At 41.0% G+C, this 60,948-nt stretch overlaps 6 protein-coding genes across 7 annotated transcripts in view; 1 reads left to right on the top strand and 5 right to left on the bottom strand.

Annotated features, from left to right (window-relative positions):
* lrp2a (low density lipoprotein receptor-related protein 2a) overlaps window positions 1-18,612 on the top strand; it is a 56,416-nt gene extending 37,804 nt beyond the window's left edge. For both annotated transcript variants that reach the window (XM_050048677.1, XM_050048678.1), the window contains 29 exons: window positions 1,616-2,282; window positions 2,449-2,619; window positions 2,714-2,937; window positions 3,098-3,275; window positions 3,949-4,145; window positions 4,313-4,558; window positions 5,309-5,437; window positions 8,102-8,221; window positions 8,951-9,067; window positions 9,533-9,649; window positions 10,058-10,195; window positions 10,361-10,483; window positions 10,590-10,718; window positions 11,158-11,289; window positions 11,412-11,543; window positions 11,646-11,789; window positions 11,883-12,048; window positions 12,142-12,270; window positions 12,397-12,620; window positions 12,762-12,941; window positions 14,320-14,439; window positions 14,622-14,712; window positions 14,820-14,887; window positions 15,364-15,481; window positions 15,595-15,715; window positions 15,944-16,054; window positions 16,945-17,061; window positions 17,306-17,377; window positions 17,479-18,612. In XM_050048677.1, coding sequence (XP_049904634.1) covers window positions 1,616-2,282; window positions 2,449-2,619; window positions 2,714-2,937; window positions 3,098-3,275; window positions 3,949-4,145; window positions 4,313-4,558; window positions 5,309-5,437; window positions 8,102-8,221; window positions 8,951-9,067; window positions 9,533-9,649; window positions 10,058-10,195; window positions 10,361-10,483; window positions 10,590-10,718; window positions 11,158-11,289; window positions 11,412-11,543; window positions 11,646-11,789; window positions 11,883-12,048; window positions 12,142-12,270; window positions 12,397-12,620; window positions 12,762-12,941; window positions 14,320-14,439; window positions 14,622-14,712; window positions 14,820-14,887; window positions 15,364-15,481; window positions 15,595-15,715; window positions 15,944-16,054; window positions 16,945-17,061; window positions 17,306-17,377; window positions 17,479-17,649 — 4,652 coding nt within the window. In that variant the 3' untranslated portion in view covers window positions 17,650-18,612. The remainder of the gene's footprint in view (window positions 1-1,615; window positions 2,283-2,448; window positions 2,620-2,713; window positions 2,938-3,097; window positions 3,276-3,948; window positions 4,146-4,312; window positions 4,559-5,308; window positions 5,438-8,101; window positions 8,222-8,950; window positions 9,068-9,532; window positions 9,650-10,057; window positions 10,196-10,360; window positions 10,484-10,589; window positions 10,719-11,157; window positions 11,290-11,411; window positions 11,544-11,645; window positions 11,790-11,882; window positions 12,049-12,141; window positions 12,271-12,396; window positions 12,621-12,761; window positions 12,942-14,319; window positions 14,440-14,621; window positions 14,713-14,819; window positions 14,888-15,363; window positions 15,482-15,594; window positions 15,716-15,943; window positions 16,055-16,944; window positions 17,062-17,305; window positions 17,378-17,478) is intronic.
* An 899-nt stretch (window positions 18,613-19,511) lies between these two features.
* On the bottom strand, window positions 19,512-23,431 carry LOC126392665 (retinol dehydrogenase 7-like). The gene is made up of 7 exons (XM_050048204.1): window positions 23,296-23,431; window positions 21,736-21,771; window positions 21,378-21,595; window positions 21,219-21,331; window positions 20,671-20,929; window positions 19,870-20,033; window positions 19,512-19,784 (listed from the first exon to the last, which is right to left on the bottom strand). The coding sequence occupies exons 1-7, from the start codon at window positions 23,296-23,298 to the stop codon at window positions 19,555-19,557; spliced, it is 1,023 nt and encodes a 340-aa protein (XP_049904161.1). The 5' UTR covers window positions 23,299-23,431; the 3' UTR covers window positions 19,512-19,554.
* Window positions 23,432-27,206: 3,775 nt separating this feature from the next.
* Window positions 27,207-31,552, bottom strand: LOC126392661 (retinol dehydrogenase 7-like). Its single transcript, XM_050048201.1, has 6 exons — window positions 31,439-31,552; window positions 31,299-31,334; window positions 30,822-31,152; window positions 28,330-28,588; window positions 27,989-28,152; window positions 27,207-27,903 (listed from the first exon to the last, which is right to left on the bottom strand). The coding sequence occupies exons 1-6, from the start codon at window positions 31,439-31,441 to the stop codon at window positions 27,698-27,700; spliced, it is 999 nt and encodes a 332-aa protein (XP_049904158.1). The 5' UTR covers window positions 31,442-31,552; the 3' UTR covers window positions 27,207-27,697.
* Window positions 31,553-33,885: 2,333 nt separating this feature from the next.
* Window positions 33,886-41,351, bottom strand: LOC126392662 (retinol dehydrogenase 7-like). Its single transcript, XM_050048202.1, has 6 exons — window positions 41,175-41,351; window positions 40,477-40,511; window positions 38,110-38,424; window positions 35,669-35,927; window positions 35,203-35,366; window positions 33,886-34,246 (listed from the first exon to the last, which is right to left on the bottom strand). The coding sequence occupies exons 2-6, from the start codon at window positions 40,499-40,501 to the stop codon at window positions 34,023-34,025; spliced, it is 987 nt and encodes a 328-aa protein (XP_049904159.1). The 5' UTR covers window positions 40,502-40,511; window positions 41,175-41,351; the 3' UTR covers window positions 33,886-34,022.
* Window positions 41,352-43,562: 2,211 nt separating this feature from the next.
* LOC126393493 (retinol dehydrogenase 7-like) lies at window positions 43,563-48,070 on the bottom strand. The gene is made up of 6 exons (XM_050049679.1): window positions 48,059-48,070; window positions 46,293-46,328; window positions 45,032-45,362; window positions 44,165-44,423; window positions 43,883-44,046; window positions 43,563-43,795 (listed from the first exon to the last, which is right to left on the bottom strand). The coding sequence occupies exons 1-6, from the start codon at window positions 48,068-48,070 to the stop codon at window positions 43,563-43,565; spliced, it is 1,035 nt and encodes a 344-aa protein (XP_049905636.1).
* A 3,779-nt stretch (window positions 48,071-51,849) lies between these two features.
* On the bottom strand, window positions 51,850-60,045 carry LOC126392663 (retinol dehydrogenase 7-like). Its single transcript, XM_050048203.1, has 5 exons — window positions 59,829-60,045; window positions 56,073-56,420; window positions 54,619-54,877; window positions 54,364-54,527; window positions 51,850-52,531 (listed from the first exon to the last, which is right to left on the bottom strand). Exons 2-5 carry the CDS (start codon window positions 56,383-56,385, stop codon window positions 52,287-52,289), a joined length of 981 nt encoding a protein of 326 aa, XP_049904160.1. The 5' UTR covers window positions 56,386-56,420; window positions 59,829-60,045; the 3' UTR covers window positions 51,850-52,286.
* Between the last annotated feature and the right edge of the window lie 903 nt (window positions 60,046-60,948).

Raw genomic sequence — 60,948 nt, forward strand, 5'->3', positions numbered from 1 at the left:
TGGAGGCAATGTGGGAAAAGACCACAAACTGTCAACAACCAGACTGTAGGACAATTGTGCTTCCTGCAACATCCATCCATTTGAAAGTAGATCACTCAGTTTTACATCGTTATAAAACTGAAAATACACAACATTACACAAAAAAATACTGTCGGAAGAAATCCAAAATAAACAAACAAACATAAACGAACAAAGAAATACCAGTACGCTCCCTATAGGGCTTTTATCATTGCATTATAATTACCCAGTCTTAGTTGCGTATAGAAATTGTTCTGTTTGCTCTGTAAAATGACTAACTACATAAATCATACCAGTCGTCCACAGAAGGTATAGCGTTAACAAAGGAGAGAGCAACCACTAAACCCCTAATACTGTACTTAACATTTTCCAATGCTGACATTACATCAAACAACTTTTAAAGTGATTTCATGGCCGCAAGCAAATTTACAATGAAGGATTAAAATCCTGAGAGTTTTACAGCTTTATCTTTACCTCTTTTTCTCTTCTTGATGTTACAAAATCAAACATAATGAATATTATCGCTAAAGAAGTTAAAGCAAAAGGTTTTAAGTCTTGGCTCAGCAACCAACAGCTGCACTCTCTCCAGCACCAAACAGGAAGCTGCAAACTGGGTTGACAGTCAACTCGGGTGAGACTCAAGAATGTGAATGCAAGGCTCGATTCTCTAGTAGCTGTGGAGTGAACAAGAGTCCATTTTTAATTCAGCATGTATCTGATCCACCAACCTGTACTTATTTTAGTGAGAAATCTCTCTGAAAGTGGTCAAGTTGTGCTGTAAGATTACTGGTGTTACTTTTAATAACCTACAGCATCTGTATGAAGAGAGGGTCACCTCTAAAGCTAGATCCATTGTCTCAGACTCTCAACATTCCCGCCATGTTGAGTTTCAGCCTCCCTAAATGTAGCACTAAGCATTACAGATCATCCTTTGTCCCATCTGCTTTTGCTTATCTTAACCAGCAGTGACCTCTAACTGTCCATGATTTACCCCTGACAGTGTGTGATACTGGATTCTGTGTCTTTGTACTGTATTGTCTGTTTTGTTGCCCTAATGACTACTGTCTGTATCTCAAATTGTCCCTCAGGGACATTAAAGTTTACCTGACCTTACCTTATCTTAAATTTTAAACTGATTCTCCTCTCATTCCCACGGTCTCCTCCTGCTAAAATAGTGCAGCTAAGCATCAGAGGCTGGTAGGGAGTTGTGGCAGCAAAATCCAAAATGTAAAGTTTGTGAGGAAATACAGTTTATCATTTTAGATGATATTGATGCTAAATTGACAAGAATGCTGTGGACGTATGATGCTTTTACTTGTGTCTTTAGAGTTAGTTTACGTACACATGAGGAATTGTTAATATGTCTTATTTATTTGCCATTATATTTTTAACCTGGAGCAGGATGTTAATAAATCTCAAAAGAAAAAAATTAAGTTGTAGTCTTATAAATAGTGACTCTACAAGATCCTTAGTCTTTGTAAAATCTTATAATGTGTGACGGTTGTCCTTAGATGTGATTTAGTCCTGTTTCCTTGTAGTCATTTCCTTTGCCAATGACTTCAATACGTTTGTTGATGTTATGCTTCTTTGACTGCAGGTGTCAATGAATGCACAGACCCCTCCATCCATCACTGTGATCACAATTGCACCGACACACCCACCAGCTTCATCTGCACCTGTCGCCCCGGCTACCGCCTCATGTCTGACAGCAAAACGTGCGACGATATCAATGAGTGTGCGGAGACGCCGAGCGTGTGCAGCCAGGTCTGTGAGAACACCGTTGGCTCCTACGTGTGTAAGTGTGCCCCAGGATTCCTCCGAGAGCCGGACGGCCACAGCTGCCGTCAGAACAGCAACATCTCGCCCTACCTCATCTTCAGCAACCGCTATTACCTTAGGAACCTGTCAACAGACGGACAGGCCTACTCTCTGATCCTGCAGGGCCTGACCAGTGTGGTGGCCCTGGACTTTGATCGAGTCGACAAGCGTCTGTATTGGATTGACGTGAGCCGCAGAGTGATCGAGAGGATGTCCTTCAATGGCAGTAACAGAGAGGTGGTGGTCAATGGAGTTCTGCATGGGGAGGGCCTCGCAGTTGACTGGATAGCCAGGAAACTCTACTGGACGGACAGCTTCTTGGATTGTCTCAAAGTGTCTGAACTAGACGGTCGGTTCGTGAAGAAGCTGGCTGAACATTGCGTTGATGCCAATAACACCTACTGCTTTGAAAACCCCAGAGCCATTGTGTTGCATCCCAAATATGGGTGAGTCAGAGGCAAGAAGGAAATAAGTCTTATGACTATTATTTCTTATCACAGTACGTTGGTATCAGTGTATATGATGGCTTCTATATATTATCATATGATTGAGTTTCTTCATTGATATGTAGAAATCATGTGATCTAATTAAATTTTCTTGCCTCCCTGTTAGATTTCTATACTGGACAGACTGGGGAGACAAAGCCTTCATAGGCCGTGTCGGGATGGATGGAACCAACAAAGCAGCGATCATCACCACTAAGTTAGAGTGGCCCAATGGGATCACAATTGACTACACTAATGACAAGCTCTACTGGTCCGACGCTCATCTCAGTTACATCGAGTGAGTACATTTGTCAGGAGGTGATCAAGCTGTTTTTGCCCACAGTGAATGTAGTCAGACGTGTAACCCTTTCATTTTTTATTTCTTCTGTCAGATACTCAGACTTGGATGGTCAACACAGACACACAGTGTATGATGGAAATCTGCCTCACCCGTTTGCCCTGACTGTGTTCGAGGACTTTGTATACTGGACTGACTGGAACACGCGCTCAGTGGAGAAAGGCAACAAATACGACGGCTCTGGTCGTGAGGCCCTGGTTAACACCACTCACAGACCGTTTGACATCCACGTGTGTCATCCTTACAGACAGCCCATTGGTGAGTTAAAATCTCAGACACTTGTCTTCTAGAGCTTTTAGTTGTTCTCTCGACATGCCCTTCTGAAGTTGATTTAAATACAGGTATTGACCACAAGCAGAACAATACCCTGCCTGTATTTGCACAGCTGGTGTGAACTGAGATTGTCTTCCTCTGACAGTAATCAACCCCTGTGCTGTGAACAATGGAGGCTGCTCTCATCTGTGCCTGATCCGTCATGGGGGGCGAGAACACACCTGTGAGTGTCCTGACCACTTCCTGACTGTCCAAATAGGAGGTGTGACCCGGTGCCTTCCCATGTGCACCAGCACCCAGTACAGATGTGCGAACAATGAACGGTTTGTCAAGATTTCCTTGTGATCTTCTTATGTGATGTGCAGCATGTTAAACATCAGCATTGCGGAACTGATTGTGCTACATTAGTGGGACTACCATTAACAAAGTAGACCACTGTTAGGGTGATTGGTTGGTGTTTTCTCATGGCAGGAGCATTAGTATCAAGATTCACGCTTGAGACTCAGATTTCAGATTTCTGGTAATCACCCTTTTAGTCACAAAAAGCTGGTGCTAATTTCATCCTGGAATTTCCCTGTGGGTTTTTATTCTCCTTTCCTTCAACGGTAAAAGAAGAAAAATTTCCTGGTAGCACTATTTACACAAGCTGGTCACACGCTCCATTCATCACTTGTAATTTTGAAACAGTGAGATCTACACTCAATCTGTGTTTGCCCTCTTTGTAATGGAGAAACAGCGCCCCCTGCTGTTTGTGTCATAATAAAATCCACCAGATTTTTCACGAAACCCTCCTTTGGTGGCATAAAATGTGCAGACAGTGCAGTAGGGGCTACAAATCTTTTATATCATTATAAAGTAATATCAAATTGTGTTGTAATGATTTATTGATGTTAAATGCTACACATGCCAATTTCATTTTATGCCCACTTACATTTTGCAGCCTTTCATTGAGTTGTTGAAAGTTGAACTTTTTTTGCCCTGTCTCTGCCACAACAGATGTATTCCTATCTGGTGGAAATGTGACGGTCAGAGGGACTGCAGAGACGGTTCAGACGAGCCTTCCACCTGCCCGGCTCGCCACTGCAGGCTCGGCCAGTTTCAGTGCAATGATGGAAACTGCACCAGTCCACATTTCCTGTGCAACAGCAACCAGGACTGCCACGATGGCTCAGATGAAGATCCTGTGCTGTGTGGTGGGTTGTATTCTCCTAGCTCACTCATTTTAATATCTATTATTCATTTCTCTAAACGCAGAGTATTCTTTGAGGCTCATATTTAGTGCTTTTACTTAAACATGTCTATACACCTTCTGACTTTATGCATGTTCCAGTCAGCTGATGGACTTGTCTTCCCTTTACAGCCACACACCAATGTGAAACCCACCAGTGGCAGTGTACAAATAAACGGTGTATCCCTGAGTCATGGCAGTGCGATGGCGAGGACGACTGTGGTGATCAGTCTGACGAGGACCCTGCCCACTGCTCCACTAGGACCTGTCGCCCCGGACAGTTCAAGTGCCGCAACGGACGCTGCATCCCGCAGAACTGGAAATGTGATGTTGATGATGACTGTGGTGACAACTCCGATGAACCGTTAGAGGAGTGCAGTAAGTAATACACAGAATCTTTCTCCCTCTTTTCTTTCTACACTACTCATGATCTTTCTTTAATTATAGAAGGACTCAATCTGAGTTGCATCAGCAAAAACTTTGATTTGGATGAAGGCACACATTACATCAAGATAGTATTAATTTTGTCAGCTTTTTTTCATTATAGTCCTGTGTCAAATGCCCTTGTTAGTCTACCATTTTTGTCAACCTCATCCTGCCATTTTTATTCAAGTAAAACATATCTATACTCCCTTCAAAGCCAAACTACAACACCAAGGTTTTTTAGTGAAAATGCATGTGTTTAGGCAGTACAGAGCGTTCAACTGGATGATAAGATTTGGATTATTCTGCACAAGTTGTGTGAGAGTTTGTTAACAGCTGTTGGTATAGTTTTGCTGTTGCTGAACATGGTCCCCAATCAATCACTAAATCAATGTGAAATTTTCTGCGGAGGCATGTGAGAAAAACAGTTTTCCTCCTTTCCTATTCCTTAAAATATGTGAGTTACTCCGATTTCTTTTGACTGTGCTCATTTTGTGCTTTTTTGTCAGTGCAAAATTGTCACAGCTAGTGTTTACTAACGGTGGTGCCGTCTCATCATCGTCTCATCTTAGTTGTGGAAATAAAGGTTTTTGAGGAACATATTTAGTCATGCTTTTCACTTACGAAATTAACACTGCATCAAGCTCGAACTTACTTTAAAGTCAGACTCCTTTTGGTATTAAATGTGAGGTGTTTTCTCCACAGTGGGACCGGCACATCGATGTGACAACCACACAGAGTTTGACTGCAGGACCAACTACCGCTGTGTGCCACTGTGGTCTGTTTGCAATGGCCACAATGACTGCAGAGACAACAGCGACGAGCAGGGCTGTGGTGAGTCTGTGACAACTATCCTCGACTCAGGACTGTGGACCTGTTTACATCTTTACTCTGATTTGTAGACTGTTTGTTATTAGGACTGAGTATGCTGTCGAAGCTTTCCAGGTTGATCAGGTCACATTTATTATTTGACAGTAAGATAATTCCAGAGATCTCAAAAGATTAAAAACTCAACAAAATGGAAACAATATTATGTGTTGAAGAGAGTGAGTTAGGGGCAATTAGCCAACACCTCAGCCTCCTGTGGAACATTACCCAGTGAGGTAGTGGGAGGTGCTGATGGAGAGGGTCTCATCACTCACCCTCCCCCACCATTTGCCTCTCCCTAAGAGCACCACAGATTTATGAGCTGTCCGCTGGTACGGGTCTACGTATATGTGTGTGTACGTGTGTGTGTTGTTGCTCTGTCCTTGCGTGGGGGCAGGGTTCACACAAGTCTCTTTGTACTTTGCTGCGATCCAAACACACTCGCCGCGGCCCTCCCGTCTCTTATCGGAGGCCCTCACTCCATTAGTGCCATGCCGGCGCAGGACGGGAGATCCGTGCTAATCTTCCTGTAAGAATGTAGCAGATGGGCCAGGTGGAGGGCTCGGAGGGCAGGACTAGCTAACACCGCGCTATCTTTGACCCCCAGGGCTGTGTGGTAGAGACGGCTCAGACCGGCCCTCCTCCACTCCTTTCCCGTCTGTGCTTCTCATCTCCTGCAGTCTTATCCTCTGCAGATGCATACAAGCATGGATAGAGGTCACCCATCTATTCTCGGAGCACTGCTCTCCTCCCTCTGTAGATGTTACAGTTTAATTAAAAAACAAGATGCCTTTCATTTCAAACTGACATTTTCATCGTGACTTAATAGCCTAAATATTTCCAGGCATGTTGTTGCTCTTATTGATAAAATGATCTTCTGGAGAATCATACCATCTTTTTTCAACACTGATTTAGTGTTTAGGAGTCCTAGCCTATGAGTGATTTAGGGAAGTTCTCAGAGCAGCTCTGAGCAAAGAAGGAACAGAAACCTTTACCTTAGTGAGGAGGTGTGGTTGACCCCGTTGCTAGGTATGACACATTCTTTTGACAGATGTGATTGGTTGTCAGAGACACGCCCTTTTGTGAGCCTGCAAGGTGTGGACACCCAGCGGAAATGAAATGAACTGCTGACTGTGAAAGTGCTGTCATTGTTAGTATGATCACTCTGCTGATGGCAGGTTGAGACAGACCCAAGTCATCACTCCTGCACTGTTGCATTTGAACAGTTTTCCAAATATCTTATCGTATTGTGATCATTTTATTTTTGGAGTTATGGTGTTATTGCGTTGGATGAGAAAGGTGTGTGTACCCCTAATAAGATCGACCACGAATATTATCCCAGCATGATCTAATCTGAGCATTTCATTTACTTACTGTCATTCAGTGTTTGGAGAATATTTTTCCGACCTCTCTTGTGTTTCCACCATTTTCTCCTCTGCTTCAGAAACCCTAAATCCTCTTAAAAGTCCTCCTCCCTGCTGCTAACAGTTTTGCACCTTAGGAGCTCTTTTAAGGTCTAAGATGCTCTGTGAGTAACTTTTATCTTTACGAGGACCTAGTCTTAACATTAAGGGAAAATTCTAAGAAAATGTCACAATTCTACAAATGTTTGTAGAATTTTGTCAGTAGGAGCGACTCTTAGTACCAGGAAGCTTTGTGAATACGGCCCCTGATTTTTCGTCTGAACAGTCGAACCAGAATTCATGCAACTTTTACATCACTCTTGACATAAGTCACAATTCTGTGCTGGGAGGAGTCACTTAGTGAATACAAACATGGTAGACAGCTGCCATGGAGGTGGTCGGTCACAGATGTAGTTAGCACTCCTTGACATCCTGAAATTTTGGATGAAATCTGTTTCCATGAAGCCATTCACTTCACATACCCACAACTCCTGGCTCCGACTCCGTATCCTCACATACCTCCATACAGAAGTAGCAGCCATTGCTCCACAGGATGCTGCATTTTAAAATTCAACTCTCTTTCTCCTCAAACCCATCCTCATAATCATCTGCTAATGAATACACTGGCTTCCGAATGGCTGACTTCAGTGGCCTCCATGTTTACTTTCTAACAATGGTGTGCTGTGCTGTATTTGCCACATTTAAAAAAAATATCCAAATTGAGCACTAAGGCTTGCAGTGTGTATGTAACCTTGGAGGCTGCAGGTTGTCTGAGAGGTGTAATATGTTGTTCACCACATTTGCTAGCAACGATAGTAGACTGAATTTTAAAAGCATGTTTCCATCAAGGTTCCAAAATGACCGTAAAGATGAACCAACACTTCTATAAAACAGTTTAAAACAATAAGTGCCAGCACAAAATATTTACACACAGATTTTTTTCTAAATAATCATCAGTAATGTGGATAGAACGACAACATAGGTAAAGGCAAGTAATGAAAGAGCTAGAGCAGTCTGGTAAGTCCGGAAAATTACATTACTTTATTGTAATGCAGCCTTTAAAACCAGGAATAGAGAACACTTACAATATTAGGATATCCAAAATCTAAGATGATACCTAGTCTCATATCTCTTTATCAATATAATATAAAGATATTGCACAGCCCTACTTAGTCGAGCATAATGTTTTAATAAGATGACCGGTTTCATGTACCTCCTTCTTTCTCAGATGAACTGACCTGTGATCCTAACGGAGACTTCCGCTGTGACAACCACCGCTGCATCCCGCTGAGATGGAGATGTGACGGGGACGACGACTGCGGGGACAACTCTGATGAACGCAGCTGCAGTGAGTGCTGCCCACTGTCACTGATAAAGCTGCATCATTCAGTTGAGGGTTTGATTTGACACCAGTGCCAACAGTGAAAACCTGGGTACATTGTTTTGATATCATCCAAGTGTCTTTTAAGTAGGTTACTGCGGGGATTTTAGCTCAGCTCCTGTGAATTGTCCAGATGAAAAAGGAGTGTCGATGGCAAAGAATAGCCCTGCAATCATTTTTATCAGACAGCAGGGAGGTTTTGTAAGAGGCTCGACACTTCTGCCTGAGTGCTGAGAGAGGTAGTCTTATCAGCTGCTAGAGAAACAGGCTGTCCTCAGCGTGTCAGGAAGAGGGAGTGAAGGAGTCTGTCACCCTTTGCCCTGGAGAATTTAAACATGTCTGAGAACATGCCTGTTAATAGAGATAATGTAGCTTCTCAAAGGAGAAACAGTGACTGGGGTTAAATCATGGCGGTGCTGCTGATGCCAGAAGAGTTTGTGTCAAGTGAACTCATGAGCTCACTGCAGAGTAGCGGCTGCACATACACCTGGTGCAAGGATGTTTTTTGTTATAATATGGAGGAAAATAATAGACAGCATTTGAAAACCCCTGGACAGTTTTGCGATAGATACACAAGAGCTGTTTCCATACCTCCGATTAATGTGCAGAAAATTAAATGAAAACAAAATTTTGTTTTCATTTAAGTTCTGCTTTTGCTCTGTCCCACACTTTGTGTTTTTCATGTTTTTGCCTCAGCTCCACGCACATGCACAGAGAGCGAGTATCGCTGTGAAAATCTGCGCTGCATTCCCGACCGTTGGGTCTGTGACCATGACAACGACTGCGAGGACAACTCGGATGAAAGGGACTGTGGTAAGTGGAGGCTCTTTGTTGTCTGGCTGTTTGTGAGTAACAGAGGGCTGCGCTAAACAAAGAAGCAATAAAACTTCATGTTTTGAAGCATACAGACAGACGGGACCACCAATAGAGATCTCTTCAAAAACAGTTTATTCACTCTGTTAGCTGAATGATTTCTTCCTCACAGTGCTGGAAGGAAACAGAGGTGGACACATTACTGTGTTAGAAGTTCAAGCCTCACTTGACATCGCATATCTAGGTGTTATTCTAGATGAGATACACGAAATAAAAGACTATTTCTAATGTAGGACTACAAAAAAATGTGGGGATTTTGGGTGCTATGAGTCTTTTATTCAACTTGCTAAATGTGTATTTATTGTTGTCATGACAAAGAAGAAGCTGGTGCTCTCTTCTCCGTGAGTGGAGTATATTTTAAAGTGAAGGAATGCTACATTTTGTGCCGGTTTGGTTGTGTTGCAGAGTTGCGGACTTGTCATCCCAGTTACTTCCAGTGTGGCAGTGGACACTGCATTGCTGAACGCTTCAAATGCGATGGCAATGCCGACTGCCTGGATTATACAGATGAGACCTCTTGTCGTAAGTGTCCCTCATTGGGTATTTTTTTCAGGGCTGTTTTGTGATAATTATTGTCTCCATCACAAAAAGAGTTTCAAAGTGATACTTCCCCCACAAAATGACCATATTTATATCATATGACTCACCCTGTGTTACGTTAAATTTGGAAAGGAACTTCTTGCATGCCTCCACAGTGAACAAAGAATCCAAAAACATTCTTTATTAATTTAAGTCTATAAACTATATAAAATTTTCTCCATTTTTGGATTTTTCGTCCTCGTGGAGGCATGTGAGACAAACAAAATTTTCTCCATGCATTAAACGTAACACTGGGTGAATAACTGATGTAGGAAATGGTCATTTTGTGGGTGAGGTATTTAATATATGTTAAAATAGCATACACATGTTCTTTTTGTCACTGACTTTCAGCGCCCCGCTTTCCCAACGGCACGTACTGCCCACCCTTCCTTTTTGAGTGCAAGAACCACGTGTGCGTCCAGCCTCATTGGAAATGTGATGGAGACAATGACTGTGGAGATAATTCAGACGAGGAGCTTCACCTCTGCTGTAAGGACTAACATAAACACTCACAAGTCCAGCACAGGCAACACCAAAGCTTATTAGATTCGTGCCATGAATCTGGCAAATGTAATATTGGATCTCGATTTGTAGGCCAATGTGTTGAACTGATCTTTCTGTGAGGTTTTCTTGAGACTCTTTGTTCATCCACAGTGGAAATCCAGTGTGAGACTCCGTTCCGTTTCCGCTGTGACAACAACCGCTGCATCTACAGCCACGAGCTGTGTAACTCTGTTGATGACTGTGGTGACGGCTCTGATGAGAGACAGGAAAACTGTGAGTATGATGGTTTGTGGCTGAAGGTCTCATTTATTTGCTCAGTCTTGTGTCATATTCTGTTTTTCTTCTTTCAACATGCGTCGATACGTTTCTCTCCATTTAGGCCAAAGTCCCACTCATGGACCCTGTACAGATGATGAATACAAATGCAGTAATGGACAATGCATCCCTCTGCAGTATGCCTGTGATGATTATGACGACTGTGGAGACCAGTCGGATGAGCTTGGTTGCCGTGAGTACATTAGCAAAGAGCTTCTTAGTGATAATGATGATGAATTGAAAAACTTGTAGGTGTACTAAAATTTATAGTTAAATAAAATAACTAGTGTTTTAAAACTACGGTTTTAGGTAGAAATGTTTTGAATTTTGGAGACAAGATGCCATTACAGTGCATGACAGCATTCTGACATGTCCGGAAAAAAGTTTAAGTTAATTCAGCTGAGTTTGTCAGACTAGTCAGACTATTTTTAGTAAGTTAAGAATGGCATTTCTTACTGTGGATTGATTCAGTACCACCACGGATGGATTACTGAACGGGCCTACTGGGCACAGGCCCCCAAAATGAAGGGTTATGAATCCATAGTTAAAAAGGGAACACCGTACATACTGTAGGTACTATGCAGTTAGTATCAAGTCTTACATCCAGTGTTTTGTATATTTGTTCTTATCAGACCATGGCAGTGGGCACACATGCAGTGACAACATCTGTGAACACAACTGTACCGACCTGACGCAGGGAGGCATCCTCTGTTCGTGCAGGCCTGGCTACAAGCCCAGAACCACAGAGAAACACACCTGTGAAGGTAAAGTAACATCAGATAGTCAGTCATGAACTTAATCCATTTAAACACTGATACAGAGGTAGTTTTTACATTCAGTTCATGTTTTTCCTCATTTTATACATGTCTTCTGCCTTTGGAAACAGATGTGAATGAGTGTGAGGTGTACGGCACATGTCCTCAGGAGTGTAAGAACACAAAGGGCAGCTATGAGTGTTTTTGTGCTGAAGGCTTTCACTCTTTTGGTGAGCCACATGGGACAGAGTGTGCTGCTCAGGGTAAGAGCTCAGCATCCACACATAGATGAAAAATCTTAACAAATGTTCCCTTTTATTTTTGAAATTGCAAATTACACTCATCACATCTCAATTTTTGTATAGGAAACCCACCAGTGCTGCTGTTGCCGGACAACGTTCGCATCCGTCGTTTCAACCTGTCCTCTGAGCAGTATTCAGACTATGTGGACAACGCTGAGCACATCCAAGCCTTGGACTACCTGTGGGATCCAGAGGGAGACGGACTCAGTAAGGCCGCTGCTGTAAACCTTTTAATGCTGTTGTTTTCAGCTGCATTGAATATAAAAGTTTGGATAACCTTTATCCCCTGATGTGCTGTAGGTGTTGTGTACTGGACAGTTCTGGGTCGGGGATCTCAGTTCGGCTCCATCAAACGTGCATACATGACCACATTTAATGACCATGGCAACAACCCAGTGAAAGAGGTGGATCTGAACCTGAGATACATTGCTAAACCTGATGGCATCGCTGTGGACTGGGTTGGCGGGTAATTCACCAACATTATCACTTAAAGGGATAGTTGCAGAAGTTGCTCTAAATTTTGTTCTGTTACTCAGTTTGTATTTACCACCCTCTACAGGCACATTTACTGGACAGATTCAGGCACCAATCGAATTGAAGTGGCCAAACTAGATGGGCGGTACAGGAAGTGGTTGATCCACACAGACCTGGACCAGCCTGCAGCTATTGTTGTCAATCCATCACTCGGGTAAGAGGCTGTAGAGCTTTAGTGTAAAAAAATGCGCTGTTAAATTCCTGTGCACAGTATAAAGAGGCTTTGTATCCAGATAAAAATGCAATGTTTTGTTTGCTGTGATTATTTCTGTGTTGGCAGAATGATGTACTGGACCGACTGGGGCAGGAAACCCAGAATAGAATCAGCGTGGATGGACGGTCAGCACAGAGAGGTGCTGGTGAGGGAGGAGGACCTGGGCTGGCCCACTGGGCTGGCTCTGGACTATCTGAATGGAAATAGGATCTACTGGTGTGACTCCAAAGAAAACATCATTGAGTCCATGAAGCCTGACGGCACAGACAGGAATATCGTCATATCAGGAGGTCAGAATACTGAGATGTGGGACAGCCAGTCTGCAGAAACACACTCAGATATTAAGTTTTATGGGCGGCACTGATGTGTCAGAGTGTTTCATTCAAATAATGGCGTAGGGGATTTAAAGTATTGAGTTTTCTCTGTTTCAGACATTGGCCATCCCTACAGCCTGGATGTGTTTGAGGGGCACGTATACTGGACAACTAAAGACAAAGGTGAAGTGTGGAAGACGAACAAGTTTGGGAGAGGACATAAAGTCAAAGTTCTAACCATAAACCCATGGCTGACTCAAGTCCGCATTTACCAGGAGCAACGACACAACAAGTCAGGTCAGAACACAGAGCGATTCAAATCATGCTTTGTATGTCATGTCTAAGGTATCACATGAACTGTGTTGGATTAGTGCTGATACACTGAAGACTGTGTATGTAACACAAACATTTTTAGAATGGATTTGACAACTTTATGTGGAAAATTTTGCCAGAAATTGCACTTTATGTAATCTCAGGCAACATAAAATATATGTACCATTCCAAACAAAAGGTACAGTAGAGAAAAGAGGAAAGCAATCAGCAGTTATGTTCTGTATCCTACTGTATTTTTATGTTTAATAAGGAAAGATCATCGAAATTAACTGTTTCCATGTGTGTCCTGGCCAAGAAAGGCAGCATTAACAAATAGTTACAGTCAAACAACATAAGATAGGTAATACAAAATATATGCCACAAAATCAGAAGCAAACAGGTCTGATCTGTTCTATAGGAGTAGTTGTTGATATCCCTTAAATTGCACATCTTACACTCAGTAAGGTGGTGAACTGGTAAATGGATGGACCTGCATTTATATGGTCCCCTCCAGTCCCCCAAATGCGCCACATTCAGCCATTCACACACACACACAGATGGCAGAGGTCGCCATGCAAGGCACCAGTCCGCCCATTAGGATCTACCCTGACAAGCGGGCCTTGAGGAACTGGGGACCGAACATGCCGATCCTCTGATTAGCAGATGACTCTATCTTCCTCCACAGCTACCAGTCAAGAGAGCAATGGCATCTTTTAGGTTATCAAGTGGGTGCCCTTATTCCTTGGTGTTTCACTGTTAGGCCAACAATACCTCCAGAAGGTTAAGCAGTGATTTCCAAAGCCCAGGCCTCACTCTTTTGGGCCCAAGTGCAGTCCTTTATCCTCATCCAGAGCCACTGACTGCTCTTTTCAGCAGCTCTGGATAGATCTTTGACCACATGCCGGTGGACCCTGCCTCAGCCTCCCATTTCCTGGAGTAGCCTTGACATTGATGTGGCTATAAACCCTCCCAGCTGGATGCACCTTTGCTTTCAAGCCAAGTTGCTGAGCATCGGCGTAAAGTTCAGCGTACCTGTTTTTTGTGCTCAAAGGCCTCCTTCAATGCATCCTCCTTGGCACTGTAAGCTTGATGATGTAAATGAGATTAAATGAGGCTGACCATAGCAAAATGTCTGGTCTGAGACTGGTTGATGCAGAGCCTTTGGCCTAATTCTGCCGCCATCTTCCAGTCATGTGCTTTGATCAACTGCACAGTATCTGGCCTTGATCTAACCCTCACCTTCCCAGACAAATGCTGTGTTCAGGAGGTGGGACAAAAGGGGATGAAGGGTGTTTGTCTGTAGACTTTCCAGCAAAATTTCTGCTCTGAACAGTACCTAACAGTGTTACTCTTTCTTCTGCAGTACCCAACCCTTGTAAGAATGTGTGCAGTCACCTCTGTCTCCTGCGGCCTGGTGGATACACCTGTGCCTGCCCTCAAGGGTCCACTCCAGTGCAGTTTGACTCCAATGAATGTGATGCAGGTAAATGTGGGCCAGAGTGCATTTACTGCCTGCAGTCTTTTGTTTGCTGTCATGTTGCATCTCATTCTGCATTTCCAAATCCATTCACATGTGCCTGGCTGCTTCTGTGTGGTTTTGTGGAACTGTGATGTGACTGTTTAATTGTTGTTGATTCTGTGTATGCCTGGCTTTTGCTCCTGCAGCCATTGAGGCACCCGTTGCAATGCCCCTTGCATGTAGATGCATGAATGGTGGAACCTGCTACACTGATGAAGCCGGTCTGCCCAAGTGCAAGTGAGTTTAGTTCACACCAGTGATTGATTGTCCACCAGCCGTAACCAGTGTTATTCCACTTCAGGAAGTCTTTTTCCCATGTATTAATTTATCATGACTCTCTACAGATGTCCGTACGGTTATGTGGGCAGCTATTGTGAGATGGGGAAGTCAAGGGGTGCTCCAGCAGGAACAGGTACAGTAATTCACCTGTTATCTTAGCTACACTTTATCTCTCCTATAACTTGACAGCCAAACAAATTCTTCCAACCAAAACCTGTGGGAGTCCTTCACACATGCACTGGTTGACATTAAGGGGAGCTGCTGCACATCAACAGTCATGGTGTGTTGGCTCTGCTGGAACCAAACGTGATGAAGTCACACTTCATGCTTATCTACCTAAATGCTGCTAAGGCCAACAGAATAATCTGGCTCAGCAGTTGCTGAAGCTGACGACTTGCCAATATCACACATTTTCTTAATAAATAGTCATGTAATGCTTCATATGATCACTGTTTAACTCTCTAATGGTTTAGCAAACAAAGGGGACATCCAAAAGGCATGAACAATAACTGACCAGTCAGCAAAATGTTAAGACAGGAGGAACCTTCATGATCAGCACCTTACTGCAAACATGCACACAGCTAAATATTTTCTTCCTCTTTTCTGTAGCTGTGGCTGTTCTACTGGCAGTCATTATCATCCTGATCACTGGAGCTTTGGCTGTCGGGGTTTTCCTCAACTACAAACGAACAGGATCTTTCATCCCATCCATGCCCAAACTACCCAGGTATGTTGGCTCTTGTTTTTTAATCTCTCTTATTGTCTTGTGCTCATAGTGCTGAAGTCGATGCTGACAAAATTAGATCAAAGTTCAGATTGAAGTGTTCTGTTTTTGTGCAGCCTCAGCAGCCTGGTGAAGTCCGCTGACACAGGGAATGGGGTGACGTTTCGCTCCGGTGATAATGTTGACCTTGGACCGTCACACATTGGCGTGTCATTCATTGACACAGCCATGCAGATGGTGAGTCGTGGAAGGATGGTTATTAGCAGTTAATTTTCTCTAAATCACTGAAAGTGTACTGTCAGCACTTTCCACTCACAAACAAGTGCTCTGTGTGGTCTTTACTGACAACTTTGACTTCAGCATTCCTTTTAGAACTGCCTGTGTCAGCAGCAGCTGAGGAACAAACAACAGTGTGTCTTCAATATAAAGAAATCTTATCATTATAATATTTTAATATCCCCATAGGATGATAATTTTGCAATGGACGCTGGGAGGCAGCCAATCACATTTGAGAACCCGTTATATGCCACAGCGCCTGGAGTGTCCGGTGATCCTGCTGTCATTCATGCCACACAGGTACTCATTAAAGAATACCTTTCATGTCATACCATTTTAATAGTACACTTTGAATGAGGTCTATAGATACTCATTAAAGCGTGGGTAGGCAGTTTACTTTGGGGTCATTGGGCAAAAATCTCATAACAAACTTGAGCCTAATTTGGCTTTTTATTTTACTGTATCACACTGAAGTGGTTTGACTGTTTGTGAGCAGGACATCTCAGAATGTTCGAGTATGAACAAATTTAGGGCCATTGTGTAGGATTTAGTGCCATCTAGTGGTGATGTTGCAGAATGCAACCAACTGAATATCCCTGCTCTCACCCCTCCCTTTCCAAGCGTGTAGTTCACCTACAGTGGCCTTCAGGTAACGTAAAAATGCAAACCAGTGTTAGGGTTGTCTGATCTGGGCTACTGTTAAAATATGGCAATACAACATCTCCGCTTAGGAGGACCTGCTCCCTATGTAGATATAAACGGCTCATTCTAAGGCAACAAAAACACAATTTATAGTTTCAGGTGATTATACACGAAAGAATCATAAATATGTATATTATATTCCGTTTCTGCCAATAGATTTACCTAAGTCCTTCAAACTGGACCTTTAATTGAAATACACTAAATAAATGACTTGCTGGCCAAATATCAACTTACTGATTTTGATGGCATCAGTAATGTGAGATTTCTGCTAAGGCTGACCAAGTGGGGGCTTTGCATAATGCTAAGGGTACGTTTGTAGCCATGATCAAGATATTCATTATACAGCTGTACAGTGAGTGATTGGTATAATGTTTGTGGACATGTTTGCTGGCCAGGAGAGTCTCTTGGAAATGTTATTAGTGAAGCCAATTATTAAATCAGTGGTCATATGTGATTAACCTGACATGACACAACCCACTTCTTAACAGGTGACTGTTAATGTGAGTGGTGATCAGTTGGAGAACAAGTTTGTGAACCCGGCGTACCGTGGAGATCAGAGTGCAGGCATTGTGAACACAACTTCTGTCAGCGCCAAACCTGTGCAGGTGAGTCTCTTGTAGTATATTACTATATTAAGATAAGATAAGCCTTTATTGGTCCCACAGCGGGAAATTAGCTGTGTTACATCAGCGAAAGGGTACAGTGCAAAAACAAGAAGCATGAATATAAATAACATAAAGATAGAACAAATAAGTACACAGTAAAAAAAGCCACCAAAAAAGTAAACTTCATGAGCTACAGTCATATTTTTAAGTAGGATTCCACCTCACTGTTTGTGTTTGTCTGCAGGAGTCAAAGTGGAGCTTATTCAAGCGAAAATTAAAGCCAAGCACCACATTTGACAACCCTTCGTATTCAGAGGTAAGTTTGGACATTGTAGTCACAATAAAAACATTTAAAGACACGAGACAGAAAGTACAGGTGTTGTTTCAGGCTCGTTTACCCTCTGCACTGTTTCACAGATGAAGGATGAAAAGCCTGTGGGAAGCAGCGGGGACTCTTCTGCCCCTGAGCCCTCTCCGTTTGTCCCCCCCGCCAAACCTCCGAAGAGGGATCGTCCGAGCACCTTTTCGCCAACCGAGGACAGTTTCAAAGACACAGCCAACCTCGTAAAAGAGGACAGCGACGTATAACCCCTCTCTCGCAGATGGGAATCGAAATAAAAAGAAACACACTTTGCACAGAATTTATTTTTTTATGCAGCCTGTGAACAAAAACTCAAATTGTTTTAGGAGAGAGAAATACATTTCTATAGAATGAAGAAAAACGTCTTTTGTGACTATGCCTTCTGACATTTCTTATGCCAATTCTTGTGTTAATGTTTTCTTTATTCTGATGTACAATATGTATATCTTTTGCACTGAAGCTGCTGATAGAAGTGTTTATAAATAAGTTGTATATTTGTAAATTTGAACAGTAAGATTTTGTCAGAAAATATCTTTGAAATAGATCCTATGAATAGTTCAATACAAACACAATAACATAAAAAGTGAGCTGCATTCTGAATGTACAGTACTTATATGATCGAAGGTTATTAAAAAATGTGTTGAGTAATTTTTTTATTTTTTTTTTTTTTGCCACTGAACAAAACTGAAGATGTATTTACTTCATCTTTCATGTTTATATACCTCATTTCAGGGCTGGAAGCTGAACAAAACTATCACAGAAAATTGGACCTTAACTTATACCATTCAATTCTTCAAAGATTCTCCAGTATGCATGAGCTAAAATATGTATGCAAAGCATACTCACTGTACTCAATCAAACTCATTATGTTCCCTGACTTTATGACTCTGAATCAACATGATCATTTTTTTTGTAATGATATTGGAACAATGGCCAAAATTGTTTGGAGCAATACTTGAATGTTTGTTTTGCATGGAAATGAATTTATGTAGCTGATTATCTTAAAGAGCAACACAGGGCCTGAGGATGCAGATGTCGTTTTATAAACACGGTGAATAAATTCTTAACTTTACAGAATGATTTATTTTGTATCATAATGAGGACAAATAAAAATTGTATCTGTGATCATCCACATGTCCATATCGTTTAAATTGCTGCTGCTGAGATGTGAATGAATAAATTTCCTATTTTGTAACAGTCTTGACATTTTCTAATCTTATTGACTAGGTTTTCTTACGCAGTATGGAAAAGTATGGAATTCGCTTTTAGTACTTTCCAGGTCTGTATAGAGTATGGAAAAATATTTGTGTTTTTATACATATATATTAACCCTATTCTGTTTTCTAAAATATACAATTCTGAATTAGCTTGAATTGATCATACAAGCAGAGTGTTTTTCATGGTGTTTCCACCAAGCAGTCACTCTATAATGGCAGTGGTTTGAGATTTCTATGTTGAAAAACAAAAAAGTTATTGAATATTAAAATGGGTCGTATTGCACTTTTAGGACGATTCCCAACTACGTCTCTAGTCATAGGTGCATTGGAGAGGCGTTCAGTTAGCCGTACTCTCAAATGATTGGCATTTTTGATTATTTCGAGTTGACTAAAAACTGTGAAATATCTGAGTTTATTAAATAAATAAGTAATTTAAAAAAATGTAGCATGCAGTTATGAATGAGCTATTTCCTTATTTCAGTCAGGAACACTTTAGTCAAAGAAAGAAAAATTTATTTCCATTTGCAGTATTATATTTGGTGGTATGGCTCTGTTCTGGGGCCTCTCTACCTTTCCATGTGCCTACATGGAAAGCCTAGAGCTGAGAGAGCAAACCTCCCTGCCTTTCCATGTGCATATGAGGAAAGCCTAAGGCATGGAGAGCAGCAGCAAAGACCCCCAGGAACAGAACAGAGTAACGTCACTGACAAACAGAAATGACATTGATAAGTCAGATGCAGCATGAAAAGGAGGAGCTGGGGTTGAGGTGGGTTGCAAAGCCGCTTGCAGAGGAAGCAGCAACAGTAGGCAGGCCAGACAGAGAAGTCAAGAAAGATTTGGAATTCTGAAATAAAACAATGTGTAGGAACCCAGATTGTCACAATATATTTTATTTTAACAATTTCTCTGTTTAGTTTAGTGGGCATTTCTTATATCCTTAGGTGGAGGAAACAACATAGTGTTTGTAAAGTCTGACACAAATGTAGGGAGGTACGACAGAGGAATCCATAATAATTTGGCATCCCAGCCTGCACTGTAACGTGTGCGTGGGAAGAGAGCTGTCAGCGCGTGCTCCATACAACTGGTCACCTTGGAGAGATCTGAGCTGCACAGGAGGCCCAAAGAGAAGTCCTGAGCTTTCACATCTGACAGGAAGAACAGAGCAGAGGAATCATTCAGAATATTTATATGACACTAGTGCTGAGTGTGATCAACTGTACTTCCACTCACATTCACCAAAGTATGTGTCTCCATAGGAGTCTTTGACATCTTGAGGGAGGCGGGTCCACAGTCTCCTCAGGTCAGCTTCAATAATATCTGGCCTGGTAACAGCCGTCTTGAAGAAACCAGGCTCAATAATGCTTACTTTGACGCCAAAGGGCCGCATGTCCCTCCTGGGCACAAGAAGCAGGACATTGCGTTTCATTAATGCAGCTGAAAAGCTTCTTATTGTGTACTTTTAAATTCTTCTGTGTTCCTACTTTAAAAAAGTGTGCAGATAATTGATAATTGTTGGCCTTTTGCAACTGAATGCTGTGGTGGAAAGTCAGTAAATACATTTACTCTAGCTCTGTGCTGACGTACAGTTTCAAGGTACGTGAACTTGACTTACTTGTCATAGTTACTTTTCTAAATGAACTCTGCCTGTATGGCACAGGGAATAAAAGACTCCTTGTGTCGTGTTTCACAGACAATAAAGACTACTTTGAGTGAGTGTGACTCTTGGAACACTGTCGGCAGTTAAATATTAAATGTGTGACTCACAGTTATGCTTCAGCTAAATAACAGAGCTTGTGACCCAGATCTAATGAGCCAACTGCTCTGTCTGATATGTTGCAAAATCTTTTCTTTGACTTGCAAATTACCCTCTGTGCCAAGGATGCAGGTTTTGTTTCAACACTTGGAGGGGACACACATGGAAGGGGGGTTGGGGTCCTCCGTCATAAAAGTTTTGAGCATTAAACACTGCAGCATTCTGGTATCATCTTAAGAGAATGTGTGATAATTCAGCTTCAGTTGTGTTTCCACTACCTGAGGCTGTCAGAGAAGGCTTCCACTCCAAATTTGGACGGGCAGTATCCTCCACCAACGGAAGACAGTCTGCCCAGAATACTGGCCACATTAACCACCCTGCCCTGGCCCTTTTTCAGAAGAGGCAGAAACTGGAGCGTCACATCAATGAGGCCGATCAGATTCACATCCAGAACCTTTGTGAAATCCTCTAACTGCATCCATTCTATTGGGCCGATGGGTACAGACCTGCCGGCATTGTTCACCAGACCCCACAGACCTGCAGAGAAAGGAGGAAGATATCAACTTCTGATCTTTATTTCTCTTTTGTTGATGTGAGAGAATGTTTTTCATTTATCACAAATGTGTCCCTGACTTTAAAAAATGCAGACTATATGAGGTAAGTATTTCCTCCCTTCTCTTTAAAATCAGAGGGCATGTTAAACATATCAGTAGGAGGATGATGAGTTGATGATGGGATGGTCCAGGTTGCCTTTATCTCTCCCAGTGCCTCACTCTGACTGGCACCCTATCAGTGTGTACCCCCTGCTGCTGTCCGCCCGGCTCACCTCCATCTCCGACCTCTTTGCTCACAAACTCCACCGCCCTCCTGATGCTCCCGCTGTCTGTAACATCCAGCAGGAGAGTCTTCAGTCTGGGGGAGGCTGCTGCTGCCAAATCTCAGCAGGAGAGTCTTCAGTCTGGGGGAGGCTGCTGCTGCCAAATCTGCTGCACCTTTCTCTGTGAGACATGCAGCTATGACGTGGAAGCATTTTTTATCCAGCTGCCTGGCTACCAGATTCCCAAAGCCGCTGTCACAACCTGTGATAAACACATACTTCTGGGCGAAGCCATCAACCTTGTAGGAATCTCTGATGTAGCGGCGGATGACAGCGAGAGCGGCCAAGACGAAGGCACAGGTTAAGGCCAGGTGTGACAGGATTACCTGAAACACACAGTCCACAGATCAGGCTTCTTGTTTCTTCTAAATATTCTACTCACATTTTCTGATTAAGGTAAACAAAAATGGTGAAAGTAGAAGTGAATGTTAATGTGAATCATGAAAACAATGAGAAATCTATTTACCTCTAATAAACATGTCGTCAGACTGTCAGTTGACACCTGAGTGGAGAAGCATGGAAGATTATTGTCCATCTATTTGGCTACAACATGATCTATATTTACATTAGCCAATAACCTTTAGGTCCACTTTATCCCCCTCTCTCACTTTTTTACTTCTTCTGTCTCCTTATATTTAAGTTTCCTATCTTTTTCTCACTGGTGTCATTACTTTGGGCTGACCCCACACCTTTATGAGGGAGCTAGTCCACTGTACGTCATCCCCAGCATCTCATACTGGGCTGCCCCAGATCGTCTGAGACAGAGCCACCCCATCATGTTGTATTGTTTTTATTATAATGGAAAAGTACATCAAATTAAATGGTAACCTGAACTCACACCCCTTCACATAATCTGCATTCAAACTCAAAGGTCAAACTGTGCATGGTGCATATTCCTAAATAAGTGTGTGTTTAACACCAGGTCATTTTAGCTCTGATGCCCCCTAGTGGGGTTATCTGGACATGGCAATAATGCACCTGCAGACTAGACATGGTACTTCCAATGTTTGAACTCAAAGCAGGGTTTGTATTTCAATTTGTATATATTAGGCACTTTTAAATACATTACATCAACTATTTAAATGTAAATCTCTTATGCAATAGCACATGTAAGCTAATAATAATGATGGTAACATATGATGCCGCAAAAAATGGAATTGAATATAAATTAAATAGGCTTGGCTGTACCTATTTAAGAGAAAAACTGAATTCACTTAAATAACAAAGGACTGGTATTTATCCATGTTCACAGGCCCGGACTGACTGTAAGTACATTTTCTCAAGTACTGCCCTTCAGCACAATTTTGAGGTACTTGTACTCTGCTTGAGTACTCACATTTTATGATACTTACAATCTCTACTTGTCAGATTTCAGAGGGAAATCTTTTACTCTGCTAGCCTACATTTATCTGACAGCTTTGATAACCAGGTCCTTTTCAGATTATAAATTTACATACAAAACAAAGATCAACTTTTTTTTTTTTTTTTTTTTAAAAAGAAGCTCCTCCTCAACCAGCAGTAAAATCCTGCTAATAATATGCATTAATAGTACTTTTACTTTTGATGCTTTAGGTGCATTTTCTGAGGCATTTTGCATTGTAGTGTTGCAACTTTTACTTACGTGAATGATCTGAATGCTGTGCTTTACTAACACATAACGAGATGAAGTAAATTTTGTTTGTGATTCTTTGCATGCCACAAACAAAACCCCATTTACCTCCATTGTGCTGGGTTTTAGCAGTAAAGATCAGATAAACCAAACTTATCTGCATTGCTTAACACCTCATGAGGAAAGAGGGAAAAGTCTTTTGCAGTTTTGGTGAACTGTTCCTTTAATGTCACAAATGTCAGTCACCCACCAGATGACATCAGATCTCACTGAGCTGGCTTGTGTGAAAATAAATCATTCAATTAGTCAACTCCTGTCAGTGTCTGTTCCTTAATTTTGAGTCAAATAAATCAAAAGAATAAGGTTAATAGGCAGATCGGATGCTCTGTAAAATGTAAAACAATAATGCACACGTACCATGGCTACTTCAGACGATGACCTGTCGTCCTCATCAGAGAATTTTCTCAGTCAGCACTGTGGGCTTCAGCTGGAAGTTGTGTTGGGGTGTGATGATGATTGTTTTCAGTGTGCGCAGAGTGTCAAGGTCCATTGGGGATATAACAGCGGGGTTAAATGTTTCACCGACATGGGGATTGTGTAACAGACAACATCAGATTACATGAGCTCTTGCTTTGATGAATACATTCCCCTTTTACCTCAAATCCACTCTGAGAACACACCACAGCCCAAAGGTTACAGACGGTCCTCTGTATTTGATATAAAGGGGAGATCAATGAAATCAGTGTCAATAATCTGCAGAGTGAGTTTACACAGAGGCCAAAGTCCACCAGGAACAAAAGCTTTACAAGTTGACTGAGTTGTGACAACAACTTTAAGATCATTATATGATTTAAGAAGCAAAAGCCCCCTTAAGGAATGTGTTTAGATTAGATCTCATATGATAATGTCTAAAGAAAGTGACATAATGAAGAGCCAAACATGTTTTATAATACAGAAAATGTTTACATGATGCTATCACTGGTGTAATCCTTGCAGTAAAAATAAAAGACACATAAGCAATCTTCAAGTTAGCTCAAATTCTTTCTCAAACAAACTGCAGACACTGAGTGCAGATACTTCAAATTTAGGGTTACAGAAAAATCTATCCAAGATGCAGGTTGGCATGTATGACAAAGGCAACCAGAAGAACTTTGTATCCCAGAGAGGGCATGCTCCATGCAGCTGACCACCCTCTTAAGGTCACTGTCGGTCAACATCCTAAACCTCTGATCCAATATTTCAAGAGTTGAAACGGAAGCATTTCACACATGTAAACATTGATATCTATGTCTGTAATTTTTAATTAGCTCCTAATAATTACCAAGAGTGAAAGACGAGTATTTTGGGGGGGTTCAGTTGGTACACTACAAAATAAGAAATCACTACAAAACACATGGACGAAGCAGCAAAATGCTTTTCATCTACAGGTAAGACTACAATTTACAAGAATGTTGTGTCTGTTTTCTCTCAAAGTAAAACCAAATTATACACAGTGCTTTACAGGAAACAAAAAATGACTCGTGAGCAAACAAAGGAGCAGCATAAAGCATTACCAAAAAATTATATCATCAACAGAACTCCCCACAATGTTCAAAAATGTAATTTTGACTTCAAATTCAGTGACTCATTTAATATAGAACTGAATGTGCATGTTTTTTCTGTGCCACCAGTGGGCACCAGGCCCTTAAAGATGAGAGCAAGAAAACTACTTCAGGTTTATTTCTATCAACTCAAAAGCGGTCTTCAGGGTCAGTCGGTGATGCAAGTTTCAAAGTATCTGTCCTTGCAGCCAATAATGCTGCGTTCAAGAGCAGCCTTCAGAATTGTGGTGCCGTTGCCTCTCTGGAATGAGCTGGAAAGGAAATAAACTAGTCTATAGGCTTCTTGAAAAGATCTTTAATAAAAGACCATAAACAAAGGCCTTCTATTGGAAAACATTCTAATATACTGGCCGCCATTCATTTGAGTGTAGGCCTACCCTTAAAGTTCTGTCATGATAAGGAAGGCTAAAAAGAGAGCACACCTAAAGTTGCAGTTACATCATGCATATGTTATGCCCAATATCTCCTAACCTTCATTCAATACCCTTGCCCTGCATTTCAGTACCCATACTACCACACGATGTAGCATGCCAGAAAAAGATTTAGCATGTCCCAATACATACATAGTATGTCTAATGCAGTTTGCCAAAAATACCAGGATGTCCTACTACATTCAGTTGTACTTTGCAGTATGCAGGCCAGCAGGCTTTTCTGGCTACCCACAATCCTCTGTGCAGATGACAGCAGGACAGCTCCTTGCCAGCTGCAAAACAGAGTATATTCCCACAGGCTCCGATGTCAAAATGCCCAACTTTACAGTATAAATAAACATGTTTACAGCCTGGGACAAAAATGGTTTTGGTCTCTATACATAATTTTAGCATTCATGACAATTAATTCGTTTTTGGGTGATTTTTTTTTCCAACTCACCTATTAACATTTTAGCAAGGCCCAAAGTTACACATTAAAGGTGGGGCCGCTTGAGTGACAGGCTGCCTGCAAGGTGTGGCAGCACTCTTAGAGTCAAATCCACCCATTGGTCATCCACAACTCCACCCTCTAGTCTAAACATGATCACTTCTGGCTCCAAAAAATCCAAGATGGCAACCACCAAAATGCTGAACTCAAAACACCAGTCCACAAACTAATGGGTGACTTCACGATAGCTATGTCCATGTGTGCATACTGCATGCAACAATACATACTTTGTAAAGGTAGCTGCAGTACCTGACAAAAGGTATGAGACAAAAGGTATGAATGCAGCCTTGGTTTATTTTACTGTCATGTCCAAGAGCTCAACTCTCCTCAAGCAGGACTAGATGTGGCTGCAGACATACTATGGTTAGGGTTAGGAGAAGATGTCAGAAAAGAGTGTTGTGCAGTGAAGTGAGAGGTCTGCAAGACTACATCTAGACCCATGGACTCTTCTTGCTGTCCTCTTTTTGATGATGTCAAAAACATGAATGAAGTGATGAGTGACACCTGCTTCTCTTTTACTGTCAACTGTGATCATTTTTGTTAACTGTTATAATATTATAATCTTATGAATGGTTATCTTCACACAGTGTTATGCAAATTCCTGTCATAATGTTAGCTAACTAGCATACAGTCTGTGCATTACCCCCCCAGTGTTAACTCCATGGCTACAGTCTTGGAGCATTTTGGAGCAATCTACAGTATTTTCTGAGGGGTTTAACTTTTTTTTCTACTAAAGTGTACTTAAAGTAGTGCTTATGGATTTATTAATCAATATGGTTCTAAAATTTAAAGCATAAGAATTCTCATTATTAATCCTCTGCTTTAAGGTCTCTTAACCACAGTGACATTCACTTACCTTGTTTAAATGTTTTTTAAATTAGCTACATATAATCCCTCTCCCTGGCTGAACCCAAAAATCTAAATACATGCAAATACTCTTATTCAGGTAGTATATTACATGTATAATGTTTAACATAGGTTCTCTAACACTACATGGCCACATTTTACCACCCGGCTCAAGGCTGGCAACCAAGAGGGAGGTCACATGGGGTAAAACCTATGGGTAAAACATACCTAAACTAAATTATTTAACCAAATAGCTAACTGCAAACCCAAATCATGAAATGTATAAACTATTTCCTTTCTTAGCATTTAAAGTCCTTCTGATATTTCTTTTGCCAGTTCTTGTGTTAATGCTTTCTTTATTCTAATGTATAATAATTAAATCTTTTGTATTGAATCAGACAATATGCCATAACACAAACACAAACACAATAACACAAATAAAAAGTGAGCTGCATTCTGAATGTGCAGTACATATATGATTGGAGGTTATCAAAAAACGTGTTGAGTAATGATTTCTTTTGCCACGGGACAAAACTGCACAAGCTAAAATGTATGCAAAGCAAACTCATTGTACTAATTCAACTCATTATGTTCCTTGACTTTATGCCTGTGAATCCACTTGATCATTTTTGCAGTGATTAAGCTCTAGCACAAGAAATTGGCGAGGGCTGTCAAATAACTGTTCTATCAGCTGATCACATTCATCCGATAGTAGTATACTCAAAGTTAGATACACCTAGGGGTGCCCAGTAGCTCAGCAGGTAGAGCAGGCATCCCATGTGCAAAGGCAATGTCCTTGCTGTAGCGGCCATGGGCTGGGTTGCAGCTTGTGGCCCCTTGCTGCATGTCACCTCCCTTCTCTCCCTGCCTTACACCCAATACTGGCTTATCTAATAAAGGCAAAAGAGCCATAAAAATAATTGAAAAAACAAAAAAGATACGTCTACAGAGACAGACAAAGTCTTCTGATTGGACTCTGCATTTATTTTGTCCATTTTTGTGCATGACTTGTTATGGATACTTGGATGGAATGGATCGGTATCACCGGAAATCGTGGGAGTAGTCCAGCCTATTTCAAGACATTTTAAAAATAGCGTAACGGAACATTGGGGGATTTATCTTGCTGCTGCTCAGGGAAGAAGCCCCTTGATTACAAAATCTCCCTGAAGAGTCTAAGTGCTAAAGTCTCTCTGTCAAACCTTAATCATCCCATATCTGTAATTATTTTTACTTCATCCATGTGTCTCTATTGATTGAAATGATATTGATACAATGGCTAAACTTGTGTGGAGCAATACTTGAACTAATGACAAATGAAAATTGTATCTGTGATCATGCAAAACATGCTCATATGGATTCAATTGCTGCGGCTGAAAAATGAACGTATAAATCTCCTATTTTGTAACATATTCTGAGACTTTTCTTAAACTTCATACATTTCTTTTACATACATTTTATTTAAAACGAAGACGCCCAACGACAATAAAGTCTGTCACAAATGAAGGGAAGTAGGACAGAGGAATCCAAATAAACTTGGCATCAAAGCCCGCACTATAACGTGTGCGTGGGAAGCGAGCTGTCAGTGCGTGCTCCATACATCTGGTCACCTTGGAGAGATCTGAATTGCTCACGCCCATGGAGAGGCCCTTGGCATTCACATCTGACAGGAAGAACAGAGCAGAGGAGTCATTCAGAATATTAATATGACGCTGTTACTGAGTGTGATCAACTGTACTTCCACTCACAGTCATCAAAGAATGCGTCTCCATAGGAGTCTTTGGCATCTTGAGGGAGGCGGGTCCACAGTCTCCTCAGGTCAGCTTGAACAGCATCCGGCCTGGAGATATCTGTCTTGAAGAAACCAGGCTCGATAATGCTCACTTTGATGCCAAAGCGCCGCATGTCCCTCCTGGGCACAAGAAGCAAAACATTTGATTTTCTTAGTGCATCTGGAGAGCTTTTTATTGAGTATTTTACTTTAAAAGTTGGCTTACAACGTGTTAATATTTAAAAACTTTGCAGATGACCAACTGTCAGTGCAACTTTGACATGAGTATTTCCATTTCATGCTACTTCTGCCCGCTACCTGAGGCTGTCTGAGAAGGCCTCCACTCCAAATTTGGACGGGCAGTATCCTCCACCAGTGAGAGCCACTCTGCCCAGAATACTGGCCACATTAACCACCCTGCCCTGGCTCTTTTTCAGCAGGGGCAGAAACTGGAGCGTCACATCAATAAGACCTATCAGATTCACATCCAAAACCTTCGTGAAATCTTCCAACTGCATCCATTCTATTCGACCGAAAGGTATCAACCTGCCGGCGTTGTTCACCAGACCCCACAGACCTGCAGAGAAACGAGGCAGGAACATTACCAGCGGATATCAACTTCAGATCCTCATTTTCCATTTGTTGATAAAAGAGAATGTTGATCATTTATTATCTTCACAGACATCAGAAATTCGTATTTCCTGTGGGAATGTCTGATAGTGTATATGAATGACATCAGCTGACAGGAAGTAAACATGGACCCAAGCTGTTGCCTCATAATGTAATTCCAGTGAAACTCTCTATAGACTGAACCATCGCCTTACCATGGCGTCACACTAACACAAACAATCACTTCAGGGTAGAAAATTGGCAATTGATTACAATTGCGGAGACATGTAATATCAAACTTGTTGATTTCTGTTGTCATTTTCAGCCATAGCTGTAATGTTTAAAGATATATCGTTAGACACGGTGGTCCGACATACCAGATGTTTCTGCTGTGCTTATTTTATGTCCTGTGTTGCTTCGCTATTGTGTTTGATAAACCAAATGTGCCGGCACAAAAGCTAAACAGTGTACTGCTGTAGATGGGGCCATAGCAAAACGTATTTTGGACACCTAAAAAAAAAATCAATATCTATGTAAATGTATGCTATATTTGATTTTTTGCTACACTTTACCTTACACACTAACCAATCGAGGCAGCAGTAGACCAGCAACCCTGTGTGTGTTCTGTGTTTGATATACTGTAACGGCCTCAGTTACCCATCAGTGAAAAAAAAACAAAAAACTGTCTGACAGCAAGGTAAAGCAGTGAAAATATTCAAATACTCAAACCCAGTGTGGGGGAGCCCTCTTGTGTGGAGTTTGCATGTTCTCCCCGTGTCAGCGTGACTTATCTCCGGGTACTCCGGCTTCCTCCCACAGTCCAAAGACATGCAGGTTAATTGGTGACTCTTAGTTTGCTGTAGGTGTGAATGTGAGTGTGAATGGTTGTCTGTCTCTATGTGTCAGCCCTGTGATAGTCTGGCGACCTGTCCAGGGTGTACCCTGCCTCTTGCCCAATGTCAGCTGGGATAGGCTCCTATGTAGACAGATGTGATTACAGGTATGTTTAGGCAGACAGTATGAAATAAAAAATACATTTTTTGAACATTAAAGTATGTAAACATGTTCTAGTAGAAACTCAAAATACAAGTATGAACCTGAATATGAGTATTATATGGGACCTTTAAAGACTAATCTTTAATGCAGTGGACCTTTTCTCATTAATATCATGCATTTAAGAACTTTTTATTTTATTTCAATTTTAGTTTATAAAAAAGGTTCTTTGTTGTGTTGCAGATTTTTATTTTTTATCTCAGTAGCGGATATACATGTAGAGCTTTGGGGCTCTATATAGAGTGCTGATGTATTGTATAAAACCCTAATGAACCCTTTTTCCTGACAGATATGTACACTCTGTACATTTTATCCAAACCACTGATTGTCCTACACTAATCTCTAGTTCCTGGTATCTTTGCACAGCACTGAGTACAGTAGATAGAGCCTTACTGTCTCTGTTAACTCAGTTATGTATATAGTTTTATATATAGGCCTGCAAATAATGATCATTTTTATTATGGATTAATCCACTTATCATTTTCCCAATTAACCCATTCATCCCTTTATCTAATGTTAAAAGCAAAAATTGAAATATAAGTGTATAATTTCACAGAACCTAAGGACGACATTTTCATATTTATTTCACCTGTAATTAACATACAGTATAATGTTTGTATGCATTTAGATGTGTTTCTATGACACATTTTAATTTCTAGTTGTATATTATTTTTGTGTTTCTTCTTCTAGTCACATACTTGATTTAAAAAAAAAAGTCTCTACCTGAAGAGTTGTGTCCTTTTCTATAAAATATGGCTGGTTTTCCTTTGAGGAATTGATGGTGGAATAGTACTTATCTTATCAGTGTTAAAATGCCGAAGTACCACACAGTACTATGGGGAGTAGTATAGTACATACTGTATAGTGTATGTACAGGCCAGGCATGTCCACTTAGTCCAATGAAGTTTAAAAAGCTTCAGATTTGTGTTTGCAGAAACTTTAATGTGTCCCTGACTTTAAAAAATGCAGACTATATGAGGTAAGTATTTCCTCCCTCCTCTTTAAAATCAGAGGGCATGTTAAACATATCAGTAGGAGGATGATGAGTTGATGATGGGATGGTCCAGGTTGCCTTTATCTCTCCCAGTGCCTCACTCTGACTGGCACCCTATCAGTGTGTACCCCCTGCTGCTGTCCGCCCGGCTCACCTGCATCTCCGACCTCTTTGCTCACAAACTCCACCGCCCTCCTGATGCTCCCGCTGTCTGTAACATCCAGCAGGAGAGTCTTCAGTCTGGGGGAGGCTGCTGCTGCCAAATCTGCTGCACCTTTCTCTGTGAGACATGCAGCTATGACGTGGAAGCCTTTTCCATCCAGCTGCTTGGCCAGCAGATTCCCAAAGCCGCTGTCACAGCCTGTGATGAACACATGCTTCTGGGTGAAGCCATCAACCTTGTAGGAATCTCTGATGTACCATCGGATGACAGCGAGAGTGGCCAGAAGTAAGGCACAGGTTAAGGCCAGGTGTGACAGGATTACCTGAAACACACAGTCCACAGATCAGGCTTCAGGCTTCTTGTTTCTCTTAAACATTCGACTCACATTCTCCGATAAAGGTAAATAAAAATGATGAAAATAAAAGTGAATATTAATGAAAAGTGTGCAAACAAGATAAATCTACTTACCTCTAATAAATATGTCATCAGATGATCAGTTGACACCTGAGTGGAGAAGCATGGAAGATCAATATCCATCTATTTGGCTACAACATGATCTATATTTACATTATTAGCCAGTAAATTATAAAACAATAATGCAAACATACCATGGCTACAGTTCTTTAGATGAAGATGTGTCTTTCTTATCAGAGAATAACTGGGTGTATGGACAATCCTCTCCCAGTCAACACTGGAGTTGTAAGGTGTGTCAGGGTTTGATGATTGACGATTGCTTTCAGTGTGAGCAGAGTCTCACGGTCCATCAATAATACATCAGCAGTTAATGTTTCAACAACTTAAGGTTGTTTGATATGTAATATCTATGTTTAATGTTTTTTTTAAGTCAGTATTCTTTCTTTCCTGTTCCTTTCTTTCATTTTTTGGAACCCTGATTTCCCTCTCTTAAGGGAAAGACAAGACAAGAGCGTACGTTGGTGCTCCAGCAATATAGGCAATCACTCACTTGGCTCTACTGCGTTTACTAACAAATCCTAGTCCAAGAGCAGACTATACCGTTTCGTTTTATTTTATCTTATTTTAGTCTATCTAATTTTATTTGATTTGATTTTGTTTTATATTTTTAATTCAATTTAATTTATTTTATATAATTTAATTTAATTTATTTTATATAATTTAATTTAATTTAATTTTGTTTGTACATAGTTCAGTCTTCCAAGTGGATTATTCATTCAATTTAATGTAGTTACAGCTCTAATTACTTAGAAATAACAAAACCAAACTTTGGTAAACACTGGGTAATCAATCCCACTTTTCCCCCATTACGACCCCCCTTGGTGGTCTAATCTATAATATCATGATTTATTAGTTGATTTATATTTTGTAGTGCTCTCTGTATTTGATATTAAAGGGAAATCAACGTCGATAATCTCAAGAACAGCTTTGAACGGAAGAAAAGGAGCCAAAGTCCGTCAGGATCAAAAGCTTTACAAGATGAGTCAGTTGTGATAACGTGTTTAAGATCATCCCACCTGCTCTTAATCAGCCTCCTTAGCCCTTCACTGTTCCCAGAGTTTTTCCCAGCCAGTCAGCTCCCTGCCTGTTCTCCCACTTGGCTCAATCCCAAAATCCCCACTAAGACCTTAGGCCCTGAGCCCTAAGGGACTGAACTGATGTCACATGGGTACATTCAATCTCAAAACAGTGCCAATAAAGCTCCTTTTAATTCAACTGAACTAAACCCTGTAGTATAAAAAAAAGGCAGTGCACCTGCATAACACAAAACAGTGTCCAATGCTGGCTCTGAATGCAGCCCTGGTAAATGATTGAGTGTGAGAAGCACTTTGCGGCAACATTTCAGGTCACATTGACATGCTTATCTTATGTATGGCACAGTTGTGGGTTTGGGGACTTTTTAGTTAACGTTTTTTAACTTCCTCATATCCAAAGTACTTTAGAGGTCAGTCCCTGATTTGAACATTAAGAGGAAGATGAGAAGTGTTAATGTGTAACTTTCTATGCCAGGCTGAAAACCAATGTGCCAGTCTGCACTATCTAGTTTTTTTTTTATAAATGTGCCCAGACTTACCCTGTTAACAATGTGTTTCAATTCCACAATGTTATGATTTGTAGGTAATTCAGAACAGCCCTAAGCCCTCACACACTCTGTGGGAACACGCCCCAAAGTCTGTGAGTGTGGAGCATGGGATTGGGCCCCAATCACCTCATTCCTCCAGCTCCACCGCCCTTCTCCCCACCTGCACTTCATCCCCTCATTAGATTAGTTTGTATGTAAGTCCTGGTTCCAGTTCAGTGTTTGTTGGATCCTTGGTTAAGTTCTGTTTTGATCAGTTTCACCTTTCCTGCACTAACTGCGAATAAGAGTTATTTCTTCAAGTTCCTGTTGCTTGCAGTCTCCTGCATTTGGGTCCACCTATTCCACTCCTCATGGCAGAAGAATCCAAACAGTCATGGGCCCAGCAGGGGATCTTCATGAGGTGACTTTCAACCATATGTGCTGTCGAAATGACTGCAGATACACCTCTAGTAGTGAGGACAGAGAGGCAGCCTTATTGGTAAGGCCCCAGTTAAAGAATTTGCTACCTGGGTAGGTAGAGGACTTTCTGAACACTGCTGAATCCCAGTCTACACCTCAACCTGCTGGCTTTGTGCCTGCTGGTTCTCAGCTTGCACCCAGGACTGCCTTGGGCTTGGGAGCCTGCAATCAGCCTGTCCTGATGCGGCTTCACTGTCGCTCTCCTTTCCTGGTGCAGCTTTCCCGATACAATTCCTATACTGGTGCGGATTGCCTGATACCGTCTTTCTTGTCCTGGTGTGGCTTCCCCTATGCCTTCCTGTCCTGATTCTGTATTCACTGAACCCCATGGCACTAACTGGAGCAGCTGAGGGGCAATCCTGATGTCTTGTTGTCACCCTTTGATGGGACTCGCTTTGGAATGCTGCTGTGCTGTGAAATCTCCACAAGGAGGCGTGGTCCCCATGGCTCCTGATATCTATTTCGATAAGGTCTTATAATCAATAATGCAGGAGCGATGGTGTCTGGAGTCAAAGACATAATGAAGAGCCAAACGTGATTCATGATAAAGAATATGTTTATATGATGTAACCCGGTAATCCTTCATGTACAAACATTTATTGCAGTAAAAGTAACAGACACACTAGTGATCTTCAAGTTCGCCCGAATTCTTCCTCAAACAACTAATCTGAAAGAAACTACAGTCCAGATATTTTTAGTTTGGGGCTATTTTGATGCAAGAATCTATCCGCGATGAAGGTCGGCATGTACGTCAAAGGCAGCCAGAAAAATTTTGCGTCCCATCCAGCAGAGTAGCGAGTACGAGGATGAACCGCAGAGACGGCGTGCTCCATGCAGTTGACCACCTTCATCAGGTTGCCGTCCGTGAACATCCTGAACCTCTGGTCCAACATGTCAAGAGCTGAAAGAGAAGCATTTCACACATGTGAATGTCTGTATCCAGGTCTGTAATCTTTTATTATAATTCATAATAGTTCATAATGATTTCCTAGGAAGTTTTTTGGAAAAAGCGGTGTCATTTGGCACTAATTATAGGTAAAATGCAGACAAGGTTCAGTTGGTACAAATCACAATCACAATAAACACTACAGGTCTACAAATCTGCCCACCGTGCGTATACATGTTTTCTACTCCAACCAGTTTTTAGTGAAATGAAATTATAATTATTACTATTACTGACAGGCATGCAAGATTCTGGTTTACCTCCAAGCAGGTGTGAAGATGGCATGTCTAGCTTTGATGGAAGATATAACAGTTTGTGTCTTCTGTAGTGAGCGCACCAGTGATTGAGATAACATGTTTGAAGAGAGTGATGATTGGCTTGATTCACGAGCATACGCACAACGGTGAGAACACAATTGGTCAATGTGCATGTCATAAATCCGACAGTAATTTTGAGTGACCATTTATTTTGTGCCCAGCATAAGAACATTTCTACACATATATTAGTGAAGGAGGCCCAATGTGTCTTTTCCTTCAAATCAGTACCAAATTATTCACAGTTCTTTCCAGGTAACCTTCAAAATATGACTTAAAATAAATAAGGAAAATAAAGGCACCACAGATAAAGCATTGCCTAACATTGTTATCACTGAAAGAACTCAAGAAAATGTTTAAACACATAGTTTTAAAAATCTGAACCTTTTCAATTTTATCTTTACAGAACAGAACCACAATCTATTATAAACTACTGAAAGTGTGTCTGAAAATTCATTGACTTGAATCACGGGTCATTTTTGGAGAGATGGGCACCATATAGCAAAATCATCTCCTCAGAAAATTGTTTAGTCGTACGTTGAGCTATGGCAATAAAAAAAAGTCTATTATCTATAAAAAAAAAAAGGTGGAGTCACTTACAGTCTGCCAAGAAATCTTGTCCATAGTCATCCTTCACATCCTGAGGTAATCTGTCCCAGAGCTTCTTCACGTTGTCTTTCATGATCACTGTATCAGTCACATTTGTTTTGAAGAAGCCTGGCTCAATGCATGCCACCTTGATTCCAAACGGTGCCATGTTCAAACTGAAACAAAAAGGAGGTTTGCTGTAAGTCAAGACAACATTTGTGAGAATCAAGGGCTGGATCGTGGTCCCTTAAGGCCCCTCACATTGTAAGCACTGAGGGGTCTGGGGGGCTCTAGTGATTAGCTCATGCTATAAGCACCCAGGGGCCTAATGGTCAGCTTGAGGGCTCTGGCGTTCAACTTCCCTCAGAGGTCTTGGGCCCCCCTGGCAGTCCGAAGCCCCCGCGCACTGGCCCCACTGGCCTGGTCCATAATCAAGCCATGATGTGTATACATGTAAATGTGTTGCGTCTTCTCTCACCGCAGACTGTCGTTGAAGGACTCCACGCCATACTTGGACACACAGTAAGGTCCACCGAACGGGGTGATTCGCCCAAACACGCTGGCGACATTCACCACTCTGCCTCTGGCGATCTTGATGAGAGGGAGGACGCTCAGTGTTACATCGATTACACCGAACAGATTGACAGCAAGCATGGCCTTGTAGTCGTCTACAATGAGCCAGTCAGTGGGGCCAGACGGATGAGCAACTCCTGCATTGTTTACCACGGCCCACAGACCTGGAGCAACACAAGATAATAAACACAGGGAGACGAGTGTTAATATCCACAGGGCACAACATTTTACACCACCCAGTAGTGGAATCACTGCTCCAGGCTATGTGTTACCCTTTACATTAATTCCTAAAACTTTCGTGAGAGAATTACTTTGACACTGCAGGAAATATGGTTTCTTGCTCTTTCTTGCCTAGGGATGGGAATTGATAGGATTTTACTGATATCAGTGCCATTATCGATTCTGCTTATCGATCTGATTCTTTATCGATTCCCTTATCGATTCCTCCTGTGAATTTTCTGTGTAGAAAAAAGTAGACCTTACAGGTTTTTGGTGTCAACAACATAAATTTTATTGAGTTTCTATTCTAAACAAGAGATAAGTGCTAAGTAAGTAAGTAAACAAAATATGAAATTGGTCCACTGCTATCATCTAAAATGGAACAAATGAAAGCATATTTGTACAGAATGAATCTGTTAGTGTTGTCACGGTACCAAAATTGGGACCCACGGTACGATACCAGTGAAAGTATCGCGGTTCTGAGTAGTATCACGATACCACAGCAAAAATTAGGCAGATGTGCCTTTTGTCATTTATAAAAAGATAAATCACTTTTCTATAATACATCAATGATATTTCAATGGAATAAATTACTTATTGACTTATTCATACTTCAAAAACAGCATCAATAAGTGATGAACATAGGGGGGATCAAAATAAAATAAATACATAAAATAAAAATCAACCAGCCACCCTCCTTCTCTGACAAGTTAAGAACAGTCACTTAAGTGCGGTGAGGTTTGTGGAAATGTGAATGGCTCGTTTCTCCTCTGACACGTCACATACCTGTGTGCCGCCACGGCTCGGCTGTTCAGGTACTTTTTGGGCAGTCCATGACACCAAGAAGAGGAAATTATTGGACCTGGAGCCGGGCTACTCGGTCGCCGGTAAGCCATTATCTTGTGCCGCGGAGCACTATGGCCGCCATATTTGACAGGAATACGTATTCCTGTCCGTGTCTGTGTGTGTGACCCCCGTTCAACCCACAACCGGCAGGATTCGACTTTCGTTTCTGCTGCTGGTTGATATCTGTACTCACACAGCATGCTGAATGATTTATTTTGCTCGCACAAAACTATTTTTAGTCACAAATGCGAGTAACGTTAAAATGCTCGCACAGTAGAGCCCTGTAGTGGAAAACAAATCACTGTAGCATTGGTGGTGTTTCCGCCTTTGCGTGTAATTACGGTGCTGCATAAATTGCGCGTCATGCTGTTGTGATGAGTGAATGTCAGGAGTCTTTTTTGGTGAAGTGAAGCCAAGCTTTTGACCGCTTCTGTCTCTCCACCATTACGTCTTCTTTGTTGTTGAATGTACTGCTGACTGACGAGTGTGACGTGCGTCATCGGCGTAAAGATTCGGCGTAATGAAAAGAATCGATAAGGGAATCATTAAGCATAAAGGCTAATGATGTCGATGAATTGAACCAGTTGGAACCGGTTCTTAACAGGAACCGGTTCTCGATTCCCATCCCTATTCTTGCCAAATTAGATGAGAATGAAAATACATACCACTCTCACATCTCTTATAGATAAAGCTACAGCTCTTTTGAAAGGTAGCAAAATCCAATATGAAGTCCCTATACCTAGCAAAGAAATAGTCCAGTGTTAAGTTGTCAGCGATTGCCTAAACCTGTTGGTGGCTGCCTGTGGCGACTGCACACGGTGGAAACAGGAAACTAAATTAAAAAGGTAAGAAACGCTTCAGTTTTTGCACTGATTTAACACACGAGATATAGTGTGTTAATTAGTTAGCTTTACAGGTGCTGGTAGGTAGATTTAGTCGCTTTTGAAAAGAGCCAGGTTAGCTGTTCCCCCTTGTTTCCAGTCTTTATGCTATGCTAAGCCAAACTGGTGCTGGCTGTAGCTTCATATTGATCGGACAGACATGAAAGTGGCATCTTCTAATCTAATTCTGGGCAACAAAGCAAATGTGTAATTCTAAAAATGTTGAACTATTCCTTTAAAGTTGAGGCATTTTATTTAAAATACATGATCAGTACAAGCAAGTTTCAATTAACAACACATGAAAAGTATTGTTTAACCTGAAATCCTCCGAATCTAGTGAGCTAAACTTTACTGTTAATGTCATGTGACCCTATAAAAGGAGCCCCTAAAAGCCACTCACCCTTCTGTCCAACCAGAGTCTTGATGACAGCGGCAGCTTTGCAGACACTCTCTGAGTCGGTGACATCCAGATGAACGGTTGTCAGTCTGTCGGAAGCGACCTTCTTCAGCTCATCCTCACCCTTCTCAGTGTAACAAGCTGCAATCACACTAAAGCCCAGCTTGTCCAGGTGTGTCGCCAGGAGTTTACCAAATCCAGAGTCACAGCCAGTGATGTAGACGTATTTATCTTGCTTGTTGGGCACTCTTTTTCTGTCCTTGTACCAGCAATAGATGAGCCAGGAGGCCACCACTCCGGGGATCCAGTACATTATTTCTACGGCAAAGAGAAATCAACTGCATTATACTGATGAGAGATAAATGGTCTCCTTAAAACCAGACAGCGTTTCAAATAATGAGGTGATCCTATGTAAAAGTAATCCTTGAGAGCAAAACCTCAGGCTTCAGATCGTTCTGAATACTCTGTTTCCGGTGATTTTTCTACTTTCAAGACAAGCTGACGTCAGCTCGTGACAGATTTCTTTATATGGTCATCTGCTCCAGGCACACTACAATAAGTGTTTACATTACATACACGGCTACATGTAGCTACATGCTACATTTTTGGATTGTATTCCTGCTGGAATGTCCAGTTGTGTAGATTTTTGTTTAGAAGCCTTTATTGGTAGTTTTTCATGTTAGAAAGTAGAGCTGTAGGGAATGTGAAGGCATTTCAAGCTGTGTTGCCTGGGGGTGTCATCGTGTGAGGAACACACTGTTACCTGTGCCTGCTATGGTTTTTACCTCTTATACTGCATTTGGTTTAATATGCCAAATGGGCCATAAAGAGGATTGCCACCATACTTTTGTGAGTGTGACTGTGCCACAGCTTGCAGTTGTCTTGTGAATTAGCAGATCTTCCTTACCGCCACTGCAAGGCTGTGCATGATCTTGGATTTGTGATTTTTAAACTGTGAGTGTGGGTAGTGCATTGGGGTCTGTAATTCTCCCTTGGGCTGCTAAGTTACATGGATCTATGTTTCGTGTTGTGATCAGTTTGTTTGCAGGTAACCACAGGCACAGGTAACAGGGTGCATTCCTCACAAGATGACGCCAACGTCCCAGAAGTTAACATGGCATGACTTCACATTCCCTTTGCTCCATTACAGTCATTCCTGCAAGCACACTTGCAGCTGGGGAATGTTATCTAGGTTTCATATTTCTATATTCTGTTGTCCAAATACTGTTTGATTACTTGCTGCTGTAACAAAAGAATTCCCCAGTTTGTGATCAATACAGTACTATCTATCTATCTATCTATCTATCTATCTATCTATCTATCTAGAAAGTGCTGCTTTACTCTGTCACAGTCATTCAGCAGAGATGCAGAGAGCGCAGATACAGAAGAACCAGAAACACTGTAAGTATTGCAGCTGGAACAGTTTGCCAAAAAGTGGTTTTGTAACATTCAAGCATGTTAAAATGTTCTAGCAGAGACCTGGCGTACAACTATATATGAAAATGAGCATAATAGGACCCTTTTAAATAAGAAATAACACTGGCTAACACTGGCTCCAAATGAAATATTTCCAAAAAGAAAATTTGAGATGGTTGTGACACACAGATACTCATCCTTATTATATTTGCATTTATTTGGAGCTCAGTTGGACCTCCTGTACTGTGAAGCATTTTTGCACTTCTATTTAGTCTCTTTTCTGGAGCTTTTGATCATAACACACAATCATTTTCAGAAGATGCATTTTGCCTACTTGTTACACAATCTGAGACTAAGATTTTAATCTACATTTTTAAGATGACATGGATGAGAAGTCCTCAAAGCATTTAAAATGCAAGTGTAAACATCTTAAATTCTCAACAACTGGGTAGACTGCATCAGCTGATAAAGACTGTTTGATATATTTAAAAGCTCCAAAACAGCAATGAAGTAAAATTGTAATGTCAGCTTCTGTTCAAGTCAGGGGCATTCAGGTCAAAATGTACTGTCAACTCGTATTGTATCAGACAGTCCGAGGCCTTTATTAGTCCCACAGTACTTTTCGATAAATCCCCATCCTCAGCAATCACTTCATTTCCTACTTATTATCTACAAACTCACAACATTTTATGACCTCATCCTTTTAAACATCATAGTAACACTGAGTTCTGCTGAGTAAAGTCTGAACATGAGACTGACATGTAGCAAAACCTGTTTGTCCCTGTGGGTGGATTTAAATACCTTTATGAATGGCTCTTAGTATGATTCATGGAGGCACATTTTAATGGGATGAGTCCTTTGTACTACTCCCTGTCAAGGTGATGCCTCATGAATCTAATAACATGTTGAATTTTAATCTTAAAATAATGCAATATAAGAAATCGTGGCCATTACCTTTTCGCAGGGCCCAAACTGGCATCTTCAGATGGCTTGTTTTCAGTCCAAAACCCCCAAATAATATTCATTTCATAGAAGAAAAGAAAAATAAAATTAAAAAAATTAACATTTGAAAAGCTGAAACCATGAATCTTTACCTATAAAAATTAAAATTGTTGCAGAGTAATTATCTGTTGATCAACTATTCGGTCAATTGACTTATCTATGAGCTCTATGATAATTAACACATATAAAAATGAAAGGCAGTGGCAAGACTTTACTGTCATTTTACAAATCAGCCAGATCAACTTACACTGAATATTGAATGTACTGGATACTAAGGCTGCAACGAACTGATCGATTAATCAAATTATTTTCTGAATTAATTCAAGAACCATTTGATCGATTAAATAGCAAAAAAAATACTTTTAATTTTATTTTCTCCCTACAGTCAATATCTCAAGGATATTTAGTTTACTGTCATGTTACAAGACAAAGGAAAGCAGCAAATCCTCAGTATTTAATAGCTGGAAGTATGATCGATATTTCAGCTTTAAGAGTTACCAAAAACGATCAAAAATAGTTCAATGGCGACTTAACTCATTTAAAAACCATAGCCTGAATACGCCGCATTTCACCACGTGAATGGAGACTCAGAGGACTGTCAGGTTTAACTTGTCCAACATCCCAAGTTCACAAATAAAGGAGAAACTTACGTGTGTGTTTTCCGCGGTGAATGAATGAATCAGTGTCGCACTGCGGAGCGACAGGACATCAGCCTTCAACAGACACACAGAAGTGGTGGAGATAAGATTCAAAGTACCTGTTTTACCTTTTCTTCTTCATTAGGTGTTATAGGTGTTATATTTACTGTAACTTCCGGGAAGCTCGGCTGTTCTCCACCGACTGCTCTTTTACACAGAGATGATGTGTAAGGAGCGACATCTGCTGGAGACTCTGTGATAATGCAGGCTAGATAAATGGAGCATACATTCATGGGTTTCTTCTGTAGCAGGCAAAGAAACATAATAACATAATATATAGCAACATAAAATGAGGCACAATAAGGTGAGGTTAAGGAATTATTATGCTCATCAATCCAATTCATATCCACTGTCCCCAATTCAGACATTTATCCAGTTTCATCCATGTAAGTCCATATTATATTTGAGTCCAAGTGATTCCAATGATTCCTTCCACTAGATGAGACCCTCTATCAATATAATGTCCTATTTTTTTTCCAGAGTCACAACCTCAGAGACCAAAGATTTCCACATAGAAACAGATGGAGGGTTGTCCCCAACTCATATAGGCACCACCATGATGGCATTTCTCAGCAGCATTAAAAGCGATTGAACCACTTCCTTTTGCTTTTTTAAGAGAGTCAGGGTCATGTCCAAGCAGACGTAAAAGTGGATTTGCTGACACCTGTTGACCTGTTGCACAAAGTGCCCTCCAGAATAACTGAATTTTGTTACATTCCCACAAGCAATGCAACCAAGTGCCTACATGAGTTTTACATTTAGATGTGCAGTGATAAATTGATGTTATATAGGATATTGCATTGTAACTCTTTATATCTATTGCAGATTGAGAGTCTGGAAGAGAATCGCAGGAACTTCCCATATATTATTAGGACCCCCTCGAAAACAAGATGATACATCTCAAGGGGTTTATCCTAATAAATAAACTTTGATCATCATCATTATCTGTAACACATTTGAGCAATGCACACCATGATGTCTTTAACCATGTCCAAGTTCAAATTTAATATCTCTGAATTAAATTAAGAGATAAAGTGCTTTTGCCCCCTTGTGATCCAGAACTTCTCAAGCAGGTGAAAGTCATTTGAAAATTCCAGCGAGTTGGCTTTCTGATACACATAATGTCGGAGCTCTGAATATGCAAATACTCACATTCAGGCAGTATATAACATTCATATAGCTCTCTTCTTATACTCTTTATACCTTTAAATGTTGTATGGCCACCTTTTATCTCCCGACTCAAGGCTAACAACCAAAAGGAGGGCAGCATAGAGTAAACTAGAATTACCACCTCACGGTTGTATGCAATGTGAACGAGTCAAGTTGCACTTGCAGTTTACATCCATGGCTGTGAAAACATGGGTACTTCATGGATACTGCCCAAATGTCTCCACTGCTGTTCCTGAGATATGAGCATAGAAACATCTTTTGCAGAGCATTATGATGTTACAGTGAAGCTGACCTTTGACCTATTGGGTATAAGATGTCATCACTTCATCATTATATCCACATTTGTGTGAAATGTTGTCAGCATATACATTTTTGAGTTATGGGCAAAAACAAGGTTTGTGAGGTCACAGTGACCTTGACCTTTGAGCTTTGACCACCAAATTGTAACTACTTTATTGTTGAGTCCAAGTGGATGTTTGTGCCAAATTTGAGGAAACTCCCTCAGGGTCCTCTTGAGATATTGCGTTCATGAGAATGAGATAGTTGCAAGTTCACAGTGACCTTTGACTATTAAAATCTAATCATTTTATCGTTGAGACCAAGTGAACATTTGTGCCGAATTTGAAGAAAAAAAAAAAAATTCCTCAAGATGTTTTTGAAATATCAGGTCAACAAAACTGAGACCTTTGACCTATGACCACCGAAATGTAATCAGTTCATCGTTGAGTCAAGTGGACGTTTGTACCAATTTGAAGAAATTCTTTCAAGGCATTTATGAGCTATTGCATTCACAAGAATGGGATGGATGAACGGACAGACCGACAGATGGACTGACAACGCGATAACCTAATGCCTCCGGCCAAGGCTATTGCTGGCGTTGAGGCATAAAAATGGAAAAAAGAATTTGATAGAAATGTTAGCAGATAGAGACTGTCATTTTATAAACACAGTGAATAAACTCTCAGTTTTACAGAATGATTTATTTTGCACCATAATGAGGACAATTGGAAACTGTTTCTGTGACCATCGACCACATGCCCATATGGTTTAAATTGCTGCTTAGATGTGAATAAATACATTTTATTTTTTGTAGCATAATCCAGACACTTTTTTGACCTTGTTGTCACAATATTTTAGTTTTATCACTTTCAGAAATGTCTCTTGTGCTGTTTAGCTTAGCTGATGTCTTTCAGCCTTAGGTGAAGGAAGAAGCGCACTGATAACAAAGTCTGACACAAATGAAGGGAAGTAGGACAAAGGAATCCAAAAAAACTTGGCATCCCAGCCTGCACTGTAACGTGTGCGTGGGAAGTGAGCTGTCAGCGCGTGCTCCATACACCTGGTCACCTTGGAGAGATCTGGACTGCACAGAATGCCCAAGGAAAAGTCCTGAGTTTTCAGATCTGACAAGAAGAACAGAGCAGAGGAATCATTCAGAATATTTATATATGACACTAGTGCTGAGTGTGATCAACTGTACTTCCACTCACAGTCATCCAAGAATGTGTGTCCATAGGAGTCTTTGACATCTTGAGGGAGGCGGGTCCACAGTCTCCTCAGGTCAGCTTCAACAACATCCGGCCTGCTTGCACCTGTCTTGAAGAAACCAGGCTCGATAATACTCACTTTGATACCAAAGGGCAGCATGTCCCTCCTGGACACAAGAAGCAGAGCATTATGTTTCCTTACTGCAGCTGGAGAGCTTTTAATCAAGTATTGTACTTTAAAAAAAGTATGAGGTATTTCCATTTCATACTATTTCCTCCAAATACCTGAGGCCATCGGAGAAGGCTTCCACTCCCCATTTGGACAGGCAGTATCCTCCACCAATGAGAGTAACTCTGCCCATAACACTGGCCACATTGACCACCCTGCCCCGGGCCTTTTTCAGCAGGGGCAGAAACTGGAGCGTCACATCAATGAGGCCGATCAGATTCACATCCAGAACCTTAGAGAAATCTTCTAACTGCATCCATTCTGTTGGACCCATGGGTATGGACCTGCCGGCATTGTTCACCAGACCCCACAGACCTGCTGAGAAAGGAGGCAGGAACATTACCAGCGCATATCAACCTCTGATCTTTATCTCTTTTTCACTGATTCTCAACTCATGTACTTGAAAAAAGGCTCAATCTGAACAGATATGTCCTTTTGGATATGGCTGATTTTCCCCAGAGGTAATGATGGTGGAACTGTACTTTTCTAATCAGTGTTAAAATGCCAAAATACCATACAGTACTATGGAGAGTGGTACTGTATATAGTTAATACTGTATAATGTTTGAGAGTTATGTTTACTACTGAATTCCACACAAACAGACCAGGCATGTTCACTTAGTCAAATAAAGGTTTAAAAGTGTCCAAAAAGTTTACACTCAGTCAGGAAAAACTTTTGTTATGAATCTACTTTACATTTATGTTTAGAGAAAATGTAATGTGTCCCTGACTTTAAAAAATGCAGATTATATGAGGTAAGTATTTCCTCCCTCCTCTTTAAAATCAGAGGGCATGTTAAACATATCAGTAGGAGGATGATGAGTTGATGATGGGATGGTCCAGGTTGCCTTTATCTCTCCCAGTGCCTCACTCTGACTGGCACCCTATCAGTGTGTACCCCCTGCTGCTGTCCACCCGGCTCACCTCCATCTCCGACCTCTTTGCTCACAAACTCCACTGCCCTCCTGATGCTCCCGCTGTCTGTAACATCCAGCGGGAGAGTCTTCAGTCTGGAGGAGGCTGCTGCTGCCAAATCTGTTGCACCTTTCTCTGTGAGACATGCAGCTATGACGTGGAAGCCTTTTCCATCCAGCTGCTTGGCCAGCAGATTCCCAAAGCCGCTGTCACAGCCTGTGATGAACACATGCTTCTGGTTGGAGCCATCAACCTTGTAGGAATCTCTGATGTACCATCGGATGACAGCGAGAGTGGCCAGAAGTGAAGCACAGGTTAAGGCCAGGTGTGACAGGATTACCTGAAACACAATCCACAGATATGACATCATGCCTCCTTTTAGCTGCAACCAGCAGCTTTATATGTTGCTCTGTCTGCTGGTCGGTCCATAAAACTATCTCCCCACCCTTTGGCAGCCACAGTTTTTGCCCTGGAAGGGTGAAATTTGACATTGAGGCTAAGTGTGTGTGTTTGTGTTCATGCCAGCTGGCTAAAAGGGGGTGTGGTAATGGAGGTGGTCATGAGCCAAAGGACAGGGCAGGGGTACATTCCCACGTGAGTGAATGAAGGCGAGGGACAATCGCCGGCCAAGGTGATATTCATGCTGAATATGGGCAGTGTCTGATTTGACAGTTGTATTTGTTAGTTAGCTTGCAATGCCCACTGGTTAGACCAGTTAGACATGTCAACAAAAGGCAGTCAACCACACATCCTTCTTAGCTACTGGTTGAGTCTGTGAGTTTGTCTGTCAAAGTTCACCAAAATTGAACTCTTTACAATGTTAAGTTGCAAATTTCCTCTGCCACGGGAGGCAAATGTTTATTCACCCCTTTAGCCACACTGAATGGAAGTGAAGGGGAGGTAACTGTTCATGCCTGCTGGCAAAAAGGGGGCGAGGCAGTGGGAGTGGCCTATAACAAAAAGGTGCATATTTTTTGAACAGATTCACATAACTTGACCAAACTTTGTGGAAACGTAGACACACACACACACACACACACACACACACACACACACTATAGCAACCACAGCTTTCTATCTATGAGGGTGAAAGTTGCTGTGGAGGTCATGTGTGGACTGCATAAGCATACGTGGTCGCAGCCACTGAGAATCCACACTTACTTCTCCTAAATATTCTACACACATTCTCTAAAGGTAAATTAAAAACCATGAAAAAGAAGTGAATGTTTACGCAAATAATGCAAACAAAGAGAAATCTACTCACACTCACCTCAAATAAATATGTTGTGAGATTGTCAGCTGACACCTGTGTGGAGAAGCATGGAAGATTGATATTGAAATACCCAGTGTCTTTATGACCAATTAAAGATCAGCCTTCAAAATATTGGACTATGCAACAATAGTTAAAATTAGCTCCTCTGCAACCAATAGTAAAATTCTACTTACACATAAATGCATTCATAATAATAATAATAATCCAAGAATAGCCTACAACGTATAATAATATGAAACTTGTATGGTTGATTTCGTTGCACAGTAAGTACTTTTACTGTTGATTCTTTAAACACATTTTTAAGACATTTTTTGCATTGTGGTGTAAATCTAAACACCAAAAGAGGTTAAGTGCATGGGGTTTATTTTTGGTAAACTGATCCTTTAATGCAACAATTGTCACTCAACCACCAGATGGCATTAGATCTTATTAAGCTGATTTTTGTAAAAATAATAATAATAAAGTGCACAATAAGTCAACTAATGTCAAGTTTCTGTTCTTTAATTTTGAGTCAAATAAATAAAAAGGTATAAAGTTAATATACAGATTATATTTGGGTGCTCTAACTCTAAGTTGAATTATTATTTTGTGTAAAATGTAAAATAATAAATGCAAACATACCATGGCCACAGTTCTTTAGAGGATGTTGTCTTGTTTAGTTCAGTATGTGCATAGATTACTCCAGATGACAATGTGCCACAGCTCAGAGTATTAATTCAATATACACATGCAGGATGGCTGTCTTGCAGGAAGCTGAACTTCACACACACTACTGCACTGACTTTCTCTGTCTGCATGTGCTATGGACCAATCACAGTCAAGCACTGTTCTGCATCCAATAGGGACATTTGTTGTCATATCATAGGTAAGGTGTGGCAAGTTTATTTACATAGCACATTTCAACAACAAGGCCATTCCAAGTGCTCTACTTGAAATATCATAAACAGACCAAGTGCAAAAGAAACACATATAAAAGGACATTGAATTCTGTGGAAAACAGACATTAAAGAGCCAAGAGAATAGAAAATAAAAACAAGCTTAAATAGGACAGGTTTAAAATACAAGAATAAAAGTTACTGTGCAGTTTGAGAAATTGATTATTATTTGATTTAATAAAAGGCAGTGACAGTCTTCAGATTTGATTGAAAAGAACTGATTTTGATACACAGAAAGCTTGTGTAAGGCTGTATTCACACCAAATCAGGTGTTGCGGTAATTAGCTGCAGGGTTGTACAACAGTGTACGAGTGCCATTAAATGTTCCATTTGCAGAGGAGTGGAGGGTAGAATCTCCCCATCTCAGTGACTAAGTATTTGTCTTCGATAAGTTTGCTGATGTTGTCTTAAAAGCTGTCTAGAATTCCTTTTGATTATCATTACTGTGTCTTTACCACCACAGACGACAAGTGTACATACTCACAAGCAAAGGGAGTGCTCTTCTTTGCTGGGTAGTACACTCAAGCTGTAAACACGTACTTTATTTCCTTTACCAAATTATAATTATACTGCATGTATTCAGGAAAACATCTCTGCACACAGTGAGGTTGAGATGATGATGTTCTCATTCTTGAATATGATGTCATTCATCTGTGAAAGTTCACCCCCACTATTCTGCTATGCTCTGAGCACATGCTCCTCTCCTCAGGCCATACTTCTTTGATTGTTTTCCTCAGTAGCATGAGCTCTGTGTCTCTTTTCAATCTCTGCTCTAATCTCTTTCAGCTTAGTGTTCCTGACAGGTGAGCTGCTGTATACAGTATCTACCTGCATGTCCATGCCTTGTGTGAGGCTGTTACTCTGATCAGACAGTAACTATCTGGAGAGAATATCTGCAGCAGGAATGTTCTTGGCTGGCCTGTGGATGATAGTGAAATTGTACCTCTGTAGCTGAAGTATCTTTCTCTGGCTCTCTGGAGTCATTCTATAACGTCTCAAGTGGCTTGTGGTCATTACAGTGACTCAACAGTGACATAGCAAGTGTAAATGTTTGCAGCCAAAAATTTTTTAAATCTGAGCATAGTCGATTTCACTGTCAGTTAGCGACATCTGACAGTCAGATAAGCTCTTGCAGTAGGGCTGCAACTAGTCTATACTTGGATACTTCACCTTGTAGCCTTAGCTCTTTGCTAGGTTCAAAATATGTAGGGACTGGACATGGCTCTCGTGTGATTAGCTCTTTAATTTTTCTGACTGCTTCATCATGTTGTACATCCCATTTGAATTTACTGGACAATTTTGACAGGTGATGCACAAGTGCGTTGATTTCCAAGAGCATAGTGGCAAACTTTAAGTAGCTACAATGCCAAGGATGTGTCCATCTCACCTTCGTCTTTGGGTTGCCCCATGTGTCTCACAGCTGCAGTCTTGGCTGGATCGAGCTTGATTCTGTCTTTAGTTACCGTTCCCAAAGTAGCTGACCACAGTGGGACAGATCGTGCTCCTCTCTGGGTTGAACTTAACTCATCACTCTCTGGAGCGCTACAGCATGGCACGGAGGTTGTTTCTGCTGTAGATGAGGGCATCGTTGACTGTCATTGTGACTCCCTGTTACAGTGATGCGGTGTCACTTCCTAAGTCTCATCAACGGAAACTTGTATTAGACAGATTTCAGCCCAAAAGGCATATGGAGCCTGACCTGACATCCATGATGCTTTGTTGGAGGCTCCAACCAACTCGATTGTGATCATCAAGAGTAGGTAAAGCGTATTTTAGTTGTTTGATAATCTTCTTCAAATCTTTGGGGTCAAGACACACTCTCATGTTGTCTGTGTGTCTTTTCTGCTGCTATCTTTGAACTGACTCATACAGTTGGTTCAGTGACTGGGGAACTGCCCATTGGTTCGACAGCCCATTGGTTCGACATCCCATTGTTCCGACCATATTAAACTCATTGTTCCTAAGTCCGTTCCGAAATCATCATGATGCCCTGTGGTTAAGGTCTGGTTAGGTTTAGGCACAAAAACCACTTGGTTAGGGTCAGGAAAAGATCATGGTGTGGGTTAAAATGAAAAAGAAAGTGACAAACACATAAACCGTGAGCCTGCTCCGCCTCAAGCCGGTTGCGTCGCACCATACGCCCGCCGCGAGCTGTTCAGCACCACAGACAGTCGGACTAATGGGATGTCGAACCAATGACATGGACCCCAGTGACTGTAGCTCATCTTTCAGGCAGTTACACAGAGCGAGGGGAACACACCTCAGCGGGTGTACCCAAGGTACTATGTTGGGGTCTATGTGAGTTGTGCACTCACTAGGAAACAGTCCTATTCCTATTTGGAGGAATTTGCACATCTGCAAAGGCCTGCTCCGTACCATTAATGTCAACTTGTCAATGTCCAAGTTGTCTGTAGTCTGTCTGACTCATTTTGATTTAATGTGTGTACTCCTTTTCCTCGCTAGGAAGAATACACCTTTGCAAAGTGGCTCAACTTGCTGCATATCTTGTACTGTTTTCCTTCAGCATTACCTTGCTTGAACTGCCACATTCTTTTGGGCGCTCCCTGTCTTCCTCTGTCTTGAAGAGGTTATCTGGGATTCTTTCTGCCCTGTCTTGGCAGGTTTTCCTAGCTGCATTCTTTGATGGCTGCCAACTGATTGCATGAACCGTCTGGTCATGTGGGCTACCGTTTCCAGCAGCTTTAGTTTAAAGGTGTGCTTGTGCTATTTCATGAGACCAAACAATATTGATGGCTTTATCCAACGCAAGATCAGAACTTCTCTCTCGCTCTAGGTGAAGGAATTTGACTTGACTTCCTGTACATGCTATACTTCAAAGTATCTAATTAACATACCAAGAATTGTTCAAACCAAGAATTGCTCAGCATCCAATAAGGATATTTGTTATCACCTCATGGTTGTCACATTGGGAACTGCCCATTGGTCCGACAGCCCATTGGTCCGACATCCCATTGTTCCGACCATATTAAACTCATTGTTCCGAAGTCTGTTCCGAAATCATCATGATGCCCTGTGGTTAAGGTCTGGTTAGGTTTAGGCACAAAAACCACTTGGTTAGGGTTAGGAAAAGATCATGGTGTGGGTTAAAATGAAAAAGAAAGTGGCAAACACATAAGCTGTGAGCCTGCTTCGCCTCAAGCCTTTCCCAGCTGACCCAGAGCCGGTCACAGCGCACCATCAAGGTAGAAATACGCCCGCCGGGAGCCGTTCAGCACCACGGACCGTCGGACTAATGGGATGTCGGACCAATGGGCTGTCGGACCAATGACATGGACCTGTCACATTAGTGTGAAACAAATCTTACCAATATATTATATGTATGTATAAAATGCACATTCTGATTATTTTAAACAATATAGGCTACAATTTGTAAGATAAGAACATGATCTATGTACAATATTAGATTTAAAATTAAAACATTATTTGTTAATCTATGAAGCCTGTATAACCCCCTAATAAGATTTCATATCATGGTAATTTTAATCAATCAATCAAAAATTTTTACAGACCCCTTGGTAGAGTGCCACAGAACACACTTTGAGAATCACTGCCATTGAGAATGTAACAACAGGGTTAAATGTGTCACCCAACATGAAGGATTTGTAACAGACAATACCAGATTACAAAACCCCTGGTTTTGATTTGTGCATTCCACTTTTACCTTATCCTAAAAACATACCTCAGCCCAAAAGTTACAGACTCTTCTCTGTATTTGATATTGAATGTAAATCAATGTTAAGAATATGAAGAGCAGGTTTATACAGAGGAAGAGGAGCCAAAGTCCATCAAGAACAAAATCTTTACAAGTTTAATGAATTGTGATGACGTGTTTAAGATCATCCTTTGACTTAAGAAGCAAAAATAATTGATATTATAATCAATAATGTAGGATTGATAACATCTGGAGTCAAAGACATAATGAAGCTTCAGTATGCACCAATGGCTTTAACTCCTAATACTTTCCTTTCCAATGAGGAACACTGCAGGGATGGCCAATTTCTCTGCTTTTATTTGCCTTAGCTATAGAACCTCAACCTATCTATTTATGCTCGTCACCAGATGTCTGTGGTATTTCAAGAGAAGGGACACAGCATAAATTATCTTTGTACTAAGACAATTTACTTCTTTATGTTACAGATCCTCACAGAACTCTTCCTGTAGTCATGTCAATCTTAGATCATTTTGGTAAGCTCTCTCGATGTAAGATTAATCTCTTAAAAGGTGAAATATTTCCTGTTAATTAAGATGCACAACAGATATCTTTCTACTCATACCCATTTATAGTGACTATGGATAGCTTTCTTATTTAGGTATAGCGATAACCCAAAAATTGTCTGAGCCCCCTTGTAGATTAGACTAGAGTGGCCTTTAACAAATGGTCAGTCCTACCACTCTTCCTGACAGGAAGGATAAATATAATTAAAATGAATATTCTCACCAAATTTCTGTACCTACTTCATTGAATCCTGATACTTTTACAAAAATCCTTCTTTAAAAAACTCAACAGAATGATATCTGAATTGAGCTGGAATAAAAAAAACTCCTCGTGTAGGCCTACAATGAGCATTCTTACAGAAACATATATCAATGGAGAGAATGGCCCTTCAAAATTGTCAGTATTATTACTGAGCAGGTAACTTGAGAGCACTGACATATTGGATTGAGGCAAGTACCTCTGACAGATTTCTATTTTGGGTATGCATGAGGCTTCCTCTTGTAGGCTGACATCCTTGTCTGCTTTATTTTATTCAGAGATGCCTATGGCCCTACATAATACTTCTTCACATCCTACAGTCCAACAGTCTTTGCGTATGTGGGTTCAGTTGTGAAAGCATTTTGGCTGGCAGGGGGGCACCATCAAATTTGACATAGCTTAAGACATAATGAAGAGCCAAACATGTTTTATAATACAGAAAATGTTTATATGATGCTTTAAATGGTGTAATCCTTCATACGCAAAAACGTATTGCATGAAAAATAATAAGACACATCAGTGATCTTAATGTTAGCCCAAATTCTTTTCAAAACAATGGATCTATTTTGACACACACTGAAATGAAGACACTCTAGGTTTTGCTCCTGGGATCATTTTACGAAAAAGACTATCTGTGATGCAGGTCGGCATGTACGACAAAGGCAACCAGAAGAACTTTGCATCCCATCCAGGTAGGTAGCGAGTACGAGGATGAACGGCAGAGATGGCGTGCTCCATGCAGCTTACCACCTTCATCAGGTTGCTGTCAGTCAGCATCCTAAACCTCTGAACCAATATTCCAACAGCTGAAAAGGAAGCATTTGACACATGTCATTTCTAATTAGTTAATAATCATTTTCTAGGGATAGAGTTGTGTAATTTGGAACTTACTATAGGCAAAATACAGACAAGGATCAGTTGGTACACTACAAAATTATGAATCACAATAAAACAGTCAGCTCACAGCAGATTACCTGAAACAAATGCTGTTTGTCTACAGGTAAGCATACAATAAATCATACATAAAGAACATTGTGTCTATTTTGAATGTGCATGTGTATGTATGTATGTATGTATGTATAGAATTGAATGTGCTTTTTTTTTTGTGCCACAAGTGGGCACCAGACCCTTAACAAATATGAGAAAGAGCAAGAAAATCAGTACTTCAGGTTTATTTCTATCAGCTCAAAAACATCAGACCACTTCTCTCAATGAAAAATCTGGTAACTAAAGAGTGTATACAGTATGTCAAAATCAGCCCACAAAGAAAAAAGAGAGGAAATTGCAAACACCCCCAAAAAATGTATGTAACAAAGCAACGTTTTGATCTCCAGAGTCTGTGGGCGATGTTAGCCTGACAAATTAAGCTGAAGATTTAAACACTATTGGAGTTTGACAGATGAGGGTTAGACCAGATTCAGTGATCAATCAGCAGAGCTGCACAGCTCATGACAGGCAGTACTCTGAAGGACCAAATGAAGACCAATAAATTTCAGCACAGAGCTGGTATTCACAGAATTAAAGCAACTGTCCTTCAAGAGCAGCGTTCAGTGGCGCCACGGTCTGGAATGAACTTTCAAATGCAATGTGGCCACAAGTACACTTCATCAACTGTCTTATTGTTTGTTAGTGCTCAGAATTTGCATAGCAGAAATGTTTTGGTATCTGTGTACTTTATTTCCTTTCAAAATCTGGACACTATCATTAATGCAGTCATTACCTCTCATCTTAACAACTGTAATTACAAGTTGTCGCAATGGCCGTTTCTATTTTGCACTTGTGAGTCTGTGTGTGTGTCACCATGCCAAGACTTGGACCTGGTGACACCTATTGTAGCAGTAATTACCACAGAAGCCATTTAAAATAATTTGGCCGGTTGTTAATATGTCCGTCTTTCTGTCTGTCTGTCTATGGACAGATTTTGGTCGACACGATAGCGTTGCAACCATGCATGCAGTCACAAAACTTTACAGGTGTGTAGTTGAGATCACAATTAAGGCTGAGTTAAAAGATGGGTGTGGTTGGAACAAACGGTGCCAGAAGTAGGGGGGTAGAGACTAGGGAAGGGGATACTGGTCCCCCCACTTTAGACCCCTGGATGAAATTTGATTGAAGTTGCAGTTCACTGTATCGCAGCTGGAGCACTCCTATCGCAAGATGTTCTATAGTTTGCTATTCACTAGCAACAGAAAAAATATCTTTACTGTCAGCTTCATCAAAACTCTGCTGCTAGGATTTTAAATAGCTTTTATGAGATTGTTTCATTGTTATTTGTTGTGATTTTTATTTCTATTTTAGTATTTTGAGCTAGTAGTTTCTTTCTGTGTTTCATTGCTTTACATACTGCATACTTTACATACCTTGTTTTAAAAAAGTGCTATAGATAGTTTATCAAAAAGATTCTTACTTGACATTAGGTATTAAACTGAATGCAGCACTTGCAAAATTAATAAATAAAAGTCTAAAATTTCGAGCAAGATGATTTATGTCATGGAGAGGATCACGGATCATTTTTAGCAAGATGGGCATCATTCGACAAAACAATCTCCTCTATGTTTATAAATTGTTCAGTGATGTGCTGAGCTATAGCAGTAAAATAAGTTTTGTGTTATTTTCTAACAAAGGTGGAGTAACTCACATTTTCCATAGAAATCTTGTCCATAGTCATCCTTCACATCCTGAGGTAATCTGTCCCACAGTCTCTGCAGGTTACTTTGCATCGCCCCTCCATCAGTCACATTTGTTTTGAAGAGGCCTGGCTCAATGCCTGCAACCTTGATTCCAAATGGTGCCATGTTCAAACTGAAACACAAAAGAGGTTTGCTATAAGTCAAGAAGACACTCATGAGAATAACAAAGTGTATCAGCATGAAAAGGCTGCATCTTCTCTCACCGCAGACTGTCGTTGAAGGACTCCACTCCATATTTGGACACACAGTAAGGTCCACCGAACGGGGTGACTCGCCCAAACACGCTGGCGACATTGACCACTCTGCCTCTGGCCTTCTTGATGAGAGGGAGGACGCTCAGTGTTACATCGATTACACCAAACAGATTGACAGCAAGCATGGCCTTGTAGTCGTCTACAATGAGCCAGTCAGTGGGGCCAGATGGATGAGCAACTCCAGCATTGTTTACCACGGCCCACAGACCTGGAGCAACACAACAATATAATAAACACAGAGAGGTGAGACTGTTAATACATACAGTACATGTGTGGCATCACCAACAAGTGAAATGACTGCTTAAAGGCAAAATGAGTGGTAAAAAAAAATAGACTCATACAAAAATAATCCCTCTCAATCATCACGTTTGACCCACTTGAAGTGTGTGGCGGTGTATGCAGACTGTGCCCTCTGCCTGCATTTTCTTTTTCTGCTGTGTTTTTAATGTTTCTGAGCAACAACCTTTTGGCAGTGGTAAGTAGCCCTTACCAATAACAGTGCGCATGGTGTGAGGGTGGGACTCTGTAAAAACGTAGTTACCAGGAGGGGCAAACTTTGACAATTCAGTCAGGACCACTTTAGTCAAAGAAAAGTTTATTTCCATTTGCAGTATTATATTTGGCAATATGGCTCTGTTCTGGGGCCTCTCTGCCTTTCCTTGGCCTATGCAGAAAGCCTCTTCCATGCAGCTATGTGGAAAGACTAAAGCAGAGACAGAAACCTCTCTGCCCTTCCACGTGCAAACGAGGACAGCCTGAGGCAGAGAGAGCAAACCTCTCTGCCCTTCCATGCACCTACATGGAAAGCCTAAGGCAGGGAGAGCAGCAGCAAAGACCCCCCGGGAAAAGGACAGACCAAGCATCAATGCCAAAAAGAAATGAAACTGATAAGTCACACACAGCATGAAAAGGAGGAGCTGGGGTGGAGGTGAGTCGCAAGGTGGATTGCAGAGGAAGCAGCAACATTACGCAGGTCAGAGCAGTTTAAATAGGGTGCCCTGAATGAGATTCGCCAATTGGTTGCATAGAAAGGAATCATGTGATCTATCAGCTGACTGGGCTGTTTGAGATCAGCTGACGTAGCTGGGATGTGAGCTGAGCTTGACATCATGTCGTGCCCGAACTTACACTGTGCTCAATTTATGTGTACAAACTGCAGCCAAAAAACCCTCCTCATTATGCCTTTAATTTCTAAACCTGGAGTAAGAGGGAAACTTGATATGATCGGATATGTCATATCCATTGACATCTCCACCCCACTGCCGAAGCAAAAACGCACAATCACCTTCCATAAACTAAACTCTGTTTTCCCTACCTCCCTCTCATCCTCCCTCTCTGAAAAAATATCCACTTCTCAAACATTAAATGTGACCCTATAAAAGGAGCCCCTAAAAGCCACTCACCCTTCTGTCCAACCAGAGTCCTGATGAAAGCGGCAGCTTTGCCGACACTCTCGGAGTCGGTGACATCCAGATGAACGGTTGTCAGTGTGTCGGAGGAGATCTTCTTCAGCTCATCCTCACCCTTCTCAGTGTAACAACCTGCAATCACATTGTAGCCCAGCTTGTCCAGGTGTGTTGCCAGGAGTTTACCAAACCCAGAGTCACAGCCAGTGATGTAGACGTATTTATCTTCCTTGTTGGGCACTCTTTCACGTTCCTTGTACCAGCGATAGATGAGCCAGGAGGCCACCAGTCCGAGGATATACAGGTACATTATTTCTAGAGATGAATGGTTTCCTAGAAACCAAACTGTCAAATAAATAGGAAAAAACTCACATTAACACCACATAGATTTATATTATACTGACTCCAGATTAAATAAATGTTTACAAAAAGATAATTTGAGATAGCTGTGATAAATGGACACTCCGGTTTGTTAAAGTTTTATTTATTTGGAGTTCAGTTAGCCCTCCTTTAGTCTGGACAATTTTAGCATGTAGTTGACAATACAACCTCCACACAAGGTCCATTTAGTTGCTTTTCTGGAGCTTTTGACTGTAACACACAATCTTCTTCAGCAGATGCAGTTTGCCTTGTTGTTAGACAATCTGAGACTGAGACAGTAATCTAAAGCAGTCAGATAAAATAAAAAAAGGTACACATCTCTAATTCCTTAACAACTGGGCACACTCTGTTAACTGATAAAGATTGTGTGATATGTCCAAAAGCTCCACAACTGCTACTTAGTGAATGCATGACATCAGAAAGAGTTGTCAACTTGTTTAACTATGTTTCCATCTTCAGAATCAGTCAACTCGATCTCAGTGAAATGGGTAGATTCAAAGGTCTGGACTCAGGCAAACTCAGTGACCATTCAAGTTCCCTACATCCCACAAGTTCTCTTAGCTCTTTCACTCGAATAAATATGTGAGTAAACAACTCTGTTACATGCCACAATTATATAAACTGAAACTAAACAGCCGTCACTAATGTACCTTTCAGCCCTCCAGCCTGAATCAGCTACCTGGCCTGCTGGCAGGTACTGCTCAGTGCTGTGGTTGTGTGCTCTGTGCTAATGTTAGCTGCTTAACAGGAGGCTATCGCCGTATAGCGGCTCTCGTGCACTGGTTTGAAGGGTGTGCACTGTCCAACCATAGACTGTGTGTGCCACTATAGATATGAATGTGTGTGTATGTGAGTGTGTTGGAGACACACTCACATATCATTATTCATTTATGTGCTGCCAACTGGGTTGCTCTAACAAAGTTTTGTAGTATAACATACAATGACAATAAACTCCGCCCGTCCGCCCGTCCGCCCGTCCGCCCGTCGTTCTGGATTAACTGCTGATGAGAGTGTTGCTGCACGGCGGCTCGTGCTTCAGCCCAAGGGGTGTGTGTGCTTTGTGCTACTGGCTTCTAACGAGTGTCTGTCATTTCGCAGCGGCTTGTTCTTAATTTCAGCTCCTTCAGGGGACAATCCCCAAGTGTCTCAGAGTTGAGAATATTGTTCATTTTTTCACAAATTTGAATATACTTTGTGATTTTTTTAATCATTCAAATTTGGCTGGGTGGTTAATACACATTTTTCTGTGGTGTGACAAACTCATTACACATATTTATATTTGCTTTATGTAGACTTTAAAGTGAAACTGTTGTGTCAGCTACTGTTTCAAAGGTCAAGAATAAACTTTAAATCTTATATCTTATCTTATAGTCTGAGGCCTTCAGTAGTTCCTTTTCAATAAAATATTAAATAACAAAACACTACAATAAAACACTACATTGACAATTATTAGCGACAAACTGATACCTTTAACCATTTAACCTTAAATGAACCCTAAATTTAATCCCGCTGAGGAAAGTTTAAACATGAAACTGAGACGTGACAAAACCTGTTTTGCCATAGGAAAAGCCTTCAGGAATGACTATTGGTGTGATCATGGAGGTACATTTTTGGAGTGATGCCAAGATCTTTACAGAGCTGATGGCAGTAGCATTTGCCCATCCCAAGAATGGTATGCCATCCGTTTTCTGCTGGCAAATACTGACAAACAGTATGTGGCGGCATCACACTGACATTGTACACATTTGTTTACTGTTTGTCATATCTGTTTGTTATGTCCCAGTTTGATATTGCTCAGTGTAATGCAGACACATACCATTTTACAATATAAGACAGTGGGGACAGCGGCATACCATTCTCAATATCGGCATATGCATACCATCTGTCACTTTTTGATCTTGACGCCACTGCATTGTTGTGCGATATGTCCTCATGTGCACTGTTCTTTCTCAGTGTGATGCCACACAAATCTAAAAAATGTTTAGTTTTAATCTTAAAATGGCTATAAGCGAACTACACCATGGTCACATGACATGAGCGTCTTTATCGCTGAGCTTGTTCTTTGGCACGATGGCGTTTAATGTCCCCAGCAACCTCTGTAACATCTTTAGCCATGTGTTAGCAACTGGCTTTTTTAAGACACAGATAAGCTTTAAAATTTCTCTTTATACATCATGGGTGCAAGAAGCTATGTTTTTATAAATGTCTGTAGGGGTATATCTGTAAAAGAGATGATAACGTAGCTATTAGGCTGCATTCACGTCGATGCAGGCGCGTCCAGTCCTCGCTTTCATTTGAATGTGAACAGTGGTGGGGCCACAGGAGATGCAAAAAAAATAAAAAGAACATCAGGCTGTGGTGGATGATCATGACCAGAAAAATCCACAAGAACAAGTAATGCAGCCTCTATCTATTGTTAACTATAAAGGATGTGTACAGAGCCGTGTGCATCATCCTGCAAAGTAGAGCACTACTTTTTTTTCACAAAATTCTTGCGTTAAAGGCAGAACATTGACAACTGAGTAGCCTAGTATTTTTATTATATGTTGAGGAAATATGTCAAAGCACAAAACAGTTACTTAAATATTTTGACAGTGGTTTAAATTTGAATCACCTTGAATTTTAATGGCTGCCCTCTAGATGATGGCTAAATCAATATTATGTCACTAACATTGTTAATATGGCTGAATTCAACAGCCAATGTTTATTCAGCATCAATCATATAAGGGTTTTCTATTTGGCTTCATCTTCTATCTGTGCAGTGACTCAACAAATTCTGATGGATTAACTGATTATCAAATATGTTGCGAAGTAATTGATCCACTATTGAATTAACTGACTGATCTTGGAGCACTGTAATAATTCAAACATAGTGTTAGACTTAACTTACATTTAACAAATTAGCCAGGTGAACTGAGACTGAATAATGAATACACTTAATATTAGGGCTGATAAATTGAAATAAAATAAAAAATAATTAACTATTTAACCAAAACATGTCATTAAACAGATAGACAGTTCAAAATCCAAAGATATTAACTTAAGACAAAGAACAACAGCAAATCCTAGAAACTACATTTATCTAATCTATCTAATTTGAAATAGCAATAAAATCAATTAAATCACAATCTCTCCTTATTCAAGTTACTTAAACCCAAACCTGCAGACTCAGGTGACGATCCCACATGTTCAGGTAACAGTGAGTGTCATCTACCCACAGCCATGATATTACCTGTGTCTCCCGTGCGTGTGTTCAATAAACTCGAAGAAACTAAATAATTATTAAAATAATCTTGTAATATACAAAAGTACTTACTAGGAGACAGTTATGATATTTTTGCTTAAAAATGTCCAGAAAAGAAAGAAACTTACATGTACGACACGGTGAGTGAATGAATCAGTGTCGCACTGTGCAGCAGCTGGATGTGAGTCTTCAGGAGGCAGGCTCAACAAACTCTGAGCCTGATCCCGATCTCAGAGTTGACTGAGCCTGAGCTGGGACACTCACCTGAGGATACTTTCGGCTCCAGAACAGCTGTTCATTATCAGTTTAATCAACTCTCAGGCTGAAGGAGGTGTTCACGGTGAGCACCACAAGGCATCATCAATGGAGCGCAGATAACATGATTGTCAGTGGCAGGAAGCAGAAAGCCACTTGTATCATCCCAGCTGAATCAGACATTGTAATGACCAAGAATCAAGACATTTTTAAAGGCTATTTTTGGGGCTTTTGTTGCCTTTAATGGCAAAACAGCATAACATTAAGGGGAGAGAGAGGCAGCAAGGGACTGCAGGCTGGACATGAACCCAGGGGCCACTGCATCAAGGACTGGGCCTCAGATCACGAGTCCATCGTACTCACTTTGATTATCCTTTCTGATTTATGCATAGGGAAAACCACAAAAACTGGCAAAAGTCCTTTCAGAGCCAGAGTCACTTTTCTTCTTGCCTTGTGTGTGTGTGTTCAGTGTCTCTGATGTTAGAAAGAAAACTGCCGCTGCTGAAGAATCAAAGGGCAATGCATAAAAGATAGATGAAGCAAACCTGCTGGCTGGCAGGTTTGCTTCACAGAGTATTGCCATAGTAACTGACTCAGGGTTACACTGAAGTGGCTTTGTGAAACGGAAAACTCAGAGTTTACCTCATCTCAGGCTGAACATAAGAGTTTTCACTAATCCTGCTTTCTGAAATAGGGCTCGAGGTGGTGGAGATAAATAGCCGAATAGTCTACAACATTTTTTTGTTGTTGTTGTTGTTGTTGCTTTTTCTACTTCTCGTTTACCTGATCTTCCGGGAGCTGCCCTCCTCCGACCTCTCTGTCACAGGTTATGATGTGTGAAAAGCGACATCTGCTGGAGACTGCCTGATAATGGCAGCTAGATAAAACCTTGACATGGGCTGTTTCCATAGCAGGCATAGAAAGAATACTAATGTCTCTAAACAATATTTTTTATTTTTATTTTAACATTACAAATTCAAAAAAAATAAAATA

Source organism: Epinephelus moara, chromosome 7, assembly GCF_006386435.1.
Source record: "Epinephelus moara isolate mb chromosome 7, YSFRI_EMoa_1.0, whole genome shotgun sequence".
Lineage (NCBI taxonomy): Eukaryota > Metazoa > Chordata > Actinopteri > Perciformes > Serranidae > Epinephelus > Epinephelus moara.

Excerpts from the sequence above, each read along its gene's own strand:
- LOC126392662 (XM_050048202.1), bottom strand. The coding sequence starts at position 40,501 with ATGCCAGTTTGGGCCCTGCGAAAAG. Across the intron at positions 35,367-35,668 it reads TCCTTCAACGACAGTCTGCG|TTTGAACATGGCACCGTTTG; the intron begins GTGAGAGAAGAC and ends TTTTTGTTTCAG. Across the intron at positions 34,247-35,202 it reads ACAAGATTTCTTGGCAGACT|CTCTTGACATGTTGGACCAG; the intron begins GTAAGTGACTCC and ends CTTCTCTTTCAG.
- LOC126392665 (XM_050048204.1), bottom strand. Across the intron at positions 21,596-21,735 it reads TGACGACATGTTTATTAGAG|GTAATCCTGTCACACCTGGC; the intron begins GTAAATAGATTT and ends TGTGTGTTTCAG. Across the intron at positions 20,034-20,670 it reads GCCTTCTCTGACAGCCTCAG|GAGGGACATGCGGCCCTTTG; the intron begins GTAGTGGAAACA and ends TCTTGTGCCCAG.
- LOC126392661 (XM_050048201.1), bottom strand. Across the intron at positions 28,153-28,329 it reads GCCTTCTCAGACAGCCTCAG|GAGGGACATGCGGCGCTTTG; the intron begins GTAGCGGGCAGA and ends TCTTGTGCCCAG. Across the intron at positions 27,904-27,988 it reads AGACGCATTCTTTGATGACT|ATGTGAATGCCAAGGGCCTC; the intron begins GTGAGTGGAAGT and ends TCTTCCTGTCAG.
- LOC126393493 (XM_050049679.1), bottom strand. Across the intron at positions 44,424-45,031 it reads CAAAGAGGTCGGAGATGGAG|GTCTGTGGGGTCTGGTGAAC; the intron begins GTGAGCCGGGTG and ends CTTTCTCAGCAG. Across the intron at positions 44,047-44,164 it reads GCCTTCTCCGATGGCCTCAG|GAGGGACATGCTGCCCTTTG; the intron begins GTATTTGGAGGA and ends TCTTGTGTCCAG.
- LOC126392663 (XM_050048203.1), bottom strand. The coding sequence starts at position 56,385 with ATGTACCTGTATATCCTCGGACTGGTGGCCTCCTGGCTCATCTATCGC. Across the intron at positions 54,878-56,072 it reads GACTCTGGTTGGACAGAAGG|GTCTGTGGGCCGTGGTAAAC; the intron begins GTGAGTGGCTTT and ends GTGTTGCTCCAG. Across the intron at positions 52,532-54,363 it reads ACAAGATTTCTATGGAAAAT|CTGTTGGAATATTGGTTCAG; the intron begins GTGAGTTACTCC and ends CTTCCTTTTCAG.